General features: G+C 38.9%; 2 protein-coding genes across 6 annotated transcripts; one reads left to right on the forward strand and one right to left on the reverse strand.

Annotated features, from left to right (window-relative positions):
* Window positions 1-28,592: 28,592 nt before the first annotated feature.
* On the reverse strand, window positions 28,593-44,638 carry RCHY1 (ring finger and CHY zinc finger domain containing 1). 3 transcript variants are annotated; one of them, XM_037050939.1, is made up of 10 exons: window positions 44,434-44,522; window positions 40,473-40,617; window positions 39,772-39,891; window positions 39,408-39,523; window positions 34,533-34,611; window positions 32,746-32,790; window positions 32,569-32,627; window positions 32,451-32,477; window positions 31,509-31,629; window positions 28,593-29,257 (listed from the first exon to the last, which is right to left on the reverse strand). In XM_037050939.1, exons 2-10 carry the CDS (start codon window positions 40,494-40,496, stop codon window positions 29,129-29,131), a joined length of 720 nt encoding a protein of 239 aa, XP_036906834.1. In that variant the 5' UTR covers window positions 40,497-40,617; window positions 44,434-44,522; the 3' UTR covers window positions 28,593-29,128. The 3 variants fall into 3 exon arrangements, with proteins under 3 accessions (XP_036906834.1, XP_036906832.1, XP_036906835.1); XM_037050937.1 differs by lacking the exon at window positions 40,473-40,617 and having other exon boundaries at window positions 44,434-44,638; XM_037050940.1 differs by lacking the exons at window positions 39,772-39,891; window positions 40,473-40,617; window positions 44,434-44,522 and having other exon boundaries at window positions 39,412-39,491.
* A 24-nt stretch (window positions 44,639-44,662) lies between these two features.
* THAP6 (THAP domain containing 6) lies at window positions 44,663-60,215 on the forward strand. 3 transcript variants are annotated; one of them, XM_037050941.1, is made up of 5 exons: window positions 44,663-44,749; window positions 45,688-45,790; window positions 47,225-47,432; window positions 49,699-49,824; window positions 57,844-60,215. In XM_037050941.1, the coding sequence occupies exons 2-5, from the start codon at window positions 45,711-45,713 to the stop codon at window positions 58,096-58,098; spliced, it is 669 nt and encodes a 222-aa protein (XP_036906836.1). In that variant the 5' UTR covers window positions 44,663-44,749; window positions 45,688-45,710; the 3' UTR covers window positions 58,099-60,215. The 3 variants fall into 3 exon arrangements, with proteins under 3 accessions (XP_036906836.1, XP_036906838.1, XP_036906837.1); XM_037050943.1 differs by lacking the exon at window positions 49,699-49,824; XM_037050942.1 differs by lacking the exon at window positions 45,688-45,790 and having other exon boundaries at window positions 44,668-44,749.
* The last annotated feature ends 6,017 nt before the right edge of the window (window positions 60,216-66,232 follow it).

Below are 66,232 nucleotides of genomic sequence, written 5' to 3' on the forward strand. Positions count from 1 at the left end.
TGAGAAATGAAAACAGGTTCTGGGGACTAGGCTAATACAATGACTGAGGGACTTCTGGTCAAGATGGTAGCATGGGTAAAAATGGCTCACTTCCTCACACAACCACATCAAAATTACAACTAAATTATAGAAAAAACATTACTCAGAACCATCAGAAATCAAGCTGAATGGAAGTCTCACAACTACAGAATTAAATAAACCACACCCATCTAGACTAGTAGGAAAGGTGGATACGTGGAATGGGCTGGTCCCACACCCGTGTGTGGTGAATAAAAATTCCAGAGGGATGTCTTGGGAGCAAGAAGTCCCAGCCCAGCACCAGACCCCCAGCCCAGGGTTCCCACCCCAGCCCAGGGTTCCCAAAACTTCTGGCTGCAAAAACCACCAGGAAGAAACTTCTGTCAGCAGAAGAAACTTCTGGAGACCCAAGCAGTTCTTATTTAAAAACCCACACACAGACTTACTCAGATGCACTCCCTCTGAGCTCCAGCACCAGGGCAGCAGCTTAAACTGAAGTATCCGTATCAAGGAGACAGCTGGGGGTTAGCTTTCTCCCAGACAGAAAGGTAGATAGAGACCATTGTTCCTTTTCTGAACTCTCACCCCACACAGACACAGTGCCTGCAGGCAATGCCATATTGGAGACTCCATCAACCTGACTAACACTGTTTGCCCTGTCCTAGAGATCCCCTGACTCCATCCCACCCAACTTACAGGCCAGCACAAGCAGTTAACAGTGAATTTTTCACATGAATGGCTGGTTTTGACTCATGCTTCACAACCTACTAAGTCCTATCAAACAAGGAACAGCTGGCCTCAGTAAGCCCCTAGCCCCCATGCCTCTTGCTGAGTGACTCCAGCCCACTACCAGCAGCCAGGTGAGATTCATAGCTTGGCTTTACCTAGGTAAAGCCTTTACTCTCTGCTTTTCTCCCAGCACAAGTAGCAGCCTCAAATTGCTTTACAGCTCAAGTAGGTTGGCCCCAGGAAGAACACAGATGGGAGCTGACCTTAGCCTGCACCACCCAGGAAACCCCAGAACCTGCACACCCAGTGGACAACTACCAACCACGTTGGAGAACCACCACCCTGTCTCTACACAGCTAATCCTCCATGGACGACAGCATTCGGTGGTCAATAGTCAGTGGTTACAGCCAGGCCATGCAGCTGACTAACCTGGGTAAATTCCTCCCATTAACTTCCCAATAGCAATTAAGGATCAACTACAAGAAGGTGTACTCAGTCCACATGAACGGCACACCTGGAGTCCCCAGCTTGGGTGATAGAGGAAGCTATGCTACTGGACCCAACAGGACACCTACTACATTAGGACATGCTACCAAGACAGGAAGTCATAGCAACTCTACCTACTACATGCAAACAAATACAGGGAATCTGCCAAAATAAGGAAACAAAGAGACATGGACAAATGAAAGAACAGATCAAAACTCCAGAAAAAGAACTAAACAAAATGGACATACGCAATCTATCAGATGCATACTTCAAAGCATTGGTTATAAAGATACTCAAGGAACTTAGTGAGGACCTCAGCAGCATAAAACAGACCCGGTCAGAAATGAAGGATACACTAATCTGAACAAAGAACCATGGAAACAACAGTACAGTGAATGAAGCAAAGAATCAAATCAATGATTTAGACCATAAGGAAGCAAAAAACAATCAAGCAAGAAGAAGAAAAAATAACCCCCCAAATGAAGATAATATAAGCAGCCTCTGGGAAAATTTCAAGTGTTCCAACATTTGCACCATAGAGGTACCAAAAGAGGAAGAGAAATAGCAAAAAATTGGAAATCTGTTGGAAAAAATAATGAAAGAAAACTCCCCTAATTTGGCAAAGGAACTAGACAGGCAGGTTCAGGAAACACAGAGAGTCCCCAAACAATATGGATGCAAAGAGGCCACTTCAAGACACATCATAATTAAAATGCCAAAGATTAAAGATAAACAGAGAATCTTAAAAGCAGCAAGAAAAAAACAGTTATTTACCTACAGGAGAGTTCCCATAAGATTGTCAATTGATTTTTCAAAAGAAACTTTGTAGGCTAGAGGGGATTGGCAAGGAATATTCAGTGGTGAAAAGCAGGGACCTCCAGTCAAACTGCTCTACCCAACAAAGATACCATTTGGAACTGAAGGGCAGATAAAGAGCTTCCCAGACAAGAAAAAACTAAATGAGTTCATTATCACCAAACCATTATTATATGAAATGTTAAAGGAACTTATTTAATAAAAAGATCAAAACTACGATCAACAAAATGGCAATAAATACACGTCTATCAAAAATTGAATCTAAAAAATTAACTAAGCACACAAAGAGAACAGAGACAGCATCATGGATACAGAAAGCATTTTGATGGCTGCCAGACGGAAGGGTAGTGTATGAGAAAGGGTGAAGAGGTGAGAGGATTAAGAGGTACAAATAGGCAGTTACAGAATAGCCATGGGAATGTACAGTACAAAAAAATGGAGTAGTCAAAAAAACTAACATGCATAATTGGCCTATGGACATAAACAATGGTGTGGGGATTGCCAGAGGTAATGGGTGGTGTTGGCTGGGTGGGGCCAAGGGGAAAAAATGGGACCACTGTAATAATATAATCAATAAAATAATAACAACAACAAAAACAGAATGAATGATAACCAGGTATTGTCTGCTAGCCCTACACTCTTTCTTCCCCTTCTCTCTTCTTTCTGTATCACAAGGGCTGAAAGTCTGAGAACTAAATGTCACATATTCAGTTGTCAGCAGGGTAATGTGAATGGGTTAGTTAACAATAAGGAGATACACTCATGCCAGACTTAGAAGGCAGAAGGGGGGTAGAATTATTTTACTTTTTCTGCTAGTTTAAGCAGAAAAAGAGGCTTCTCAAATGGTTTTTTTTTACCTTTATTGGGGTGACATTGATCAATAAGATTATACAAGTTTCAAGTATACAATTTGATAACACATTATCTGTATATTGTATTATGTGTTCACCACCCAAAATTTAATGCACTTCATCACTCCTTTCCCTCTTCACCCTACCTCTGCCCACCCTGTCCGTCCAATAAACACCATACTGTTGTCTGTGACAATGTGTTCATTTGTTTTGTTTGTTCATTTGTGACTTTCTGTTTCATATTTCACATATAACTGAAATCACATGGTTCTTGACCTTTTCCATCAGACTTATTTTGCTTAGCATGATAAAGATCCATCCATAGTGACACACGTGGCAGTATCAAATGAGTTATTTTTAATTTTTTTATTTAATCTTTCTTAAATATATTGTGTTAATTGTACTATTACAGTTTTCCCAATTTTTTCCCCTTTGCCTCCTTTTGTCCCTCTCCACCTAGTACCTGTATTTCCTCCAGCAATTAGCCCCCTTAGTTCATGTCCTTGGCTCATGCATATAAGTGCTTTGGCTTCTCCATTTCCTACATTGTTCATACCATTCCCCTGTCTATTTTGCATCTACCTATTTAGCCTTCATAATCCCTGCATCCTCCCCCTTCCCCCTCCCCAGAGATAACTCTCCAAATGATTTCGATATCTATGATTCTTTTTCTGCTCTGCCTGTTTGTTTAGTTTGTTTTTTAGATTCAGTTGTTGATAGTTGTGAATTTGTTCCCATTTTACTGTTCACAATTTTGATCTTCTTTTTCTTAAATAAGTCCCTTTAACATTTCATATAAGGGCTTGGTGATGATGAATTCCTTTAGCTTTACCTTCTCTGGGAAGTACTTAATCTGCCCTTCCATTCTAAATGATAGCTTTGCTGGATAAAGTAATCTTGGATGTAGGCCCTCACTTTTCATCTCTTTAAATACTTCTTGCCAGTCTCTCTTGCCTGCAAAGCTTTTTTAAAGAAATCAGCTGATAGTCTCATGGGGACTCCTTTTTAGGTAACTCTCTGCTTTTCTCTTGATGTTTTTAGATTCTCTCTTTATCTTTACCCTTTGGCATTTTATCTGATGTGTCTTGGAGTAGCCCTCTTTGGGTCCCACTTGTTTGGGATTTTCTGTGCTTCCTGGACTTGTATATGTCTCCACCAAATTAGGGAAGTTCTCTTTCATTATTTTTTCAAATAAGTTTTCAATTTCTTGCTCTTTCTTTTCTCCTCTGACACCCATATGATTTGAATGTTAGTGCACTTGGAGATATTCCAGAAGCTCCTTGGACTATCCTTATTTTTTCCAATTCTTTTTTCTTCTTGCTGATCTGATAGAATGCTCTTTTCTTTCTTATGTTACAAATTGTTGGTTTGAATCTCAGTTTCATCTCCTCCACTGTTGGTTTTTCTTCATTTCACTTAATGTAACCTTAACTTCTGCTTGGGTCTTTTTTATGCTGTTGCCATACTCAATGAGTTCTTTGAGCATCCTGATAACCAGTGTTTTGAAATCTTCATTTGCTGGTTGGTTATTTCCATTTCATTTAGTTCTTTTCCTGGAGTCGTGTTCTGTTTTTTTTTCATTTGGGCCATATTTCTTTGTCTCCTCTGTTTGGCATCTTCTTTGTGTTTGTTTCAATGTATTAGGCAGAGTTGCTTTGATTCTGTCTTAGTAGTGTGGCCTATTGTAGAAAAGGCACCTGTAAACTGTGTGGGGTGGAGTCTTAGGTAATCACCAGTGTGGGGTGACCCATCTCACCACTTTGTAGCTCTTTGTGGATGGAAGGCTCAGGGAGGGGACAATGCCAGTGTCTGGTTTCTGGAGGTTTGCTCAAGAGAAAGCTGTCATCCAGCACTTACCCTCTTTCTAGTTGCTTCACTTTGTACCCTTATGCCACTGGTGCCCTTCCAGCTATTGCCCTGGTGCTAAATCTCACAGAAAATGGGTCTGCATAAGTCTTAAGTCCCTACGGGTCCTTTAAGAGGAGACTCCTAAAAATCCAGCAGTTTATTCCACTGCTCCAACCCCCACTGGCTTTTATAGCCAGAAGTTATGGGGACTTATCTTCCTGGTGCTGGAACCCTGCGCTATGCAGTCTGGCCTGAGGCTGGAATCCCTCATTCCTGAGGTATCCCTCCTGGCTTTTATCCACCACACTTGTTGTGGGACCACCCATTCTGCCACCTCTCTGTGCCACACTGTGTTTCTGCCCCTCCTACCCATCTGGATGAATGTGGTTTCTTTAGATTCTTGGTTGTTAGACTTCTATACAGCTCAATTTTCTGATTTTTGTGTGTGTGTGGTCTAATTGTAATTTTTTCTATAGTTGTGTGAAAAAGCAAAACATGTTTACCTATGCCTCCATCTTGACCATAAGTCTCCCCTGATTTAATCTTTATTGTTTTTCTTTTCCACTACCAGTTAGTCCAATTATACCCCATGCTCTCCAACAATCATCACACTGTTGTTCATGACCATGAGCCCTTTTTCCTTTGTGCTCAATTCCTCCACCCCTTAACCCCCCTCACTGTCATCCTGCTTTATATCTATGAGCCTATCCCCACCAAATGTTTTTTTTTTAAATAATAGCTTCCAAGTTCCCTAGAAATTCACTCCCATAATGCTGCAAATTCACTCCCATAAAGCTGAGGCCAGCAGTGTTCCTGACCTCTGCGTGGCATTAGAATCTCTCTGGCTTCTTGGATGGTCCATAGTTGTGGTTATCCTCTTGACTTTCCTTCTTGAGTACTCTCGATGATTTTTGTAGGTACTTTAGTCTCCATATTAAGTCTTGTTCTATTTGAAATACAGTGATCCTTCACCTCTTGCTGGAGTTACATTCCAGAGACCCCCGCGACAGGTGAAAATCCGTGAAGTAGCGGCGTTATATATATTTTATTATTTATATATATTTTAAGGCTTTATAAACCCTTCCCACACTCCTATAAACCTTCTCCACTCTCTTATTAACCTTTCCCACACTCTTATAAACACTTCATATGCTCTTAAACACTCTCTATACTCTTAAACCTACGTAATTTTAACAACACATAAAATTCTGTACGGGTACTCACTAGTAAACTACACTACAACTTGAATGATGAAGACCATGAATTATGTGGCTGCGCAGTACTGATGGTGATGAAGGGGATGACGATGAGATGAATGTACTGCACAGCCAAGAAGAGCATTACAGCTCTTCTGAAGGCACCACTTCACCAGGCGCTTCATCAGGTGGTGCAATGTCTTTGCCCTGGGCTGTGACTGCTATTTCCACTAAAGGTGTAGGCATAACTGATCTCTTCGTCCGAGTGATGAACATAGTTATTGGGGGTTGCTGGCGCTGCTTTTTCTTCTGAGTGAGAAGGTTTTTATAAACTGACATGCCACTCTCGATTGTATTTACAAAGCGCAACGATCGAAGCATCTGGGGGTCCCATTCTTCAGCCACTCGCTGAAGTTCTTTGGTCATTCTCACCACGGTTGCAAGACAATCGAGTGTTAGGCCGACCTCCTCCTCCTCTCCAACCCATAGTTCGTCTTGTTCCTCATCTTCTTCCTCACTTGCTGATTTTGTCATCTCCGTCAGGTCTTCGTCCGTCAGCGATTGTGAGTGGACATCAATCAGGTCATTCATGCCGTCATATCATTGAAGCCATCTTTTCTCAGTAGTTTTGCCTGCCAGCTTCATGGCCTTAGCTACCACAGAGGCAGCTTCTCCATGCAGAGAAACACTCTTGAGTCCAAAGTGTCTCTGAAATTTGTTAAATCAGCCCTTGCTGGCACTGAATGGGGTTGGTCTGGTGGGAGAAGCACTCAGTATTCCTGCTTCTGCGTCGTCATCCTCGTCTTCATCTTCATCACCGTCCTGAACATCTGTGCTTTCTGCAAAACTATCACAAAGTTTCTTGGCCTTCGTCTGGATGGTGTTGGTATCCAGTGATATATTCTTCCTGCAGTCATTTATCCACAGGGCCAACGCAGACTCCATCCTCACCATGGCCTTATTGCGGGAAGTGACTACCCTCTTTGTAATCTTGTTAAAAGTCATTGTTGCCATAGACCTAATATTCTTCTCATCTTTCTTTGTGTAGCAAACAGTAGATTCTTTAATCCCATAATGATGACTTACAGCCACACAGCTTTTGCCTTTCTTTAACATGTCAACAAGTTCCACCTTTTCTTTGATGGTAAGCATATTTCTCTGGTGCTTGGGTTCAGTGCCAGAAGCCTTAGAAGGCACAGAATGTTTGGGTGGTATCATAGGGCTTGAAATAAATTAAAAGTTTTATGAAAATTTCACAAAAACAAAACACCACAGAGCAACACTCTGCACAACGATCAGACGTCAATGTGAAGTGGTCAGGAAGAGATGCTGAAGGTATGGGCACAGTGCGGGGCAGCAAATGGACTGATGCTATGGTCACTGAACCAATCAGCATCCACGATACAGAACACAGTGCTGTGGTTGGTCACCTTCCATTCCATCAGCCAATAGTGTACGGTGTACAATCTCGTGATGACAAACTTGCGCAAAAGGTAGTGGTATACTGCATTTCCATTGTGTACAGTACAGTATTCATCTGCTGATGAAATACATATTGTATTTTATTTTGATTTAATATTATTTTAATATGTTTGAATTAGAAGTTTTTATATTTTTATATTGTTTTAAAATTTTAGGCAAAAATAATTAAAATCATAAATATTATATAAATACCCATATACCACAAAATCCAGTGATATAGCAAAAACACCACGATACAGAATTAGAGGGGTTTTTTTAAAACCCAAGATACAGTGAAGCTGCAATAAGTGAATGGCGATATAGTGAGGGATGACTGTACCTAGAATGATTTTTATTTTCCTGTCTGAACCTTGACTGACATTGCTTTCATTTGAAAATGACTTTGACTCCTAAATCTACCTTTAAGAGATACAGACAGTAAAATAGTCAGGAATTAGCTGTAGAAATTCTAATTCAATGGCAAAGTTTAACTTTAACAATAGTAACTACAATGAAAAGCAGAAGCCATTGCTAATTCTAAATAGTAAAGTAAATAACTTTTTACAATAAAAGAGACCTTTTTCACACTCTGCCCTTGCTTCAAGAGTCAGTCAACCTAAGATCATCTGTTGTGAATTGAACATTTGTATACCACCCCCAAATTCATATACATTGTGACCCTAATCTCCAAAATGATGGTATTTGGAGGTGGGGCCTTTGAAGTGTAATTAGGTTTAGATGAAGTCTTCAGGGTGGAGTCCTCATGATGGGATTAATGCTTTTAAAAGAAGAGACCAGAGCAGAGGTCTCTCTCTCTCTCTTTCTCTCTCTGCCATGTGAGAACAGAGCAAGAAGGCAGCCATCTGAAACCCTGGAAGACAGCTCTCACCAGACACTAAATCTGCCAGCGCCTGGATCTTGGACTTCCCATCCTCCAGACTGTGAGAAATAAATGTTTGTTACTTAAGCCACCCGGTCTATGATGTTTATTATAGCAGCCCACACTGACTAAGACAAGACAGTCTTACACCAAAGCCCATGCTCTTATCATGAAACCATGTCTATCACATTACACCGTAACTGAGAACTGTCACCCACTGACAAGATAGCCTTGGGCCACACTAATGCCTGTGCTCAGACTCCAGAATCAGTGGCATCCCCATGGAGAGATGCCACATTCCATAACTCCTCTACTTAAAGTCTTGCTTCCTTGACAATGGAGGACATTAGCTGTGAGTTAGCATAATCGTTCCCATTTCTGGGAGCAAAGAGGTTAATACTAAAAGGACCCCAGACTCAAAATAAGGCTGAGTTTAAAGTAGATCCACTTGATCTTAGATGGAAATAAATATGCAGTATGCACAATTCCAAGCCGTCCTTTTGAAAACCCTACAACCCAGGAAGATTTTGTTTTGATCTAATTTAGCAAACCTTACCTAAAATACCCCAAGATTCCCACTCACCCATGAAAAAGTCCAGGGGTGGGGCTCTTCTCTAAAGAATTGGATTGAACAGAGATGTGGTGACAGCCTCCTGTCTCACTAAGCTCCTTCTGCTGCTGAAACAAAAAGCAGATGGATAAAGCAGCTGAGATTAGAACAGGGTGTTCTTTGAGGCTTTGCACTCTGTGTTACCACAGCAACCTCATACCTGGAGGAAAGCAACCTTGTGATGAAGCCCAGCTTGGTTGTCTCCATAACAACAAGATCATGGCAACTTGGCCATGACTCCTCCCTCTTCCTCCTCAACAGTAACCGCAGTAGTTGTGTAGTTATACCACACACCTCACATTCCAGATAGACCACTCCATCTCTGAACCTTTTTGAAGGATGTCTTAGTCAGGTTCCCCAGATGCAGACCCTGACATGAGGATTTGTGTGCCAGTGATTTATTAAAGAAGTGCCCCTAAGGGAAGCCAGAAAAGAAGGGATGGTGGGATATGAAAGGTGAGGTCAGGCAACAATGTCATCACAGGCTCTGTCCTGCAGAGGGTAGCCTCAGCCTGCTCCCACAGAGTGGCCTGTTCCCATCTGTCATTCGTTAAGGGTAACACCAAGGGGATGTAAATCCCATGTATTTTCAGTTCTTTTCCTTTATGGAACACCAGGTCCCAAGAGCCAGGATCTCCAGAGAAAGGCTGCAAGTACTGCCTTTGGAAAGCACAGCAAAAACAGGTGGTGTCCAAAAATAGTAAATGGTATCCAAGGGGGACTGAACATAGCACCACCATTATCTACTACATTGGAGAAGACTGAGGAACGGGGGAGAAATGGATATAAAAGAAAAGATGAAGTTGGCAATACATTCTCTTTGATATATCTCAGCATTCGCCTAGAATTATCCAGGCAGGCGTTAAATACCAAGGCCTGCTGGCAGCTACTGATCATCAACAATGTGCCTTGCACAGAAGTGGAAAACACGGATACATTATATAACAGGACATACTGTTCCGTGGAATAAGCTGAGATTTATGCTACCCTGAAAGAGATCATGTTTTGGTGCAAGAAGCAGAAATTGGGAGTGATGCAGTTTTCTTGCATTGGCTTCAGTGATGACCACTTGACATTGGAAAGAGGACTCAAGTTATCAGGAAATACACTGGAAAAAGATCTGAATTTATCTAAAGACAAACTGATAAAACCCTGACCTTCAGAGCATCACAGCCTGAGCATGATCTTTTCCTGCCCCTCACTTCCTATGTGACCTTGGAAAAGTTCATTAGCATCTTTGAATATCATATTTTTCTTCTGTAAAATGAATATATTGGAACCTACCTTGGGCCTCTGGTTCTGAGCAAAGAGAGTAGGCATTGTTTTCTCTATTCTTCCCAGTAAGTCCAACTAAAAATCCTGGACATTAGATACAATAAAACTAATGAAAGACTCTGAAAGGTACAGATCAAAAGGTGGACCAACCAAGGACCTCAGCACTCGAGGAAGGACACAGTGCTGAATGCCACAGGTTTCCTGTTTGCCTCATGTATCCCAGACTTGGAGCTGAAGAAGATGACAACCCCAAAACACAAATAAGCACAGACAAAAATATTAAAAATAAAAATAAAGCTTGCTCACACTAGCCAAAACACCAAGAAAGCAGAAATCTAGCAAGATAAACAACTTTCAGACAGTAACTACTGTTGTCCAGCCCAGATACCCCAGAAAATGCTGTGGCCCCACCACCATCCACTCCAGGAAAAATGAAGCGGGAAGCCTAGACTTCCACCCTTACAAGGTTGTGATGAGGGGCCCTACCACTGCCACCAGAAGCAGAAAGCCACCTAGGGAGCCAAGACTTTTATTATCACCAGGCAATAACAAGCTCTCTCTTCCCCTCTATCAGTGGGGACAAGGGAGTGAGTCAGAACTTCCACCTCCACCTGGCAGGAGCAAGGTATCCAACCCCCTCCTCCTCACTGGGGTGATATCAGAGCAGGCCTAGTGGAGAATCAAAAATTTTTTCATACCCACCGATAACAAGGCCACCCCATAACTGTGTCAGTAGAGACCATTTGGGGAGATTTAACCCCCACCCCAACCCAGAGCTGAAGAGGAGCCCCCACCCTAACCTCGGTGCCAGTGGATGACAGCTGGAGAACCTGGGCGTCTACCTCTACCCAGCAGAATGAAGTAGCACCCTCATCCCCCTGCCAGAGCAGTGTCAGAAAGGTGAACTCTTACGTAAACTCTAGGCTCTGGGTGATAATGGTGTGTCAATGTAATTTCATCAATTGTAACAAAAGTACCACCCTGGTGGAGGATTTTGTAAATAAATTTTTTTATTGATTTCAAACAGAGAGAGAGAGAGAGAGATGTTGATTTATTATTGTACTCAGTGACATATTTATTGGTTGTTTTCTGTATGTGCCCTGACTGGGGGTCAAACCCAAAACCTTGGTGTATCAGGATGACCCTCTCACCAGCCAAGCTAGGTGGCCAAGAACTGGTGGAAGATTTTGACAATGAGAGAAGCTATGCATGTGTGAAGCAGGAGGTTTATGGGAAATCTTTGTACATGCTGCACAATACTGCTATGAACTTAAAATTGTTTTTATTTTTTTTTAAAGATTTTATTTGTTTATTTATCTTTAGAGGGGAAGGAGAGAGGGAGAGAGACATCAATGTATGGTTGCCTTTTGTGCGTCCCCTGCTGGTAGCCTGCAAGGAACTGGCCTGCAACCCAGGCATGTGCCCCGACTGGGAATCGAACCGCGATCGTCTGGTTCGCAGGCCCGCGCTCAATCCACTGAGCCACGCCAGCCAGGGCAAAATTGTTTTTAAAAATAAAGTTTATTTTGAAAGAGACAAAAAAGGAAGATAAAGAAAAAAGAGAAAAGAAGGTAGGAAAGAAGGAAAAAAGGAAGCAAGAATATTTTAAATAAAAACAGGCAGGTTTAACACCAATTCTACACAGGCATATTCTTTTTTATTGCACTATATTTTATTGTGCTTTGCAGACACTGTGTTTTTTGTTTTTTTTTTTTAAGAAATTGGAGGTTTGCAGCAACCGGCCTCAAACAAGTCTATTGGTCCCATTTCTCAAATAGCTCTGTGTCTGCGTGTCACATTTTGGTAATTCTCACAATATTTAGAAGTTTTATGATTGTTATTATTATATTTGTTATGTTGATCTGTGATTAGTGATCTTTGATGTTACTATTATATTTCACTGGGGCTCCATGAATCATGCTCATATACCATGGTGAACTTCACCTATGAATGTTTTGTGTGTCCTGACTGCTCCACTGACCGGCCATTCCCCCAGCTCTCTCCCTCTCCTTGGGCCTCTCTGTTCCCTGAGCGGTAACAACATTGAAATCAGGCCACTTAATAACCCTACGATGGCCTCTAAGTGTTCAAGTGAAAGCAAGAGTTACAAGTTTAAATCAAAAGCTAGAAATAATTAAGGTTATTGAGAAAGGCATATCGAAAGCCAAGATAGGCCGAAAGCCAGGCCTCTTGTGCCAAACAGTCAGCCAGGTTGTGAATGCAAAGCAAAAGTTCTTGAAGGTAATTAAAAGTGCTCCTCCAGTGAACACACAAATGATTTTTTAAAAAAGTGAAACAGAGTCATTGCTGACATGGAGAAAGTTTTAGTGATCTGGTTAGATCAAACCAGCCACAACATTCCCTTAAACCAAAGCCTACTCCAGAGCAAGGCCCTAACTCCCTTCTGTTCTGTGAGGCTGAGAGAGGTGAGGACGCTGCAGAAAAGTCTGAAGCTAGCAAGGGTTGGTTCGTGAGGTTTAAGGAAAGAAGCTGTCTCCACAACATCAAAGTACAAAGTTATGCAGTAAGTGCTGATGTAGAAGCTGCAGCAAATTATCCAGAAGATCTAGCTAAGACAATTGGTGAAAGGAGGTGGCTACCTTAAACAAACTTTCAATTTAGATGAAACAGCCTTATATTGGAAGAACACGCCATTTAAGATTTTTATAGGTACAGGAAATAAATCAATGCCTGACTTGAAAGCTTCAGATGACAGACTGGCTCTCTTGTTAGGGACTGATGCAGTTGGTGACCTCAAGTTGAAGCCAATACTCATTTATCATTCCGGAATTCTAAGGGCCCTTAAGAATTTTGCTAAATCTACCCTACCTGTGCTCTATAAATGAAACAACAAAGTCCACTATTTTAAGCCCACTATTAGGAGGACCTAGCTCAGAAAAAAATTATTTTCAGAGCATTACTGCTTATTGACAAAGGCACGTGGTCACCCAAGAGCTTGAGCGTAGATGTACAACAAGATTAATGTTGTCTCCACGCCTGCTAACTCAAGGTCCATTCCAGAGCCTATGGATCAAGGATAATTGCAACTTCTAAGTCTTATTAAGAAACACATTTCATAAGGCTATAGCTGCTATACATGGTGATTCCTTTGATGAATCTGGGCAAAGTAAATTGAAAATCTTCTGGAAAGGATTCTCCCTTCTAGATGCCATTAAGAACATTAATAATTCATGGAAAGAGGCCAACATATCAACATTAACAGTAGTTTGGAAGAAGTTGGTTCTACCCCTCAGGGATGACTTTGAGGGAGTCAAGACTTCAGTGGAGGAAATAACTGCAGAACACGAACGAGAAGTGGGGCCTGAAGACGTTGACTGAATTGCTGCGGTCTCACAATAAAACTTCAGTGGATGAGGAGTTGCTGCTTACCAATGAGCAAAGAAAATACTCTGGTTTCTCTTCAGATTGTATAAATCTTTCCCCTTTTACAAATGAGCAAAGAACGTGGTTTCTTGAGATGGAACCTACTTCTGAGGAAGATACTGTGAAGATTGTGGAAATACCAACAGAAGATTGAAAATATCACATTCCCTCCGTTGACAAAGCAGCAGCAGCAGCAGCAGGGTTTGAGAACACCGGCTCCAGTTTTGAAAAAATTCTATTGTGGATAAAATGCCATCAAACAGCATTTGTGAAAAGAAGAGTGAATGGATGTGGCAAACTTCATTATTGTCTTAATTTAAGAATAAGTACCATAACGTTGAGTAATAAAAACAAGTCTAAGAAGACTGCATTCAACATGATATGCTCTTTTTTTAAGTTTAAAAGACAGATAAAAATATATTGTTTAGGCACGTGGTACATACAAATGACACATACATATGATACACACATACATATGTATACATATATAAAACATTTTCAAAGCACGGCAGTGATGTATACAACATTTAGGAGAGCTATTGCCTGGGAGGGAAACAGGTAAAGGGCGGCGGTGCTGGCGGGAAGAGAAGCACACAGGTAGACGTAATCATTAGTGATTATTCTTGAGTCAGGTGGTAAGTTAAAAAAAATTATATTTTTAAAGGATTTTTAAAAATAAGCTACTGAGACATTAACCAAAATGAATCGAGTATAGCAATTTGAATAGAAAAGAAATGTATAAAATGACAAACTTCATATGGGATAAATAGGAGTGTTATATATTGGAATGAGGAACCAGAGACCAAGAAGATTTAATGACCATGAACATATATGTACTTAGTAATAGTAAGCTTAAAGATACATGTTACCATAACTGACAGAACAGTAAAATTAATCAATTAATCTTCTGCTTAGAGATTTTTAAGTCACCATTTTCAGAAACAGTCTAAGGAGAGAAAAAAAGAAGATATAGGATATTTAATTCTAATTCTCAGACTAAAACTAAAAAAAAAAAAACCTTACTAAGTATAAATGCCAAATTTACATTACCCATTCCAAACTGTGAATTTGGGGATTTTCAGAGCTGCCCCTTTCCTTTCACACATTTTCACATTTAGCCTTGAAAAACTAGGTTCTGCTAACTCTGGGGGAAAGTCTTAGCAAGTTAAGGAGCAAATATTTCCTCTTCTCCCTGAAGCTGCCAGGAAAGCACAGAATACTCTGCATCATAAAACTGGCCTGACAACTTTAATTCTAACAAAGATTTGTAAGACGTCCAGGCTTTAGAAACTGTTATTACATCCCAGGGAAATAGTTCCTCATCTCTAAAAGGCTTAGACTGCTGATTGGCTGTTTTATAATGTGTTGCCTTGGAGATATATGTAAAATGGCATCTTAAAGATATAAAACTTGTTGACTTTCCATGTTAAGCCAGAAGGAGACCACTGGCACCTTACATACCTAGAGAAAACAGGTAAAGTGACTATTAGAATTCTGTGTTACACAGAATTTGATTGAAGATCTCGTCTTAATTAAATAAATGAATAATGCTTGGGTTAAACAGAAAGTCATGGGGGAATTATAAGCTTCTTAGAACTGAATGATAATGAAAGTGCTCTGTATCAAAATCTGTGATCCCTGTCTGGTGTGGCTCGGTGGATTGAGTGCAGGCCTGTGAACCAAAGGATTGCCAGGTGGATTCCCAGTCAGGGCACATGCCTGGGTTACAGGCCAGGCCCCCAGGAGGGGGTATGTGAGAGGCAACCACACATTGATGTTTCTTCCTTCCCTTTCTCCCTCCCTCCCTTCCTCTCTAAAAATAAATAAAGAAAATCTTTAAATTTTTTTTCAAAATCTGTGAGGTACACCTAAATAATACTTAGAAATTTATCTTTGATTATACTGAAGGAAGGTTACAAAGTATTTCTCTTCTTATCCCCCTGCCTTTCCCCTCCTTTTTTTCCCTGAGCAACTCAGTCCTAAATTTATTAAATGAGCCCAAGTAGAGGTCCACATCATAAGGCGGGGAGAAGGCGAGCCAAGGTGGCCCAGAGCAGCATCGGCCTCTGAAGAAGATTAAAAGGCAGGTGTCTACACAGGAGAGGAGCTCAACTTAGACAGGAGGGTAAGAGGTCATCTCCAGCCTGATGGCTCGGAGAGTCACAGCCCCGGCAGGGTGAGGAAGGTACCCCCATGGAAGGGCAGCCTGGCCTGCGAGGAGAGGAATGGGCAGAGTGAGGAAGGCAACCACGGGGCAGGCATGGTGGCAGGGATGCAAAATTGGTTACATATGGGGGATTAATCACATTAGTAAATAAAGGGCATCCCAGAAGTCTTTGTGCAATTTTAAGTTTTAATAACTCAGAAGCACAAATTCTACCAACTTATAAAAATTAGTTTAAATGTTGGAATATTGGAATTTCTTCTAAATTTATTTAGCTTTATAAAATTTGAAGGTATTTAATTTAAAATTTTTGTTTCAGTCTCTCTAATTGAAGTTGACAAATGTTGAATAAAACAGAATAACATGTTACATGTATTCAAAATTTATAAAAATAAGTAAGTATAAAATAAATTTAAATAATTAAGCTTTCAAATGATGATAGAAAGAAAAAAAGCTAGATTATACCTGTAATGTTAGATTGGAAATGAACATACTTGTGCAAAATTATGGTTTTCCATTTATAAGTACAGAAATTAATAGATGTGTATGAGTGACAGAGAGGGGAGGGGAGGGGAATACAAATATTCCCCAACACTGTCCACAAAGACTGGAGACAGACAGTACTACTCCCAAATCAATGGGCACACCTAGTACCCAGATAATACCATTTTCCATTAAAAGGAACCAAGACTGCTTGGCAAAATGGCTGAATCAGGGCTGGGGCAAGGCAAATACGAAGATGGTCCCGGATCACATTGTTGTGTCAGAAAGCAAGGAAGGGCTCAAAAATGATGGAGACATGTAAAAGAATGCATATGCTATCTTAGGAGGATTTCCATTGACCAACAGGGCATATTCTGAATGCCAAAATAAATGATAAACAAATAATATCTCACTGAAAAAAAATGGCAGAATTAGTTCATGCAGACATCAATGTAAATAAATGGAAAGTTGGATGAGAAATGGGTGAATTGCATAGCTTTCTGCATAGCTTCAAAGAATCGCCACAAAATATTTATCAAATAAAATGGGAGAATTACTTCAAAGTGGAGAAGCAGGGCAGACATCACATTAATCAGGCAAAGTTTCCACCATAGTAATGGGACAAATACAATGCATATGCCACCTGGTGGCACCCAAGAACAGAAAACCAGTTCAGTGGTGTTACCGCCAGAGATGCATAACCTGAATCCAATCATGAACATCAGACAAATCCAAATTGGAGGACGGTCTATCAAAAAGATAAAATAAAACAAAAACTTAAAAGCTGCGCCTATAATCTTCAAAAGTATCAAGGAAAGTCGAGGAACAACTAAGGAACTATTCTCATTTAAAGGGACCCGACCCTTAAATGCAGCACATGGTTTACACATTGGTCCCTTTTGTTATGAAGGACATTATTGGGATAATTCGTGAAACTTGAATGGAGTCTGGGTTGAATGGTAGTGATATATCAATGTATTTTCATTAATTAAATGGTTGTATTATGGATCTATAGGTGAATTTCCTTGTTTATCAGAAATAAACAATATCCAAGACTACTTATTTCTCTGGTTTCCTGTCAGCAATAGATGTTACTGACTTTACATTTTTTTCCAGTATGACAGATATTAAGTGATATCTCACTTACTTTAATTTCGATTTCCTGACTGCTCACGAGTTCAGTCATTCATTTGATCATTGTAACTTGGGAGAAAAACAAATAAACATAGAGGCACACATGTACATACATGTATAACACAATTTCTGAATTTCTAGTCCTATTTGAGATATTTTCCATCCCTAGACTATAGATTATTTTCCTACATTCTCCTGCAGATTTTTTATTATGGTTTCTTTTCTTCATTTACATTTTAAACAATCTTAAAATTATATTTCTATATGTGGGTCCAATCTTACCTTTTCCTAGATTTCTACTACATTTAGAATTAAATAATTGTAACTTCTCCAAACAGAGCAAAATAGCAGTTTATTGCATTTTAAATTCTCTTATATGCTAAGATCTATTTCTGTATTCTCTATTTTGAGAGAGGCGGAAGGAAGTCACGAATATTTTCACAGAGGTAGTCCAAGGACCCATCCCGAGGCCAGAGTCAAAACCACGAATCACACCTCACCCACAGAGAAAAACACAGTGGAAATTGCTTCCTGACAAGACTGATGTGAACCGGTGCACCACCGATTTAGAGAAAAGGCAGCCTGTGCCTGGCCCTCTACCTGGAGTACTGCATGCTCGCAGGGCACAGAGATCATTTTCAAGCAGAAAGCACTTAACATAATGGCAGGCTGGGAAGCCCAATTATGTCCTCAAACCCCACTGCAGCAAGCAGGGAAATGGCTGCCAGGGACAGCTGTAAGCTAAGGTGGCACTGAACAGCAGCCAGAAGGAACCCGCCTATTTCAACATATCCTATGGGAATGCATTTCCAAAGCATCTGACAAATGATACTAAGTGTCTGGGAATGGCAGACTGACAGGCAACCCATCGGTTCCTGATCTGCTTCAGCATCTGAGCAGTGCTTTCCTTTGGTCATGTCAAAAGCTCTTGTCTACCCACAGATGAGAAGCAAGAATAGATGCTTAAAAAGTGAAAGCAAGCAGCGGATGCCTGGAACTGCGCACAGTACCAGCCCCTATAGAGACGATGTTTTTCCTGTACCTAAGACAAAGCTTAATTTATAAACTCGGTAAAGTAAGAGATTAACAACAATAACTAAAAATAAAACAGAACACTTCAACATTATAGTGCAATAACAGTTATGTACAGGTGGTCTCTTTCTCAAAATCTCTTATGGTACTGTACTCACTCACCTTTTCAGGTGAAGCGCTTTATAGCTTCTTTTTGGCCTACCCGAATTGCCAGCATCATTAATCTTATTCTTTGAGACCATCACTCGGTGAAATAAGGATTACTGGAACACAGCCGGTCGGTCTGATAACCGAGAGGGCTACTAATTGACTAATGAGCAGGGAACATATACAGCGTGGAGACGCTGGCGGAACGAACTGAGTTGCGCTGGATTTTATTACTACTCAGAACAACGCACAATTTGAAACTTATGAATTGTTTATTTCTGAAACTCAGAAAAGTGAGGGGAAGGGAAAATAAAGCAGTACTCTCATCCCAACAAAGAAGTAGGTACTTTACTCATTTTTATACAATTTTAAACCAATAATTTATAAAATAAAAACATCAAGCCACAACTATTTACATTACCAAATTAATGTGGAGAGCTTTCTCCTTATTGTAATGTTCCTGCTAATAAACAAAAGATGAGTAATAGACTAGTCTTCAGCCCCGAATAAAGTAATGGATCCTAGACATTGATCTTCAAGGGCCACCAGTCATTGGGTCTCAAAATGGAAGAGCAAAATATAACCTACCAGTTGTCTTGACAACATTTATCTTAAATCTGATCACTCTCTAGATCAAGCTACCTGTTTACAGGAAATAGAGGAGCTGGAAGAACATAATAAATGGTATACAGGGATGCACTGGTATTGATATTCAAACTCTAATTTAAACACAATAGTTACTATACACTTAATTATTCATTTGTTCATTTCTTTCAGTGTGATAATAGTGTTGTTATGTTTTTTACTATATTCCTTATTTTTTAAAGCTATATTTAAAATACCTGGGGATGATATAACATCATGATTGGGATTTACTTCAAAATAATGTGAAGGGCAAAAGTAGGGGTGTAGTAAGGCTAGCCATGAGTCGATCATGTTGAAACTGGACAATGAATATGAGGTTCATGGTATTTGTTGTTCCAGTTTGGCATGTGTTTGACATTTCTCATAATAAAAAGTTAGAGAGAGTTGAGGAGGCTACAACTGTGGGTTTATTTTTAAGAACAGCAAGATAGGAAGTAATCTGCCACTTCCCAGAATCCGACTGGTCATGCTTTATTGTAGACTCCCTAATTGGCTACCCTAACCTTGATCTTGAATCCTTTTTCTGTGCTCAAACTCCTTTCTGCTATTAGCTTTTAACTTTGGAAATGCATCCTTGACTTACTCTTATCCCAGACCCTCTGGCTGATGGACTCCAACTTTGTATTTCAGTTACTATTGCAGGGTAAAAATCACCCCAAAATTTGGTGGGTTAAAACAATCATGATCATTTTCTTATTATCTCTTATGGTTCCGGGGGTTAAACAGATTGAGGTGGGCAGTTCTACACTCAGAGTCTGTCATGTGGCTACAATCAGGAGGTGAACGGGGACAGAGTCCTCTGAAGGCATCCGCACGAGTCTGACAATCAGTTTCAGCTGTTGGTTGAGATGTCCGCTGAGGCTGTCAGCCAGAACACCTACATGGGGGCTGTGCATGTGACCTGGGCTTCCTCATAGCATGGCAGTGAGGTTCCAAGAGCTAGCCCCCCAATATATCCCAGGTAGTAATTCTATCCCCTGTATGACCTAGTCCAGGAAACATCACTTCAACCAGTCACTGGGCATGCACATTCAAGGGGACAAAAAAGTAAGTCTCAGCTCTTAATGGAAGGAGTGTCAATGTCACATTGGAAAATGAGCATATGGAGGGGAGATCCTGTTGCAGCCATCTTAACATTTCAATCTGCCGTACCTTGGATCCCCCTCATATGCACACTTGTTTCTCTGGCTCCACCAGTTTCCAACTCTCAGCAAGCCAAATAGCACTTTTCAACTTACACCTATCATCCATCTGGTCCCGCTCAGCGTGAAGGTTGCCCACGGCACCAAAATCTGCGTCATTCCAGCACAGCTGCTGCCTGCTCCCGGACTTCTTCCTCTGCCCCTGACCCCTCACCACTGCTCCTCCCTCCTCCCTTGCCCCCAAACGTATAAGGACATAACATTAGCAGATAACACTGGTCCTATACTCTTGAAAATATTCCACATTTACACATCTGACCCAAGGATTACAGAAATGAAATATGATAGTAATAGATATGCTTAATTAAAATTTAAAACTGAACTATTCAATGACTGCACGTTTTGGTGTTGGTTTGTGTCATTCTTACATAAGGGACAACAAAAGTACGCAATGTCAGTATACTGGAAAAGCTCTTATTTTTTAAGTACCAAGTAGGGAAAAAAAGCATTCTGCACAAAATATTGCTGTCACCAGAAACACTGTGGCACCCTCTGCTGTCAGGAAACAAACTTTAAAGGTAACCTGGGTCCATTTTTCCTGCAGGATTCGCCAGCATCCTTGTTTCATAGGCTGCCAGTCACCTTATCCAGATGTAAAAGCATAAATCACAGAGGAGAGGAAAGTATGGTACTTAATTCAGGCGAGATGGTAAAGGTGAAGAATGAACATCCAATCAGTGTGTGTAGCTGAATTGTAATAAGTAGAGGATATTAATAGGTAGCAGACATGGGAGACATCCTAATATACCTCCCTTTGTCTAAACCCTTTATAGAAGTAGGGCTTCTGCCCAAGATGCATGCATAGGTAGATAGCCTTTGCCTCCTCGCACAATCAAAGAAGGATCTCAACTAACCTAAAAACAAAAAACACCCAGAACTGCCAGAAAAATCAAACTGCATGGAAGTCTGACAACCAAGAATTTAAAGACTATTCATCCAGACAAGTGCAACAAGATAGGGAGTCAAAGCAGCTCTACCTAATACACAGAGGCAAACCCAAGGAGGCTGCCAAATTGAGGAGACAAAGAAACATGGCCCAAATGAAAGAAGAGATCCAAACTCCAGAAAGAGAGCTAAGCAAAATGACAATCAGCAACCTACCAGATGCAGAGTTTAAAACACTGGTGATAAAGATGCTCAGAGAACTCACTGAGTACGGCAAACACATAAGGGAAGAAATAACGGTTACACTAGGAAAAATAAAGAAAAACCCACAGGGAACTAACAGTGAAGGGAAGGAAGCCAAGGTTCAAATAAATGATTTGGAACATAAGGAAGAAATAGTCAACCAGTACAGAATGAAGAAATAAGAATTCAAGAAAACCAGGAGAGAATAAGACTTTGGGACAACTCCAAACATGCCAACATATGAATCATAGGGATACCAGAAGAGGAGGAAGAGCAGAAAATTAAAAACTTATTTGAAAAAATAATGAAAGAAAACTTCCCTAATTTGGTGGAGGAAATAGACATATAAGACCAGGAAGCATAGAGAGTCCTAAATAAGTTGGATCCAAAGAGAGCCAGGCCAAGACACATCACAATTATGCCAAAAATTAAAGATAAAGAGAGGAAAGGAACACAGCAAGAGAAAAGCAGTTAGTCACCTACAAAGAAGTTCCCATAAGAATATGAGCAAATTTCTCAAAAGAAACTTTGCAGGCAAAAAGAGACTGGGAAGAAGTATTCAAAGTCATGAAAGGCAAGGACCTACATCCAAGATTACTCTATCCAGCAAAGCTATCACTTAGAATGGAAGAGCAGGTAAAGTGCTTCCCAGATAAGGTCAAGTTCAAGGAGTTCATCATCACCAAGCCCTTATTATAAGATATGTTCAAAGGACTTATCTAAGAAAAAGATGATGATCAAAATATGAACAGTAAAATGACAACAAACTCACAATTATCAACAACTGAACCTAAAAACAAAAACAGGAACAAATACAAACTAAGCAAGCAACTAGAACAGGAACAGATTCGCAGAAATGGAGATCACATGGAGGTTATCAGTGAGGAAGGGGAGGGAGGAGAATGAGGGAAAAGGTACAGGGAATGAGAAGCATAAATGATAGGTAGAAAATAGACAGGGGAAGGTTAAGAATAGTATGGGAAATGGAGAAGCCAAAGAACTTATATGTATGACCCATGGACACGAACTAAGGTGGGGGGAATACTGATGGGAGGGGTGGTACTGGGCAGAGGGGAATAAAGAGAAGGGAAAAAATGGGACAACTGTAATAGCATAATTAATAAAATATATTTTATATTTAAAAAAACAAATGTTAATCTTCACAAAATAGCCCAAAAGAAATACATCAAGTCACAAAGAAAACACCCAAAAGTAAGAGAAATTAATTCTAACAAATACTACTCCCTGCCTAGGACATCTATATGATTTGATTGAAAAAGAAAAAAGTCCATAGATTACACCAGCCAGCAATGCTTTACTCTCAAGATGACAGAGTGGAAGCTGGATTCACTTGGTGCCACAGACCACCAACCACAGAGGGTAGGGCAGCTTTAGAGTCTATACCAGGTAGAGGTTATTTATCTGCAAGTTACATCATTCGGCCCACATGATCAGCCCAGATCCAGATTGCCTTCCATCCAAAGGATGCCAGGACAACAGAGCAGTCACTGAGTTTTGGAACAAGGATTCCTCCATATTCTTGCTTCAGCTGAAATCCCACTCCCTTTGGAAGTTCAGTTGACCTTGAACAATGTAGGGTTGAACTACATGGGTCTATGTATAAGAGGGTTTCTCAACTGACCAGCATTGTTCATGAGTCAAGAGGAAGCAGAGAACAGGGTGCATGCAGAGGACTTGCTGATACAATACCTGTGCTGACTTTCAACGGTGCAGCCGGTCCAGGACCATTACCCCCACATTGTTCAAAGGTCAACTGCATTAGAAAGCAAGCCTCCATCCTTCTCTCCTTGGCTTCCCCATTTATCCCACCCCATCAGAGGTATTACCTGATAGTGGTGAGATCTGGGGAAAAGCCATTGCATGTGTGTGGCCTGAGCCTTTTCTAGGGTCCAGCCATGCTCCCGACAGCTGCAGTACTTAGGACTCGCTAACCTCCTCTCCAGGGCAGAGCCTCTCCTGCAGACAGGAGGCCTGGTCAGTTGACTGTACTAGTAAACTCAACTTAAGTAAGGAGGAGCAAACTCAATTTAGCCTTGGTTTCAAGCCACAATCTCCTTTCCCCATTAGCACTGATGTCTTACTCCCAAGTTTACTTCTCAATTGATTCAGAACTCTGGAGGAATATAACCATTTAAAACTTTAAGAGAAGGCACAGAGCTTATTAAGTTCCATGTCAGGCACTACACCACTTGTTCTAAAGGAAATTTGAATTCAACAAAGGAGATTAACATGTAAATAAGCAAAGCAGACTGGAATAAATGACAGAGACTTCAAGCAAATGTTATGATGCCAAGTAGCAGGTGGGGGTTAGAGGGTGGGGAACAGCAGTGCAGGACAATCAGGGATGGGTTTCCAAGGGATCTTCTGAAGTAACCAGGCTCTAGAAGACCCAGAACTGTTTCTTTCCAGACTCAGGCAGGCTCAGCCCCAAGAGTGCGCCCCCCCGCCCCCCCCCCCCGGGAGGAGTAGGAGCCAACAGCCAAGCCCTACCCTAGTCCACTCCACAGGCAACAACAGTTGGAACTGGAGCAGACACCAGACAGGTTAAAGGGCTCTTCATCACACTTACCTCATTCTGAATGTTGACTCCAAGGAAAATAGAATATGCAAGAGGACTGAAAATGGGACAACAGTTGGAAGCAGGTGGGTGGTCAAGGGAAGTTTTGACTCCAATTTGAGTATTGTGTGTGTTTGCCTCTGGGAGGAAATAAGTGCCACCAGACTGATGGATTCTCTGACCCTGATGGGAGGTTTACTGGAGTGGGTGCGTGGCAGACCTAAGCAGCAAACTCCGGACAAGGACAATCCTTAATAACTGGGGAATGGCAGGCATTCCAGCAAGGGCCCTGCGTATAACAAATCACAGAACAGCCCTGTTGACACCCACAGGAATTTAAGCTTAACGAACTTATTCTAAAATAGAGAACACATAAGTCACTGGCTGACACACCTCCCAAACACTATACGTTCATGTTCAGAACCTGTGTGGCAGAACTAAGCCAAAGGTTGTCCAGAAGAGGCTGTTTCTAAGGGCTCCTTACAGACTGAGCCACTTGACACTGAGCCACTTGACACTGTGCCACTTGACACCACTGTTAGACACCAAGAACAGCACTTCGATCGCACTGCCACACATCCACCCACCCTGGGCCAGGAACAACTGGAGGTCATCTACTCTTACTCGCTCACTCATTCATTCATTCATTCATTCACAGAGAAGGGAGAGAGAATGAGAGGAAGAGAAACATCAAAGTGTGGTTGCCTCTCATGTGGCCCCCACTGGGGACCTGACCTGCAACCCAGGCATGTACTCTGACTGGGAATCAAATTGGTGATCCTTTGGTTCGCAGCCTATACTCAATCCACTGGGCCATACTAGCTAGGGCTCTTTTATTTTTTATAACCGGGCACATAACTGGTACAAAATAAAATTTGTTATGTGGGATAAATTCCAGCATGACTTAATGGATCCCTGCCTACTTTGAGAAAGGTTCGTGATACCATCACATTTTAATCAATACATTCTAGTACTAAATACTTCTAGGAGTCTTTTCAAGGAACTTTTACATATATATGTTCATATACTTCTATCAGATTCTTAAATACAGTGAAAACTTGGGAACAAGATTGTATTTAAATCCCACTAGAAATTCAACAAATTCTTATAACCAAGGTATGAGATAAGCCTCACCACGTCCTTAAAATCAGGCCCTTTCTCCCACCTCGAGCCCACCTTCTCACCCCCACCTCTGCTGCCTTCGGTTTCCACCGTGTTTGTCTTCCACAGGTCGACTGCTAGAGGGCTTTCAGTAGATTTGGTTGTGCCCCCAACCCCACCTCTCCTGTGTCCACAGGAAGCCTCATAGATACTGCTTCATATACAACGTTGCAATGGGAAAGGGAGAGGCAAAAACTGAACCACTTAAAGGAAATGCTAAATCCTTTAAGACTGCTACAAGTGCTGTAGTATATGAGAGGGAGAGGTCACAAAAGAATTTTAGATGTGAATTATCATTCATGGTGAAGATAAACTTTGGGCTGGATTATGAAGAGGCAGGCCTTTGACAACATTTTTCTAAGAATTATTGCTCCACAAGGAATCCATGTGTGCAAAGAAAAAGAGCAAAAATTCAGAGGTGTGTTTAAGAAGTACTGTGTAAGTGCAAAAGAAAACTAAAAAGATGAAATTAAAACATATTGTAAAGATTTCAAAGTGAGGAATCTGGACTTAATCAAATGCACAGCTGGGAAACTGTATGTTATTTTGACGGAGATTGTAACAAGTCTAAGCCTAGGAAAAGTAATCTAGTAGGATGGATGTGAAGGGAGAGAGTGAAATCAGCTATGAGACAAGCAGATAGGTATAAAATTACTGGTATTACGGAAATGAAAAGGGATGTGTAAGAACTGAAAAAACAGACCTGTCAAAAGGTGGCATACATGCCCTGACTGTTGTGGCTCAGTGGTTTGAGCATCGGCCTATGAACTGAAAGGTCACCAGTTCAATTCCTGATCAGGGCACATGCCTGGGTTAGGGGCTAGGTCCCCTGCTTTGGGCGTGTGTGAGGCAACTGCTTGATGTTTCTCTCCCTCTCATTCTCCCTCCTTTCCCCTTTGTAAAAAATCTACATGAAAATGACAGTAAGAAACAAGTTCACTTAGGAAGAAACATTTCATGAATATGATGCAAACAGCAAATTTCAAAGAGAAGTTAAGCCGAGGTGATTATTTAAAGGTGGCAAAGGTGGCACACTTTTCAATATCCGCCACTTCAAATTAATTCATTTCAAATTAATTAACTATGGAACACTCAGTAAGTACCAGGCACTTATAGGGATGTTGGCTCCTTAGTACTCACATTCATTCTGATTCATGACCATAATCTTAAAAAATTAAAAGAAAACTAAACGTGTATGTAATATGGAAGTAGGTTTTAGTGAAATAAGCCAATAAATTGATTTAAATAAATCAATAAATTGATTTAAAAATCTACTTCTCCATAAACATACTACATCAAACATGAGCTAAAGTTAATACTCTACAAAGCTCCATATACTAGCTTAGACAACTCCAGAAACCACTAGAGATTTTTAAAAATAACCTATCCATACTTCTTTAATGATAAAAGGGGCCAATGAGCTTCTATGCACCAAGAAATTCAAACACCAGTTACTGGTTTTTAAAATAAGTACACTAAGATACAAATTCTGTGGCAGGGCAATCTTACTTCAGGGACAGACAATTCTACCATTCCTAAGACCAGACTGGGCATCTAACATTCCTGTAAGCTTTTTGAACATCGCGATAAACAGGAAAAGAAAAGAATGAAGCTGTCTATTAAAATGTTAACAGTAGTTCTGTCTGGAAGATGAGAATGTGAGGGTTTTGTTTTTTTTTACCTCCTTCTTACATATTTCCCACAATATACTGTTGAATCAGAAAAAGTCAAAAATATTTAAAACTTTCCATTTTAAGTTATTACATTCTGAATGCCAAGGAACTCACGGTGAATGAGAATTGTTAACGAATTTTAAGCACTGAATTGACATTGCATGAACAAATCCTTGAAGAAACCCAGGGTACTATAGCCTAGACTTCAAAGGCCTTTGAAAACGGCTTCAAGTACATGACTGGATATCATAAACAAGCAATTATATACTAATTCTTCATTATTTTGGGCAAATCTGGACCCTGAGTTGAAGATTTTGAATTCAGATTTTGAATTAAAATAAGACATCTAAAAATGGAAGGTCTATCAAATCATGAGCTCCTCCTTAATAGATGACTTAGCTATCAACGGTAGCTTAGCAAAACAGAAGTTTGAGTCAAAGGCATTGTTACACAGTGGGTTGGGGGTCATACACCTGGAACTGAGTCCCAGGTCCAACATTTAGTACCTGTCATTAACTTGAGCATGTCATGTAACCTTCGGACCTCAGCCTTCTCATCGATCAAGTGAAGACAACCCCTACCCTACAGAATTATTGTAAGATTAACACTAATGCCTAAGCCTGGCACACAGCAGATTCTCATAACACAGAGCTTTGGTTATATACTCACTCCTACTCAAAGATTCAATGATTATGGTTAAAAGCAGTAATATAATTTAACTAGTTTAGTAGGATGAGATAACAGAAACAAAAAGTATTACAAGTAGAAAACTAGTCTTTCCTCATCTGTACACCAAGTGGTAACACTTAGCAAGATACCCCACCCCCTCCCCAGATCAAGATGGGCACTGCTGCTCTGCCCAGGCCAAGGGCGTGAATAAGGGAGAGACCACAAGGAGTAGAATACCGAAGACAGAAAGGCAAGACAGAGAACATCTGGGCCCAAAACTGAAAACCCATGCTGCTGCTTTTATCCAGGTTAAGAAATTTCAACAAAAGAAGTAGTAAATGTACCAGAAATGTTAGGATCTCTAGTTATAACACAAGCTTCCTTATTCACAAAAGATTCAACTACCTCAAAGTTAGAAATGTAACTTTTCTAAGTGTTGACTGAAAGTACACATTTTACCTCCTGACCTAAAGCTTTTTATGAACAGGCTAAGTTGGATACTGGGATACTTCTGTAAACTTCAGGATCATCAAGCATTGTCATGTGCATTGGTCCCAAACTAAGAGGTATATTTAATCCCATTACAGGAATCAAAGAAAGTATTATAAAATCAGAGATCCTGCTGGGAATATTCTATGCTTTTTCTACTCATCTTCTTACTTTCAAGCATTCAGGAAAGAATAAAGCCGACCACTTCCAACAAAGACAACCACCAGATACATGAAGAAAAATAGGGAAAAAGAATGACCCACTATAAAGGCAGGGACTTTTGCCTATACTGTTATCTCTACAGCACAAAGTAGTTGCTCACTAAATACTAACAGAATAAATTATTTTCAATGTTGATGCTTTCTTAAGGCTTAGAAGAGTTCTGTTATTTTACATTTTTACCAACTACTCTTATGGAAGAATACCTCAAAAAAAAAAGAAAGAAAGAAAAGAATATTTCTTTTACATTGTAAGATTATATTGCCCTAATTGAGCCAAAAACTGACAGCCTTGGAAAAAACTTTCTATAAAACACTGTTTCAATAAAATTTTATTAGCAGTTTTTATGTCAAAATTCACATTTAAAGATCCAAAGGACTGTCTTAGAAAATTCTAAAGCATATGTAGATAGAATTTAACAGTAAGATAGAACATATCCTTATTATAGTACAGCCCTTAAAAAGTCAGGAATAATACTGAGAATTAAGTACAGTTCTGTCAACTAGAAATGAATCCTGTGTGCACAGTGCCACTTAGAGCAAAGTTCCATGAAAGTATAACATGTTTCTATGAATGTGAATTTCAGTGGCAACATTACTGGCTCCCAAACAACTGACATTAAAGGAATTTTCGATCAAAACACAGCGCAGTGGCTTTCATTAAACACAGAACTATGACAATTCTATAGAGACCCTGAACCCTCAAGTATCTGTAATGTGACTTTATGCTGTGACACTAGTACAAAACCATCAACTCTAATGCGTAGATTTGGACACATGATGACAACAGGATCTAAATATAGCCTTTTTCTATCAGAAAATGCTGAGTTTTCCAGTGCAGTACAGGCTGGTCATTGCTGATCTAGTGAAATTCTACAACCTCCAGCTTGAGCGGTATTGTAGGATTCACAAATATTACACTTCATGCCTAATATATGGAACTGGACTGTCGATCTTCTGTTGCAATCATTGCAGAGAATCTAAAAAGTGAAGAGATGAATTCAAATTAAGTATATTAAACCTTATAAAGTGACACTGTCTGCTCAAAAACAATTCCTCAAAAATCATATTGAAGATGTGAAAATACATATAAGTCTAAACATTTGCATAAGAAGAAATTTCCTTTTTTTTGCTGTTGTTCACTGAAAGCCAAGGCTACTCTGAATTCAAAGAATGAAAATGTGGACTTGTGCCAAGAAGTCCAATTTAAAATAGCTCCCAAGTAGTATATCAATAGTACTAGCATGAAAATTAACATAGGCATAATCAGATCATCCCTATATAGATGCTCTGAGACCTATAATGGGGTTACATCCTGATAAACCCATGATAAGTTAATACTGTAAGTCAAAAATGCATTTAATACACCTAACCTACTGGACACCACGGCTTAGCCTAGGCATTTTCGACTGAATGTGTATTGCTTTTGCAGCACTGTAAAGTTGAAAAACCGTTAAGTCAAACCATCGTAAGTCCAAGACCATCTGTATTCACAATTAAAAATAACACACATGAATTTTTATTATTTTCATTGACACTTAGAAAATTATGTTAGTTAATAAAACAAATGTTTATATACTTATAACACTTTTGCTTATTCCTTAGAGGTTTTTTGTTTGGTTTTGTTTTTGCAGTGGAGAAATTAGAGTCACTTTACTGCTAGAACCACACACGGAGAATGGGAGAGCTGCTGCTCCACAAAAGCCCCAACTCCTCGATGACTTACATCAGGGTTTTAAGGAGTCAGGGAAACAAGTCTGCAAAGCGCTCACAGTGCAAGTTTTCATGGGAGAAACTTGGAACTTGGCCGTTTATGGTAAGGGACTTTAGCACCAAGTCTTCCTGGACAGGAAACGCGTGCTTCTTATGCTTTAGGTTTAATACCCAAAATTCCTAGTCTTCTATGTCTCAGGAATGCACTAAAGACCAAAAGTAGTTCTTAAAACTGAATCAAGAGAAGCTTTTGGCTCACCCCTAAAATGCCAATAAGATGCCACTTTCAGAATTAATCTTTTCTAATACCGAGATTCTGAAAAATAAAAAAGGTGTTCACCTGACAACTGATCAACGTGATGTGAGAAAAGCATCAGCTTTAGAATAGTCACAACATAATAAGTAGGAAACTTTCAAATTTACTAAATTACAATTTGGAAATAATTCTCTGAAGAATGCAATCTAAACGTAGAGAATGGATGAGTGATTGCCCAGGACTAGTGAACTGGGGAATGGCCGCTAGTGGGTACAGGGTTTCTTTCTGGAGTGATGAAAATATTCTAAAATCGAAGGTGCTAATGTCGGTACAACTCCAAGAATATACTAAAAGCACTGAATTGTACTCTTTCAAAGGATGAGTTGTATGGTATGTGAATTATATCCATTAAAACTGTTACTTTAAAATGACATCTACATGGAACATAGCACACTGCAGCCTCTAGTAAAACATCACATGATTATCAGTTAGTAATCCAAAAGTGGTCACTGATCTTACTAATAATTCATTATCCACATGAATTATAAAGTGCTTGGGTGTGAATAAAGCAAAAAAGTAATTTTATTTGGATATCTTAAGTGGTTCTGACCCCTTTATGTATAAGTATCTGAATTAAACTGATGAGTGTTTAGAAAATTTAGATGCCCGAAAATTATCAAAGCACCAGAAAGCTATCTAGTGTTCTAATTCTGTTCTGTAATTCAACATACTATGCTGAGAACAGATAGCAGCACAACTCGAGAAAAAAGATAATCCTTCTCCATAAGGCAAAAGGCACAGAAAAACTTCTATATTTTATGTTGTAGCCTAATAAGACCAAATTTTAAAAGTCTAAGATAGAATAGGATAATAAATATTTAATATCAAAAGTAATCTTCAAAAATCAGCAAACATGTTTGTGTGAAGTAAATACAAAATACTGAAAATGAAAAACAAACCAGTAACTCACCTCTACTCAGTTACATTACTGACTGTTTCTGGCAAGTAAAGTGTAAATAATTCAGAGTAAAGTTTGTGCCTGCCATCTAGTGTTGGGAAGAATTGCACAAAAGTATTCACAGAACTATTTTTTCCTGGTCTTTTAAGTTCAAAGTAACTAAAATTTAAAGATTAGTTTGTCCATCCTTCCATTAATCATCACATTACCATCTATGTCAAAGCAGTATTTTTTAGACAGATTTGATCAATAGGACAAAGATAAATAAGAATATCAACAAGGAATTTAAAAAGTTTCCACTCACATCTACAGTCATGTTCTGATATTCTGACGGCATAGGAGTCTGTGCTACCTCCTCATCCAGCTGTCTCCAGTACCTAGTCATATCTACAGCAGAGTGCATACATAATGGACATCTGTAGCCTCTAGAAGAGACAGAGCGGTTATTTTCCAAACATGAAACTCAGGTACACAAGATACGTGCTAACTGTTACATACACCATCCAAGACAGAACTTTTACACTATAAAAGTTTCCAGTTAAACCCGGGCATTTTTTTAATGTATCTCTTTTTTCACAGCTCTCTAAAATGCAAAGGAGTTAGTCCACAGTCTTTATAGAATACACTTTATATTTAAAAATCAATTAAGCTGCTTTTTAGTTAAACAACTTCAATTTCTAAATATAATCAAGTATAGAAGACACTAGTCTTTCAAATTTATTCAGATATTATTTCTTAAAAATTCTGAAAAAGTTTCCTTCTATCTGGTTATTATAAATCACAACTTCTGCTCATCAATTTGCTGGGCCAAAATACATTTTACAGTGTCCGCTTTCCTAACTCTTTTTATCTCAATTCAACACCCTTCCCCCACAGCAAGTCTCGGCTATAGATAATCTGATCTCTAGCTTTCTCTGCAGGTTATTATGCTGGGCAAACATAGTGATTTAACTGAATTTTGAGCAAAATGCCTCAGCATTTTTACAAAGCTATGACTGCCTCTAGCAGAGACTGTGATCCCTGGTAAGTACAGCCAGAAAATCAAAGGTATCTGGCTTGGTCTACAGGATTAGACAATGTGGGTACAAAGATGTCGCCCTGCATCCCCAGAGACACTTTGCCCAGTTCAACACTACTCACTGACCCTGCCCATCCGAGATAAATACGTGCCATGCCCAATATGCTAACAGCAAATTAAAAAAAAAAAATCTTACAATTGTAACATTTTAAAATCCCAAATACTCACTCTTTCAACATTTCTTCATAACACGTTCTGAAAAAAAAATAACGTTATTTCAGTAAAGGAAAAATTATCTCCACTGTTTTCAAACATTTTGGAGGAAAAAAAAACAAAGTTACTTTACCTATGTAAAAGATGTCCACATGGCAAGACATGAGCCACAACACGAGAGGTATGAATGTCCTGTAAAAAGAAAAAAAAGTTACTGCTTACATGAAGATAATATAACATTTAGTGTTACAGCCAAATATTTTAAATTCAAGAGGGGATATTTCCAAAGCAAAAAATATTCTAAGTTTACCTCCAAACATATTGGACAGTTCTGCCGAGAAACATTCTCAATACACTGTTTAAAAGAAAAACTCACATTACCAAAAGTTTAACCAGATGTAAATAACAGATAAAACGATGTTATTAATAATAAAAACTAACAAATAAAGGAAATAATATTGATTTACTAAAGATAATTAACATGTAACATGTTTCCTGTGTCAGTCAAGAACAATTTAACTCTCACAACTAACTCAGACTTGGCATATTACCTGAAACAATGAAATTGCTCAATCCATCTTAATTATTCATTATATTCATTTTACAGATAAGGAAACTCAGTGAATCAAGACTTACAAAAATTGCAGATATAGTAACATTTGGAACCTTTCTATTTTATACGTGTTTTACTCCAAGGCTAAATTATTTAATAATAACAGTTCATATTATTGAGATTTTACTACACGCCATATGCTAAGTTCATTACCTATACTAGCTTAATTCTCACAATTCTCAATGAAATAGGTATAATTATTATCCTATTTTACAGATGAGTACCTGGGACCTAGAGAAGCTAAGTAACTTCTAAAATTACATGCTTATAAGAGATGGAACTATATTTGAGCTCCAACAGGATACCTCTGGGGTCCTGAGTTTTTAACCTGACCAGACAGTGTCTGATTAGAAGATGTGGGGAGGTTCGGGAAAGTACCAAACCATGGATAGTGCTCAGGTTTTTAAAGTCAGCACCAGAGGAGATGGTGGGGCCACTTACTAATACAGACAATAAAAGATAACAAAACAAAACAAAAATATTATAAAAGAAAAGTACACATAATTTTTGAAAGACACCATAGTATATTTTGCTATGACTCCAAACTTAAGTCTATACAACCAGACTTAACCTTTTTACCTAAAACAAATTCACAATCTACTAAATAACTACCATAAGCTAGGGCTAAAAACCTTGAAAGTCATGCTTACTCAGCCCCCTTCTTCCATCACACCTTGTCACCATATCCCACATCGTCATTATTCCCTTCATTTCTCTTACCATGTTACTATTATTTTAGTTCAGTCATTATCTGCTGTCTATTTTAAAAACCCTCACCAGTTTCTCCATTCTCTAAACTCTTTTATTAGACTACAAATATTTTTCCCAAATAATTAAAAGTAATTTTAAAGGGTCTGGGATCATGCTATAATTGCTACATCCAGATTAAAAATATTTGTCTAATTATGAAAGAAAATATAAAAATATTTTATGAATTTTCTTGGCAGTGCTGTTTGCTAACAGGTCACATTGCTCCATATTTCTCCTGTACTATGCATTTTAAAAGCTATTCTTAAAACTAGAATCAATGACAAACATCCGTGAGTCAATTTAGAAGTTGTCAACAATATACTAATAACTGATATAATTATTCTTACCTACTAAAAAAAGGAACAGATCAGATATTCTGAGGCATATAGTTCAGAACATCTACTACTTAACATTGCTTAGAAGTGAAAAGCACCATAGTTGTATCTGGTAATCTTGAAAACATTAAGACTCATAGATGGAGAGCAGAATGACAGCTGGGAGGGAAGAGGAGAGATGGAGGGACAGAGCAGAAAAAGGACTCATGGACATGGACAACAGCATGGTGATTGCTGGGGGAAGGGGGTATAAGGGAACTAACTGTAATGGGAAAAAATACTGTAAAGATTAAATCTAAAAAAAAAAGAAAAGAAAATTAGTATACTTCCAAACATATTAGGATTTATGCTGGTTTTGAAAAACATTCTTAAGACTTTTAAAATTATGCAAACTAATACCTTGTGCTTTCCTTGGAGATTCATAGCTAGACATAAGTTACATTTCAAACAGTGGAAAAAATCTTCCTTTGGACCAATCCTAAAAAAAAAAAAAAAATACATGAAAGCCAAAAGATTAGATTTGTTTTTTTAACTTCCGCCAAGATGGAGGCATAGGTGGAAACACTGTGCCTTCTCCCACAGCCAAGTTTGAATACAACAAAGGTTTGGAGAACAAAGACACAGCCAAAGAACAGAAAATTGAATTATACAGAAGTCGGACAACAACGAACCATTCAACCTGGACGGTAAGAGGGGCGGAGCCAGCAGCAGAGCAGGGTCGGGCAGGACAGATCCCCCGACCTAGGCACGCAGGCAGCCCGGAACCAGTTGGGGTGCGGGGCAGACTGACCAAGGTCGCACATTCGCACACAGTGAGACGGACCACGCAGGCCCCAGGGGGCGAGGGCTGACGGCGGTGGCACACTCGCGTGCAGTGGGACGAGGTCCACAGGCCCTGGTGACGGTGGTAGCTGCGGGACCTGTGGCAGCGGCAGCGATGGGAGGCGGCAGACGAGACCACCATTGCTCATCTCTGACCCCGCCCCCATGTACAGCGTCACAACCCAGTAACTGAGTTGCCTTGCTCTGGTGAACACCTAGGGCTCCGATCCTGATACGTAACAGGCACCAACAGCCCAAAAGATGGCGCAAGAAGAACTCAAAGTCCCAGAGCCAATAACAAGAGACTGCCAGCCTCTCAGATGCACAGTTCAAGACACTGTTTATCAGGATGCTCACAGAACTGGTTGATTACAGTCTCAAATTAGAGGAACATATGAAGGCAACACTAACTGAAATAAAGGAAAATGTACAGGGAACCAATGGTGATGGGAAGGAAACTGAGACTCAAATCAATGGAGTGGACCAGAAGGAAGAAAGAAACATCCAATCAGAAAAGAATGAAGAAAGGAGAATTCAAAAAATTAGGAGAGGCTTAGGAACCTCCAAGACATCTTTAAACATTCCAACATCTGAATTATAGAAGTGCCAGAAGGAGAAGGGGAAGAGCAACAAGTGAAAAATTTATATGAACAAATAATAAAGGAGAACTTCCCCAGTCTGGCAAAGGAAATAGACTTCCAGGAAGTCCAGGAAGCTCAGAGAGTCTGAAAGAAGTTGGACCCAAGAAAGAAAACAGCAAGGCACATCATAATTACATTAGCCAAGATTAAAATGAAGGACAGAATCCTAGAAGCAGCAAAAGATAAAGAGACAGTAACCTACAAAGGAGTTCCCATCAGACTGTCAGCTGATTTCTCAAAAAAGACATTGAAGGCAACAGGGGGCTAGAAAGAAGTATTCAAAGTCTTAAAATGCAAGGACCTACATCCAAGATTACTCTATCCACCAAAACTATCATTTAGAATGGAGGGGCAGATAAAGTGCCCCTCCTTCTCAGATAAGGTCAAGTTCTAGAAGTTCATCATCACTAAGCCCTTATTATGTGAAATGTTAAAGGAACTTATATAAGAAAAAGAAGATAAAAAATAGGAACAGTAAAAGTCAGCAAACTCACAGTTATTAATAACCACACCTAAAACAAACACAAACTAAGCTAACAACTAGAACAGGAACAGAACCACAGATATGGAGATCATATGGAAGGTTAGCAACAGGGGAGTGGGAGGAGGAGAGAGGGGGGAAAAGGTACAGAGAAAAAGTAGCATAGACATTAAGTAGAAAATAGACAGGGGAGGGCAAGAGTAGTATGGGAAATGTAAAAACTAAAGAATTTATGACACATGGACATGAACTATAGGGGGGGAATGTGGGTGGGAGGGGGTGTTCAAGGTGGAGGGGAATGAAGGGGAGGAAACGGGACAACTGTAATAGCATAATCAATAAAATACATTTTACAAAAAGAATCAAACCAGCAGTTTGGAATATAAGGAAGCAAAAAAATACCCAATCAGAAAAGCAAAAAGAGCCCTGGCTCGTGTGGCTCAGTGGATTGAGTGCCAGCCCGTGAACCAAAGGGTAGACCGTTCCAATCAGTCAAGGCACATGCCTGAGCTGCAGGCCAGGTCCCAGTTGGGGTGCTCAAGAGGCAACCGCACATTGATATTTCTCTCCTCTTTCTCCCTTCCTTCCCTACTCCCTAAAAATAGATAAATAAATAAATAAATAAATAAATGTTTTTTTAAAAAGATAAAAGAAAGGCAAAAACATAAAAGAATCCATAAAAGGAAGATAATGTAAGGAACCTCTGGGTCAACCCACGTGCACCAAAATTTGCATCAAGGGGGTGCCAGAAGAAGAAAGAGCAAGAAATTAAAAATCTATTCAAAACCATAATGCCAGAGGGAAAGTGGTGATGGGAAAACAGAGACAACTGTATGTAAACATCAGTAAAAATAAATACAATACAATACAATACAATACAATACAATAATGACAGAAAATTTTCCTAACTTACTGAAGGAAACAGATATGCAAGTCCAGGAAGCACAGAGTCCCAAACAAGAAACAAAATGAACCCAAAGAGATCCTCACTAAGACACATTGTAATTAAAATACAAAAGGTTCAAGACAGGGAGAATCTTAAAAGCAGCAAGAGAAAAGCAGTTCAGTTACCACCCAGAGGAACTCACATAAGTCAGGTGATTCCTCAACAGAAACTTTGCAAGCCAGAAGAGACTGAAAAGAAATAATCAAAGTGACCTACAACCAAAATTATTCAGCAAAGCTATCGTTTGGAATCCAAGGACATATAAAGAGCTTCCCAGACAAGGAAAAGCTGAAGGAGTTCAACATCACAAAACCAGGATTATATGAAATGTGGAAGAGTCTCTTTTAAGAAGACAAAAACAAAGATAAAAAATATCAGATGGCAATAAATACATATCTATCAACAAATGAATCTAAAAAAACAAAATAAATGAAGCAGAACAAAAACAGATTCATAGATACAGAGAACATTTTTCAGTCACCAGATAGGAGGAGGGCTAGGGGTATGGGTGAAAAAGGTAATGGGGTTAAATAGTATGAATTGGTCATTACAGAACAGTCATGGGGACTGTATTTTACAGCATAGAAAATACAGTCAATATTCTAATAACTATGTATGGAGTCAGACCATTACTAGATTTATAGAAATAGTCACTTTGTAAGTTACATAATGTCTAATCACTGGGGCACAAACTTGAAACTAATGTAATATTGTATATCAACTGTAATTAAAAAATAAAAAATTGTTTAAATTAAAAAGCAAAAAGATGCAGAAAGAATAAAAAGCAATCGAAACTGTAAATATAGAGATAAATATAAGAGTACTGACTGTTCAAAACAATGTCTTACGGAGTTTAAAATATACATAGATTAAAGTACGTGACAACAACAGCACATAAATCCTCTTAGTGTTTAAGATTCTTGCAATGTCCAGGAAATGATAAACGCATTACATGAGTAAGCCAAGGATGTATATTATGATTTCTAAAATTAAACACTGAGATTAATGGAAGAATGTGTAACTAATAAGTTTACAAAGAATATAAAAGGCTGATTAATCCAAGAGAAGGTAAGAAAGGAGAGAAAAAAAGACAAATAGGCAGATACTTTGGCATCAGAAAACACTAAAATTGTCAACGGAAATTTATATTAATAAATGGACTAAATTATTTAAAATTCAGTCTTTATCAAACTCAATAAAAACACAAAACTCTATTATATTCTGCTTACAAGACATACAGCTTAAATGTAAATATACAAAATGTTTGAAAATAAAAAATGAAAAAGCATATTAAAGCAAAAACTAATCAAAAGAAAACTGATATAGATACACTGGATCTTAAGGCAGGAAACATTACTAAAGATAAAATCAGACACATAATAATAAATAGGCCAATCATAAAGGAAAATATAGCAAGTCTACGTAAGCATCCAATAATATTGTCTTAAAATATACAAAATAAAACACAAAAGAACACATACAAAAAGTCAGAGGAGAGTGGTTATCTTGGGGAAATGTAATGTCTTAGGGTAAAAGGAAGTCTACTAAAGTATTATGAATATTCTATTCTTTTAATCTGGGTGGTGGTTAAAAGAGTGTGTTTGTAATCAAACTCATAACGCTGCTTATGATTTCTGCATCATCAGTATGTTTGTTATCCTTCCTTAAAAACAAACTATAAAACAAAAGCAAGAAAGTAATTTAAAATATTCAAAACAGTCATTATCTCCAATGGAAATATAGAGAAAGGGCTGACATAGAACACTAGGAGTATCAACGATATTAGTAACATTCTATTTCTTAAGGTGAGTGGTTCTGTTTATTACTATACTTCAAAACATATATGTGATATATATATATATATATATACACGCTTTTATATAATTCTAATATATACTTCAGAATTTTTTAGAAAGAAAAAAATTCCTATATACCAACATGTCAATAGTAGCTTGTCACTGAGTGGACTGTAAGCTCTTTTTTCTTCTACTTTTCTGTATTTTCTGATTTTTATCAAAACTTTTTAAAAACTAATTTTAAAAGGAGAAACTCTCCCTAAATTTTCTACCTCAGTTGCCTGCAAAATATTTCATATATAAGCATATTTTATATCCCAGTTAAAATGTTAAAGAGTCACACAATAGATGGTGGGCTAATTAAATGACTATTACAAAAAAAAACATTAAAAACTTTTTAGAATGGAAAATCTTTTATCTTGATTGTGCTGCTAGTACAATGGATATTAGTCAAAAGTTACTGAACTGGACACTTACAATGCATGTATTTTATTATATGTAAATTATATTCCAATAAAGTTGATTTTAAAAAACTATCATTGTCCAGCTACATTAAGTGATTAGAAAGGAACATTTCACATACAGTACCTACAAATTCCACAGTTTTCACAGTGGTACTGCTTCTTGTCTTTGTCAAACAGATGGCATATGCTGCAGTAATATTCTCCAAACAACGTGCTACAGTCTTCACAAGTCTGTTGGGCCTAAAAAAAGGGTACATATATTTAAAAATTGGGATAAATTTACCAAAACATTTTGAATTACTATTTGAATATCCAGAATTTAGGTTAAAGTATGTGCAGTTTTATTTTTAAAAGTTTTTAAACCTTTAAATCCAAGGTATTGCCTACTTTGAGAGTTTTCTTACTTGGCAATACTTGATTGAATTTTTAAACCACTTCAGTAAACATTTTTTTTAAATAAAGAAAACAGAAACGTGGTAAGATCTTACATGTTGAATCTTTTCACAGTTGATGCACTGCACTTCCTTTACTTTAAAGCGATCTAGCTGATGATCTTCCTTGTTATCATGGCACAACCGGCAAGTATACAACTTGTCACAGCAAGGTGCCTAATGACCAGGGCGGGGAGAAAGAGTTAAAAGAAGCAAGACAAGTTGACAATGCAAAATGAAATCTTCCTCCTCCTCCTAGAACAAGGTCAAAGATTGCAACCAATGGATTTGTTGGGTAAGCTGATCCTAAGCATAACATCTATTTCTTGGTATATTTTAACTATTCTCTTCAACATCTATATGTCTGCATGAAGTTGAACACAACCTTGTCCTTATCGACAAAACAATCACGATGAATAGAAATCCCTAGACTGAAAAACTAATCCTGCAACACCCCGAACACACTTTTAGCCTAAATGGCATTTCCAGATAAACTCATTTACTTACTTCAGTCCCTAAACATTAAATATTGAAAGATTGTATTTTAGTTCACCTGTGCTTATTAATCAACTATAAGCCTGATGATTTAGAGGATACAATGTATGTGACAAACAGTCCTTGTTTTTGAGAGTGGCAAAGACTGCCAGTTGTCCACCAAAATTTGTGCCCTCCTTCCTTCTGGGCACATGACTGCCCAGCTGTACTATAGTTCCCAGCCTTCCTTGCTGTTAGTTGTGGCCAAAGGACTAAGTTCTTACCAACAGAATATGAGCAGAAGACATCAGTGCCACTTCTGGGTCTGAATATTAAGAAACTAGGCATGACTCCTCCTTCATGCTCCCTTTTCCCTTTCCGTAAGATGAAACCTGGACATGGCAGTAACCCAGCTGATGACTATATGTCCTAAAACATGGCAAAATAATACAATGGAAAAACTGTTCCTGGAGTGATCATTCACCTTGGAATTGTAAATAGAAAAAAATAAACTCATTATTCTCTAACCCACCTTACTGTTGAGACCTTTCGTTATAGCAACGTTGCCTTACCCTAACTAGTACATTAAGACACTGCCAGGCTACTAGACTAACCCAGTACTTCCCAGTACTTCCCACTATGACCTTTTAGCTCCACGCATTTCTGAAAACATCCTATGCCATGACTTACCATAATACAGCTCACTCCTTGAAGACTTTAACACTCAACTGGCTGCCTTTCTCTCCAACACTCTCTTGTCCTAAATCTTAGCAATTTGCACATCCACAATGATAATCCTTCCAATACTATGAACTTTCAATTCCTTGACTTTCTCACTTCCAATGGCCCTGTCCTCCAACCTCCTCAGCCACATATACTCAGTCACACTCTGCAGTGGTTCTCCAACATTTTGGTCCTAGAACCCTTTTACACTCTTAAAAAATTGAGTATCCCATAGAGCTTCTTTGTGAATTATATCTACTGATACCACATTATAAATTAAAACTGACAGGTTTTAAAAATATTTATTACTTTTAAAATTAATAGTAATACCCACTACATCTTAACATAAATGACACTGTAATGAAAAGTAAGTTATAGTTCCCCCCAAAATAGCTGGAGTCTGTTTTGCTTCTATATTCAATGAGTTTTAGTTGAAGTCTATGAAGAAATTTTGCACTCACACAAATATGTACGTGGAAAGGGACTACTTTCATATCCTTTTCGGAGAATTATACTCGTCTCTGATGCTACATCAAAACTCAACAACTCTTCCAAATGGTTGGTTACAACATGGTCTCTGACTTCACATCAATAAACGTTTCCCCTGTTAAATTAAAACCCACTGACCTATCCTGAACTTTGAATGTATCTTTTGCTCATGCACTGATCATTTGGAAAGTATCAGTTCGCCAAATTATGTACTCTTCCATATGTTAACATATTTGACATGCAATATCAAAAAATCATATTTGTTAATGTCACTACCCACCTCATCAGAAAATTATTCAGGTATCGGGAAGTATTCAAGCTCACAGGAGCTAAGATCAAACTCTACTTTGTACATGAAAACTCAAATTTTATCACTGTTGGTTGTTTTCCTTGTAATGACAGTCTCACTTCCCTTTTTCAGAAAATGTCCCCCAAATACTCAAGCTTCAATAACCATAGTTCAAGTAAAAATATGTTGTACTATGAAAAAAGCAAATAGTTCATCCATAAGTCAAATACCCAAAAGCTTTTCCTCACACCAAACTACCTAATTTCAGTTTGCAGAAGTGGCTGATGAAAACATCTCATTTCATCAAACATGTAAAAAGATGTATTCAAGGGATAAGATTTATAAAATCAGTAATTCTACTACTTTAATTTTATCAATGACATTTCTAAGTGAACCTGGCTTATTTTATTTAACGGTAGGTGTAGCACAGTCCAGTGCCACTGCCTTGCTTCCTGCTATGGTGCCAGAAGCTTTAATCATTATTTTTGCACATACTAAAAAACGAAACAACACACACAAATAATGCCTTAGTATCATTATCAGAAAGTAGTTTTGACTTTGGGGATCCCCACAAAGGGCCTCAGGAATCACCAGGGGTCTATTCACCACACTTCCAGAACGCTGCTCTAGAACAAGAACTGAATACTATTTGTAACTTAATTTCAAGCACAGACTTCTCTAATCATCTCTTTCTAACTCATAACTCACTCCAGTCCTTCCCTTGCACACACCCTAGTTCCTTCTCTCTACACACTCACCTAACCAGAATTTCAACTGGTTAAATCCAAGTCTCTCCTACTTAATGAACAGCTGAATACAGCTAAAGAAAAAGCACTCCAACACTGACCTGTCTCACTTTAAAGCCACAACCACTAAAAAAACCAGTGAGCTCTTACTACCACGTTTCTCCAGTTACCCTCTTTCTTCCAGAGTCTAGGACCTGTCTTTAAACCTCAAACACCTCTTCCTCCTTCTTTACAATCTGCTGATGAAATAACTTTGCTTATTTCACTATGAAAACAGTAGAAATAAGGGAATATCCTCCCACAGATTCTACCAACCTACTTACAAATATACCTCACACTCTGTCTTCCCCTCTGTTACAGAACCAATAGTCCATGTTATTATTTAAGGCTAACTCCTCCTCTTGTGCACTGGATTGCATATTCTCTTTGGATACTCAAGGACAGTGTTTCAGCAGTTTCTCCCCTTCCTCCTGCATTATAAAATAATTCTGACTCTATTGGGTCATTTCCAAGAATATACCAAATTGCTGCAATAACTCCCACCTTAAAGGGGAAAAAACCCCATAAACCCGCATCTCCCAGCAACCAGTTTCATATTTTTCTTCCTTTACAACACTCCAAGAGTTGTCCATAAAGACTGCTCCCAGTTCCACTACTCCCATTCTCTCTTGAATCCACACTTCCAAGGCTTATCCCAGTATCTCCACAGGATCACAGTAATCTCCTCGATCAATTTAAAGGTCAATTTTTACTTCTTATCTTACTCAAACAGCATTCCTTGATTTAGTTGATTACTTCTTCTTAAGAACTCTTCACTTGGCCTCTGGTATTTAAGGAAGACAGAGGGAAAAGACAAAAAAGCATTTGATAACTCAGGGCCCAGTATCTTAGAACTATGAAACACAGATACAATATCTGCAGTTTCTTGGGGTTTGGAGAGAAGACCAAGATGTTGAATTCAGTTTTAGATCTCAAGCTTGAAAGAGTAACAGAACAACTCTGTGGAAATGAAATCATAAGGATAGTATTCAAATCCTTACACAACATTTGGTGAATGACCAACTTTCAAAGAGCTTATTCAGTGCAGGAATATTCACCAAACCATGGCCTGCAAAAAGGCTTTAGATTGTCCCTAAAGGCCTCACAGTTCTCATGAAACAGGAACCTCTATTACCCGCATTTTACATATGGGGCACTTAAAGGGTAGTTTGCTCAAAATCACTGCGTTATTACGGAGCAAAGCTAAGATTTCAGTGTTCGGCTGTGCGACTCCGAATCTCAAGCTTTCTAAGCAAAATCTTTAAACTGTTTCTTGAAAGAAAAATCAGGAAACTTTAATTGGATGGGTGCCAATTTTAAAAAGTCTAGATTGAGAATTTCTTATTCAGTCTAGATCTAGAAATTTTCCTCAAAGTAAACAACAAAAATAACAACATATGCATACCACGCACTGTCCTTTCCATAATTCCCTACTTACTGGCAATTACATGACTGTCTTACTATTTCACACACACATTTTCTCCTTGGCAGGTGTGAGCACACTCACTGACTCTAAAATGAAGCTGGCAAGCCGTAAAACTACAGGTGCTGAAATCATAGGCCGTGTCTCTACTTGCTTATCCCTTTTCCATTATTTCATCACAGCCCTGAAAGGGATCCTGGGGAAAAGAAAGCACAGGCCTAAGGCTGCCTCAGTCTACTTCCAAGCAACAAAAAACTAGATAAATAAACCCACTCATAAAATTATCATTGTGCAATCCAAGCTCTACCCAAGCAAGAAGGGCTGTGCTTGAAAACTAAAGAACATGAGATAAGGCAGAGCCTGTGGGACGCCTTGCCAAGAACGTTCTCCGCAGCAGGAACCCAGTTCGAGGTGGAGAACGCAGCCTGACAAACAGGTTAACCTCAAATTCAGCCCAAACGTAACCCCTTCGCCCACCCCGCCCCCAGCCCAGCCCGGCGGAAGCTCGTAGAGGAAGAGCCCAATGAAGTCGTCACCTTCAGGAGACATCCTCTGTCATAATGCTCGCAGCCCCGCCGCCCTTTCTCTGGGCCTCGGGCGCCATCTTCCCGCACCAGGGCGGCCATCTCCTCTACCTCCCCTTACACTCGAAAGACCCAACTCCAAGGACTAAAACTACGCACAGAGAAGCAGTGCCGCCCTAGCACACCCCCTCCCGGAGACAGCTGCCACCGGCGCCAGTATGGCGACTGAGCACGTGACCCGGGGCAATCGGATTTCCGGTTGACCGGACGGAAGCGAAAGAAGACGCAATCTCTGTGTCGATGCTAGTCTTTGCCTTCGCTGCTAACGGTAATAACTCTTAGGCTGCCTCTTCTTTCCCCACCCCATGGCTTCCTGCCCGAACTCTGGGCGTGGTCGGGGCGAGAGGACCGCAGCGGAGATGCCCGGCGGCGTCCGGCGACCTCCGGGGAAGGGCCCCTCTCCGCCGCGTCCGCACTACTGGCAGGACGGCCCCTCCCTCTTTCCCTGCGGGAGCTGGGAGCCACGAGAAAGGGGCGGAGCTCGGCCCGCCTCCGGGCTACGAGAGGGTGCCCGGGCGCGCTCTGCTCCTGCTGGGTAGTACTGCACTCACTAATGCCTGGGACTGCGTTCTCTCTTTTGTCTTCCCCTAGCCCTGTACTTGATCTTCATTCCTTCAAACTATTAACATTTACTTTGTGCCAGTCACCTGCTAGGTCGTGGAGACAAACAGTGAGGAAGAACACGCCCCACCATGCAGTCAGGGAATTCACAGACTAATGGGGAAGACCTCTGAGAATATGTGAAATAAATGTAAGATTACAACTTTGAGAAGTGCTAGAATCAACTGTGTGATCTATGAGAGCTAATGCCAGAAGGGATCTGACTTAAATCTGGGAGTCAAGGAAGGTTTCCCTGGGAAAGCAACACGAGCCGAAAGTTGAGGATGGGTTAGAATGCCAGGAGGAGATGAGTGTACTAAAGCCCTGTGGAGAGGGAACGTGGAAAGAAGCAGTGGAAAAGAATTGTACAAATAAGCCCGTGGAATTGAAATCATATGCTTGAGCACGTGCATAGCTAACTATGACTTGCTTTATTAAAGAGCCAAGCCCCTGGAAATTTTTATGAGCAAAGCTGCAGGTGTGGGAAGAAAATTTTTGCCTTTGACTTTCTAGCATGATTTCGCTTTACTTAAAATGTACTGAGAAAGGTAAATATGTTCCCCTTATCTTTGAAGTTACTAACTCTGAACTTTAATTTTCTTTCAGTTCTGTTATGAGTTGCTAAAATCATGGTGAAATGTTGCTCGGCGATTGGATGTGCTTCTCGCTGTTTGCCAAATTCCAAATTAAAAGGACTGACATTTCACGTGTAAGAATTTGCTGAAGTTAAGCCAAGTACCTTAAAAAGCAAAAAGAAGTTTCACTTAAAATTTCAGTTTTGAACTTTAGTTCCCAAGTTCTTTTTAAATAACTTTTTTTTGTTAAATTTGAGGTGACCGTGATACCTTTATGTTTTTATAATTTAGTTTAAAGGTTTAAAATATCTGCCAAGGTATCTGGCTGGTTAACAGAAATATCATCAAAGTCATGTTTGCTAGCATCACTTTGCACTTTAACATACCTACAAAGAAATGCCGTGTTGTTTACATGTAGTTTATAATCTGAATGAAGGATCTTTGCTCAAATATATTCTGTCCTTTAAGTTTAGAAACAGATCAAGTTTAGGCTGTAGAGAGAAAATATAAATTACTTGTAGTTCACTGACTTGTGACCTACAAGTCAGTTCTCTAGCTGTTTTGCACATAAATCACGATTATTCTAATTTAGTATTTTAGCCATTCTTCTGACAGTATAAGAAGGAAGGAACAATAAAATTAATAATTATTCATTTGCTAAAGGTTTATTTTGCTGCTTTTGTGCCAAAGAAAGATCTACTAAGCACTGTGCTTGGTATGAGGAAATCAAAAGTGAGTATGTGTCCTCTACCTGATTCTGGAAAGGATACTTCCAGAATAAGCATATTTGAAGCAGCTTAGAAAATTAGAAAACGTATATACAAGGTTTTTGGCCTCTGGATCTCAAAATACTTCTGATCTCAGGAAGGCCAAACTGCAGGTGTTCCCTGCATTCATTCATTATTAAACTCTTACAGACTGTTGTGTATTAAATACTCTACTTAGCAATTTTGTAATCTGACACAATAAAAGTACCAGGGTCTCTGTTTGGGGATAAATTCTGGATATCACTTCAGATAGGAAAACACCCAAGTGATGTTCTTTATCATCTTTGGATGAAGACAAACCTTCAGTCGTGGATATTACTATATATTAAATATCCTTTGAAATTTTTGTTTTAAAAAACTACCTATTCTTATGTTTATTATTTGTATTCTATACTTTCTTTGGGTTTACTTATTGTTTCTTTTCAAGCTTTTGTTTTTTAAAGATTTTATTTATATATTTTTAGACACAGGAGAAGGAAAGGAGAAGGAGAGACAGACATGTGCCCTGACTGGGAATTGAACCAGTAACCTTCTGGTTCGTAGGCCCCTGCTCAATCCACTGAGCTATACCAGCCAGGGCCTGAAACTTTTTTATAACATGAGAAAAATTTAAATGGTAGTCATTAATCTACATTAATGATTGTAGAAAAATCTGTTAAAACTGAAAGCACGAATCTTGATTGTTTCTGTAATATTTCCCAAGAGTCATAACAAACTAGTTAAGGAATTTAGTCACAGCCTTAATTAAAAAATAATATCAATAGTATTTAACTTCAAAATACTTTTAATATTTTTTCCTAGATTCCCCACAGATGAAAATGTCAAAAGAAAATGGGTATTAGCAATGAAAAGACTTGATGTAAATGCTGCAGGCATTTGGGAACCTAAAAAAGGAGATGTGTTATGTTCAAGGCACTTTAAGAAGACAGATTTTGACAGAAGTGCTCCAAATATTAAACTGAAACCTGGAGTCATACCTTCTATCTTTGATTCCCCATCTCACTTTCAGGTTTGTTTATAAGATACCGCTTACCATCATTACTCACTCTTTATGGTACTATTGAAGCAGCTTCACCATGGTTGCTTTGAAATCCTTAAGTTTTTAAATACGTAAACTGCTGCTTCACACTTTGTAACATGTAGTAGGAGTATTTTACAAGTAATATTTTATCTGAAATATTTGTACATTACTAAGGTTTGGTGAAGTGGACTGACCCTAGGAGTTAGCATAACTCAAGATTTGTATCTGAAACGGAGGAACATCAGGGGGTGGACAGTCCTCCTCACACTTGAGCAAAAGTCAAGAGCAGAGCCTCCATCAGGACCAAAGTATACTTTTAGAGCCTCATACATTCAGACTTCAAGCCTAAGTAGGACTGAAAGGGGGAAAACCAAAATATGATAAGAACAGGAGAATGTAAGGAGCTAAAAGGTCAAAAAGAAAATAACAGGATTGGGTAAGTAAACTCTAGTTCTGTTTTTTCTCAGTTAAATTAGTGCCATGGGCTGGCTGCCTCCTCAGTACCTTTCTTGACTTCACATACCTGGAAGTGTATTTGCTTCCAAAAACTTTAACTGATTCCAATGTGGAACTTTTCATTACAATAGCAGGGAAAGGTATCTCCTTCCTGGCTGCTGGAAACAAGGGAAGTAGTCCACAGCTGTGAGCCGTGCCCATGCAGTCTTGGGCGCTTTCTGCAGTCATTCCCATTGTGGCACCTGAGTTACCGAATAGAGGCTGCCTCTCTTTCTTTCCTATTAATAAATGTGCAGTATCTCGTGCAATTTTCTCTAAAGATTTTTTCCATATAGTAAGGCGCCATCTATCTGTAATGTTAAGAGGACCTTAAGTAATGTGGGCCTAATAATTCAAATAAAGCCTAAGTTACTAACTTTCAAAAACTATAATGTAGAAATAATACTGTTAACACTTTGGTGGGTATGTTTTCAGTCATTTGTACATGTGTTTCTGTGTATATCCTCTTTCTTATTTGCTTCTGTTTCTTTTTTTTTTAAAAAAAGTACTTATTGTGTGCCAGGCATCATTCTAAGCACTTTACATATATTATCCACTCATTTCGTCCTAACAACAATCATATGAGATAAATACTATTATTGTTCCCATTGTACCATTTGGGGAAACTGAGGGCCAGAGTTAAACAGCCGTTAAAAAGGCAGAGGCTGGAATTGAACCCAGGTATTTTGGCTCCAGAGTGCACTCTCAAGTACTATTTTACAGACTGGGGCAAAAGTAGGTATACAGTTGTTGCTGTGGAAAAATAATACAAGAATAAACTTTCACATACTAACAACTATAAACCTATATTTGCCCTAGTCTATTTTTTCCCAACAGTGGCTTTCAACTGTTAGCCTACATAAGACTTATCCAGAAGCTTATTTGAATGCAGAATCCTTTGGCTCTTTCACAGAATTTGATTCCATAAATTCATGAGTCTAGGTATCTGCACTTTACAACAAGCACCCCACACGATTGTGTTGCAGATCTGTAGATCACATTTTTAAGAGAATCCTTGTATAGAACATCAATTTTTAAACTAAACTTTACATTTAAGTATAACATACTTAAAGAAAAGTGCACACATTGTAAGTATATATACACACACATACATATCAGTGAATTTTCAAAAAGGAACACCCTCATGTAAGTCCCCTCAGACCCAGCTGCAGGATGTTACGAGTGCCCCAGAAGCCTCCCTCATGCTCTTTCCCAACCCTCCACCCACAGGGGTAGCTGCTGTCACTGTCAGTGATGTAAATGGAGTCATACAGTGTATACTCTGGCTTCTTTAGCTTGACTCTTTGTGTGATTCATCCATGTTGTAGCATGTGATAGTAGTTCATTTATTTTTTCCGCACTATAATACTCTATTTTATAAATAAATGATAATTTCCCCACTCCACTACGAACATCTTAGTCACTTAGTCATCTTAGTTCACTTTTTTGAAGCGTGTACACACACACTTCTGTTGGAGGTGGGATTTCTGGGCCCCGGGGATGATGTGTATGCAAATCGCTGCTATAGGACATAGCTTCCTTCATCATCACTCTTCTTTTTTAGGAGAATTTGTGTTTTTAGATGATCTTGAGAGTAATTTTGGGGAAGTTTCAAATAATTTCAGTGGAATTTAAAATTTGCTGACTTAACAGCAACTTCCATGAAAAGAAATGTATTAATTTTACTATAGTTGGAAGGAATAAAAACTTTGAAAGAACAGAGGTATCTACCATAATTGTTATTAACAATTCTCAACAGGAGAAAAGAGAAAAACTCCACTGTAGAAAAAACTTCACCCTCAAGACCCTTCCCGTCACAAACCACAACCCCCAGCTTGTTGGTGCTTCCTCATGTGTTGAAGAATTTCAGTCCCAGTTCGTTTTTGTAAGTAAAAGTACTTACTGAGCTAATGTCGGTATTTTAAAGATGAATTTGCCCTCTCCATTAGTATTAAAACTTTTGAAATTTTATAAAAATAATTAGGTGTTTGAGAATTTTTTTAAATCTGTAATATCCGAAAAGAATAGCGTTTCCCCAAGCCATTATAATGCAGGGATAATATAGAGGTGATTAACCCTTCAGTTCAGAACGTATCTGGTTCAGATAATGCTTTCACAAGGATATTTCAACCAACAAACCACAGTAATTACTTCCTCCCCTTAGGTACTATGTTTTTATATGAAAATATCTAATTTAAAAAGTAGTTATAACTTTAGGTTTTAAAGAACATTCATACACGTGCAGAGTAGTTAATCTTGCATTCGTCTGACTGTCCATATTAGAACCAGGCATGGAGTCCAAATCTCTTTTGCTGCCTTGATTACTATAGCTTTATAATAATTCTTTAAATCAGGTGGTCTTCCAGCTTCATTCTTTTTCAAAGTCGCTTTGGATATTCTGTGTTCTTTGCATCTTATGTTATGAATTTCAGAACCACTTCATAAATGTCTGCAGAAAAGCCTGCTAGAATTTTGACTGGCATTGTGTTGCATCTACAGCTCATTTGGGAGGAATCAGCATCTTAGTAAGACTAATTTTAAGTCTTTCAACCCATGAACGGATTGTCTCTCTTCATTTATTTAGGTTTTTAACTTTTCTCAGCAATGTTTCATAGTCTTCAGTGGGAAGATATTTCACTTCGTTTTATAAATGGTATTGTTTTATTTACTGCTACTATATGGAACTACAATTGATTTTTATATATTGATATGGTATCTGGAAAACTTACCAAACTCACATGTTAATTATCAAAGCTTTTTGTAGAAGCTGTCAGATTTTCTACATCATAGTGTGTGTCATTAAAAAGTTTTTTAATTTTTTCCTTAAATATGTATAACTTTCATTTCTTTTTCTTGCTTTGTTGTACTGCCTTGAACCAAGGGCTATATGCCAAATAGAATTACTAAGAACTAATCTCTGTGCCTTGCTACTATTTTATTTTTAATTTTTATTTATTGAATTTAGAGAAAGAGAGAAAACCATCGATATGTTGTTCCACTTAGGCACTCACTGGTTGATTCTTGTATGTGCCCTGACCAGGGGTCAAACCTGCAGCGTTGGCCTCTTGGGATGATGCTCCAACCATTTGAGCTACTTGCCCGCAGCTTCATGCTTTGCTCCTAATTTTAGGAAGAAAACATTCAGTCTTTTACTATTAAAGACATTAATGTGATATTAACTATAGTTTTCTGTAAATGCCCTTTATCAGGTTGATGACATGCCCTTCTATTCCTAGTTTGCTGAGAGTTTTTATCAGAAAATAATGTTAATTTTGTCAAACGATTTTTTGTATCTATTGAGAGATCATATTGTTTTTCTTTTTAGGTTATTAATGTTTAGTTATATCAATTGATTTTTCAGTGTTAAACCAGACTTGCATTCCTGGAATAAATCCTACTTCTTAATGATATATTATGTCTTGTATATATTATTGGATTTGATTTATTGAAATTTTGTTTAGAATATTTTCTTATATGTTCAAGAGTGATATTGGCCTGTAGTTTTCTTTTCTTTTAGAGTTTTTGTCTGATTTCAGTATCAGAACAATGCTGAACTCAAAAGAATGAGTTAGAAAATATTGGTTTTTTTTAATTTTCTTGAAGAGTTTGTATTGAATTGGAATTATTTCTTCTATAAATATTTGGTAGAATTCCTTAACAAAGCTATCTAGGCCTGGAGTTTTCTTTGTGGAAAAGATTGTTTGGTAACTTGTATTTTCCAAGAGATTAATTCATTTTATGTCAGCTGTCATGTTTCTTAGCATAAAATTGTTCATAATATTTCATTATCCTTTTAATATCTGTAAGATCTTTAGGGATATCATCTCATTTCTGATATTAGTAATTTGTTTCTATTCTCTTTTATTGCTGATCAGTCTGCCTAAAGAGTTATCAGTTTTATTGATCATGTCAAATAACTAGCTTTCATTTTCTCACTTGTTTTTGTTGTCTTTGTTTCTTACTTCACTGATCTGCACTCATCTGTGTAATTTCATTTCTGCTTATTTCAGTAATCTGTTCATCTCTGCTTATTTCAGAATCTTGTCATCTTTCTAGTGTCTTTAGATGGAAGCTGAGGTCATTGATTTGAGGTTTCTTCCTTTCTGATATTGGTATTTAGGGATATTAATTTTTCCCTAAGTATTGCCTTAGCAGCATTTCACAAATTAAGTGTTATATTTTTATTTTTTTTAGTTTAAAATGCTTCCAAATTTAATTTTTATTTGTTCCTTGACCCATGTGTTTAGAAATGTGCTATGTAGCTTTCAAATATTGGAGAATTTTCAAGATATGTTATTACTTTCTAATTTTGTTGTGGACAGAGAATATACATTACATGGCTTGAATGCCTTTACACTTTTTGTGGCTTATAGCCCAGAATATGGTCTCTCTTGGCAAATGTTCTCTGTGGATTTGCAAAGAATGTATGTTCTGCTCATGTTAGCAACAATGTTTTATAAATGTCAGTGTGATCAAAGTGTTTGATAGTGTTGTTCAAGTCTTCATCATTACTAAATTTCTGTCTATTCTATTATTGAGAGAGGTGTTCAATCTTCTGGTATAATTACAGATTTGTCTAATTCTCGCAGTTTTCAGTATTTGCTCTTTACATTGTACAGCATTGTTATTAGGTACTAAGTATTTAGTATTATTGTAGCTTGATAAATTAACCCCTTAATTATTAAGAAATGACCGTCTTTGACTTCCGCCAAGATGAAGGCATAGGTGGAAACACTGCCTTCTCCCACAACCAAGTTTGAATACAACAAAGGTTTAGTAAACAAAGACACAGCCAAAGAACAGAAAATTGAACTATACGGAAGTCCGACAATAACAAACTCTTCAACCGGGACAGGTATGAGAGGCGGAGCCAGCAGCAGAGCAGGGTCGGGCAGGGTAGATCCCCCGACCCAGGCACGCAGGCAGCTCGGACCCAGTCCGGGTGCGGGGCAGACTAACCACAGTCGCACATTCGCACACAGTGAGACAGACCACGCAGGCCCCAGAGGGCAAACCCAGTGGTGGAGGGCTGACTGCAGTGGCACATTCACGTGAGTGGGACGAAACGTGCAGGCTCCGGTGACGGTGGCAGCTGTGGCCGCAGCTGCGGGAGGTGGCAGACTGGACGCCATTGCTCCTCTCTGACCCCGCCCCCACATACAGCGTCACAACCCAGCGACTGAGTTGCCCTGCTCTGGTGAATACTAGGGCTCCGATCCTGATACGTAACAGGCACAAACAGTCCAAAAGATGGCGCAAGAAGAACTCAAAGCCCCAGAGCCGATAACTCTAAGCAACCAAGAAATAGCCAGACTCTCAGAAGCACAGTTCAAAACACAGGTCATCAGGATGCTCACAGAACTGGTTGATTGTAGTCACAAATTAGAGGAACATGTGAAGGCTAAACTAATTGAAATGAAGGGAAATGCACAGGAAACCAATAGTGATGGAAAGGAAACTGGGACTCAAATCAAAGGAATGGACCAGAAGGAAGAACGAAACAACCAAACAAAAAAGAGTGAAGAAATGAGAATTCAAAGAAATGAGGAGAGGCTTAGGAACCTCCAGGACATCTTTAAACATTCCAACATCCAGATTATAGGGGTACCAGAAGGGGGAAAGAAACAGCCACGAGTGGAAAACTTATTTGAACAAATAATAAAGGAGAACTTCCCTATAGTCTGGCAAAGGAAATAGACTTCCAGGAAATCCAGGAAGCTCAGAGAGCCCCAAAGAAGGTGGACCCAAGAAGGAACACACCAAGGCACATCATAATTACATTAGCCAAGATGAAAATGAAGGAGAGAATCCTAGAAGCAGCAAGAGATAAGGGGACAGTCACCTACAAAGGAGTACCCATCAGACTGTCAGCAGATTTCTCAAAAGAGACCTTACAGGCAAGAAGGGGCTGGAAAGAAGTATTCCAAGTCATGAAATCCAAAGACCTACAGCCAAGATTGCTTTATCCAGCAAAACTTTCATTTAGAATGGAAGGACAGATAAAGTGCTTCTCAGATAAGGTCAAGTTCAAGGAGTTCATCATCACCAAGCCCTTATTACATGAAATGCTAAAGGGACTTATATAAGAAAAAGAAGATGAAAAATATTAACAGTGAAAGGACAGCAAAGTCACAGTTATTAACAACCACACCTAAAACAAAAGCAAACCAAGAGGACAGCTAGATCAGGAGTGGAACCATAGAAATGAAGAACACATGGAGGGTTAGCAACAGGGGAGTGGGAGGAGGACAAGGATGGAGAAGGTACAGAAAACAGCATAGACAGTAGGTAGAAAATAGATAGGGGGGAGGGCGAGAATAGTGGGGGAAATATAGAATCTAAAGAACTTGAGACAAATGGTTATAAACTAAGGGGGGGAGAATGGTGGGGGAGGGGCTGTGGGGTGGAGGGGAATGAAGGGGGGAATAAAACAACTGTAATGGTATAATCAATAAAATACATATTTTTAAAAAATAAATAAATCTTCAATGCAACAGCTTTTTTAAAAAAAAAAAAAGAAATGACCGTCTTTATTCATGGTAATATCCTTTGTCTGAATCAACATTGTCCAATAGTAATATACCCACTGTCCGTCTCTTTTTGTTAATGTTATCATAGTATATCTTTTCCCACTCCTTTACTTTCAACCTATTTGTGTCTTTCTGTCTCTGAAGTACATTTTTTGTAGGCATCATATGCTTTTGGTTCTTGAATTTTTTTAATCTAATCTGATCATTTCTGCCTTTTAATTGAGTTATTTAAACTCTTTACACTTAATACGATTATTGATATGGTTTGTTTTAGAAATCTTGCTAACAAGTAATCTGTAATCTTAGTTCCCTATTTTTTCTATTTATATTATTTGTTCCCATTTTCTTCATTTTCTGTTTTTTATTGAGGGGGGATTAATTTAATTATTTTATGGTTCCATTGTATCCTCCTCCTTTTTATTTTTACTCATTAGCTATAACTATTTTCTTTTAATAGTTACTTTTAGGTCTATAGCATCCATCTTTAATTTGTCATAGGCTACATGATAAGTGATATTAAGCTACTTAACATTTAGTATAAGAATCTTACAATAATACACTTTTATTTCTCCAACCTTTGTGCTGTTGCTTATCATACATTTCACTTTACATATGAACCCCACACTACATTATTTATTCGTTGAAATAGTAAATTATGTTTTAAAGAGATTTAAGTAAAAAGAAAAAATCTTTTATATTACCCACGTAGTAGCCATTGCCAATGGTTTTCATTCCTTCGTTTCAGTCTGTATCATTCTGTCTGTCTTTAACATTTCTTATAGTGTGGCTATGCTGGTGATAAATTCTTTCAATTTCTACATGTCTTCAAAAAGTTATTATTTAGTCTTTATTTTTGAAACATGTTTGCACTAGATATCAAATCCTAGGGGTTGACAGTTTTGAAGTTTGTTGATTTTAGTTCTTTAAAAATGTTGCTACTCTGTATTCTCATAAATACTGTTTCTAATGACAAATTTATTGTCATATTTTATCCTCTTTACCTACATTTCTTTTTTCTTTGCTTTTAAGAATTTTTCTTTTTCACTGGTTTTGAATAATTTGACTTTGGTGTACCTTGATTTAGTTTTCTACACGTTTCTTGTGGTTGGGATTTGTTAAGCTACTTTATCTGTCGGTTTGTAGTGTTTATCAAACTTGGAAAAATTTTGGCTGATTTCTTCAAATATTTCTTTTACCTCAACTTTTCTTCCTTCCCCTTTGGGGAATCTTATTTCATACACACTAGGCTGTCTGAGTTGTACCACCACTTACTCATTCTCTGGTCATTTTTAAATACTCCCTTTTCTCTCTATAGTCCATGTGGACAGTGGCTATTGCTACTTCTCCACCTTTAGTCGTCTTTTCATCTGAAGTGTCTAATCTGCTGTTAATTCCCTCCAAAATATTTTTCACCTCACACCTTATATAGTTTTTATTTCTAGATGTTCTATTTGATTTTTCGTATATCTTTCATGTCTCCACTTAACTTTTGAACATATAGAACACAGTTTTAATGACTTTCTCAGTTCCCTTGTCTACTAATTCTAACATGTGCATCAGTTCTGGGTTGGTTTCTGTTGATTGGTTATATCGTGTTGTGGCTCATATTTTCCTGGTAAGTTTTGTGCACCACACATTGTGGATTTTACTTAGCTGGATGCTGTAGAGTTTTGTGTCCTGTATTCTTGACTTCGTTCTGGGATATAGTTAAGTTATTTGGAAACAGTCTGATCCTTCCAGGTTTAACTTTGGTGGACAGGACCCGAACAGTGCTCAGATGTTTTGTTCTCCACTGCTGAGGCAAGACCCTTCTGCATACTCCATGCCCCATGAATCCTGAAGCTTTCTCATCTGGCTGGTGGAAGCATGGCTATGCCCTGTGAGCACAGGGCCCTCCTAATCTTTTTGGGTCATTCATTCTTCAGCCTTTAGCAGTTTCCCACGCATATGCTCTGATCTTACTCAGTGATATTGTGGGGGAAGAGAGGGAGCTTCTGTGGATCTCCAGAGTCCTCTCTGTGCAGATCTCTCCTCTGTAGTCTCTGTCCTGTGAACTGTAACCACCTTAGTGTCCCTGGATGCTTTGCACTATCTTTTCAACTGTGTTCACCAAGCTCTGCCTGTTTCCCCTCCCTGCACTGAGACCAATAATCTCCCTCTAGGGAGTCAGCCACAGTGGGCGACCAGAGGGCCATCTCTTTGTTTCCCCTCTCTCCACTATTGCTTCCTTCCTTGCCTGCTGTTCATTATCTCAAGATGTTTTTTTAGGTGGGAGTTACTCCAGTCTCTGTTATTTCTGGCTGGAAGCAAAAGTCTTCCTCACTAATTTTCATATTAAATAAAAAGCTTTTCAATGCCCTGGCTGGCGTGGCTCAGTAGATTGAGCACCAGCCTGTGAACCAAAGGATCACGATTCGATTCCCAGTCAGGGCACACACCTGGGTTGCAGGCCAGTTCCCAGCAGGGGACACACGAGAGGCAATCATACATTGATATTCCTCTCCCTCTCTCCTTCCCTTCCCCTCTAAAAAAAAAAAGCTTTTCAAAATTATTTTATCGTACCTTTATACATGTCAGTGTTATTTTCCCTGTTTTCAAATTTTAAAAAGGTATACCCAGCAAACATAAGTATAATCATAATAAATATTGAGAGAACAAATTATCTCTTCAAAAATTCAAGGCCGCTCTGGCTGGTGTAGCTCAGTGGACTGAGCGCGGGCCTGCAAACCACACAATCGCGGTTCGATTCCCAGTCAAGGGACATGCCTCGGTTGCAGGCCAGTTCCCAGCAGGGGACACATGAGAGGCAACCATACATTGATATTTCTCTCCCTCTCTCCTTTCCTCCCCATCTAAAGATAAATAAATGAAATCTGAAAAAAAAAATTCAAGGCCAGAGTCCTCTCTAAACCCATTAACACCCAGCCTGAGGACCTGCTTTAGTCAATGCTCCCTCCCTTATAAAGTCAAATATTCATCAAAATAAAGTAACTCATTTACAAGTTTAGGAATGGAAATTTGTTTTATAGATGAAACTTAAACTTAGCAGCCCCCCACTTAGGGGACAAAAGCTGTATAGTCATTGTGAGTACCCTGGTGTTCATAAGCAAATACCTACCTCTGAAGGAGAAGCGCGCCCCACCCACGTATTCTGCACTCCTCGCCTCTCCCTAGGCTTAGCCCAGAGGAAGAGGCCCCAGGCACCTGGAACACTGCTGCCGCCCTCGTCCTCTGCTTGTGTTCTTTAAACCTTTTACTGTCACCAACTTGGAGACCTTCTCTCATCACAGTCAATGGAGAAACAGCTGAGCCTAGTTTTATAAGCTTTTAGTACTTGTCTGTCTGGTTTACTAACTTGGTGTTTATGTTTTTAGGAACATAGCTACAGTGTAATGGACAGTCCAAAGAAACTTAAGCATAAATTAGATCATGTGATCAGCGAGCTAGAGGATACCAAGAAAAATCTACGGAATGTTTTAGACCGAGAGAAACGTTTCCAAAAATCATTGAGGAAGACAATCAGGGAATTAAAGGATGAATGTCTCATCAGCCAAGACACAGCAAATAGACTGGAAGCTTTCTGTTGGGAGCATTGTCAGGAGAGCATAGAACGAGACTGTATTTCATGAAATAATCTTGTGTTATGTTCTGCCTAAAGTTGACATTGGTACGACTCTTTAGAAAGTAATTTTTATTTATCGTCATTAAACAATATCCATCATTTAGAGTGCTTCTTTGGATCCTCTGCAGCATTATGCGTTATAGTTGTTATCCAAAGACTTTGTTTTGAAGACATGCAGAAATATGGTCTAGTTATCATGTTTTTGTGTGACTTGTGACAATTATGTTTTTATAGATCTAAACTGGTGTCAGGTCAATATTGTAAGGTATTAAAAGATGGAGAAAATTTCTCAGGACTAAGGAAGTCATATCAAATCAGCCATGGAAGGCTGTAGTGGTAGGAACTGGGCACTTCTTCAGCAGCATCAGACTTGACTTCAAAGCAATACTTTCATCATTATTTGCTTAGATACCCCTTACGGTATATGTGTTGAATTATACTTCTTGTTGAATTGTACTTTAAATGTATCCTACTTCATTTACAACAATGTCAATCTTGAGTCCAATCCAAGGTGCTTTTGTTGTCAGTAATTCCAAAAAATACAAGACACCCTATGGTACTGACCCTGAGAGCAGCATATGGTGCAGAACTTCTGGCTTTTAAAGTTGTCTAGAGACAAGCACAGTTTTCCAGAATAGCTATGCTATGCTTCCTCACTAGGAGCACTTTGACGTTAACCTGCATGGCTTTAAAAATATTTAGAAAGGGTGATAAGTCTGATTTTTTAAATAGCTAGTTATTCAGATACTTCTAAACATTTAGTTTTATGACTTATTTCATCATAAAGATGTATCTTCAAAATCTGAATGCCGGTACTAGATGAATACTTTTAATGCTGCTTTGTATTTTACAGAAAGTATTGTAATATTGCTGACATTTTAGAAAATACAATATAGAAGAAACCATTAAAAATAATGATGTGGCTCTTCCCGTTGAAACGGGAATTGTAGAAAGGGTTACACTCTTTTTCTCTAACGAGGAGAGCAGATTACCATCCACGAGCTTCTATGTAGCAAAGAGGTAAGAAAAACAGCAGCTTTAGAACAGTTTCTTACTGAATATACAGATAATGACTCGGCTATTTTCTCATTGAGCCAACTATCAGAAATTTTGTTTTTTCCCCCAATTTCTTAGAAAAAGCAACTGAAATTAAGCGTCATAAATATTGTGGATTAGAATAAAATTTACTAGCCCATAATCAAATTCTGCTTTGAAGCATATGTACATATATGGGTCTCATTCAGACATCTACGCTATAGTAGTTAGAATTTGAGTATCCATTGTTTCAGTGTGTTACCTAGAAATGAAGTGCATTTTGTGCTAAAATGTTCATTATACTTTTATTTGTGTTATATTAATATCAGTAAGGATACATGGTCCCTTGAATTTCTTATATTTAAAAAATTTTTGTTATGTTTTGCATGTTATGTTTTTTATGTAGGACTCCAAACCTTCCTTCTGAATGGGGTTTTACCCATATTTGAGAGACCAGCATTATGCTTACAAATCACTAAGGTCATGTATTTTTACTATCTTAAAAAAAACTCATTAGCTACCCATTATTTATTTTAGTTATTTAATTTTGAATTCATAATGGACACTCTAAATAAGAAATTTGGGTATGACCTTAGGTTTTATGGATATTTTGTGATAGAGATGGAAAAGTTTTCCCTCACCCTATTTTTTAGTGTAAAAATTAAAGTCAAAGGACAATGGAGGAGAGTAAAAGGATAGATCCAGAACAGTGTGGCCAAATTCTAGCTGTCTGCAGGTTGCTCAGAATAAATCAAGCCTGGGAGGCCTTTGCAAAAGTCAAGCCCCAGCTTTTGCCACTCTCATAGTTACCAGTCACTTTTACTACTTGCGTTCACAGTGATTGCAGCCCTTATGTTCTTTTTCACTGTCATTGAGAGAGAGGGAGCTGTAGGAAAAGTACTGGTGCCATCAATGACCTGGAGCTACCCAGTTGCTCTTCATTTTTATGGAGAAATGATTAGCAATAGAAACATGACACAACGAACAAGGTCCTCCCCACCTGCTGCCCCAAACCAACTTGAACGCCCTGAGTACCTCAGTCCACTGTTCCCAGAGAACACTTCTTAGCCTGGGGTGGCACTGTCCTGTGCAGAGCAAAAGCATTCATCCCCCATCCAGAGGTGCCTCAAGCAGCCAAGGTCAACATAAGGGTTTCACTTTGCTTTAAAGCTTGCAGTGGCCTCTGGATTCTGGAACAAACAAGTGTACCAGTTCAGCCTCAGCACCAAATCAGGTACGAAGGACCTGACGTGACATTTTCTCCATGTCAAGTTTAAGTCTTTAGACTTTGGTTGCTAAAGACGGTCACAATTATATCATACTCTTTAATTTGAGGAAAGATGTATTAAAATATATAGTTTTAATAAAAAGGTAAAATTTGGGGACAACTGTTATAGAGTACAATAAAAATGATTTTAAAATATATAAAAAGCAAAACAATAAAAATAAAATCAATAAACATTTAAAAAAGAAAATTATTACAGAAATAATTGGGGGTGAAGAATTCATTACATGTTTAAAAAATAAAATATTTTCTTTAGCAATGTGTTCTGTGTGGTTTTTATACATTTAGTTATTCAGTAAAATAAACAGAAAAGCAAGAGTTCATATACAATGATTTTGCTTTAATTTTTCCACATTTCCCCCCCACCAAGATCTCTAATATCACAAGAGTCTGCTAAGTTAGATGTCCCAAGTGGCAGGCCTGCTTCCCCCGCCACGTGGACCAACCATAGAGCCCTTTCCTGCTCTGGGCCCCACTCAACTGGCAGCCTTTCACGTTACCCAGTGTAGAGAGTGGTACTCTTCAGGATGAAGTACGCCGCCCTCAAACCCAGCAAGGCCTGTTAAGCATTGTACTCATCTTCATAGTGAGATGCCAGTTGTACGAATGTGTCTTGTATTTCAGTGGTAATGTCGTAGCATGCCCTGATCGCTGGACACTCCCCCCAACTTTTCCTGACATGGGCCCCGATGCCTTTCTCCTGTGTGCGCTATTGTGTTGGGTGACATACATTCTCAATAGATTTCGTATCACAACATCTTAAAACCTAAGTGTCTGAGCGTCATTCAGTCTCATTAATTTACCTGAGGCACATGAAGTTTAACATAATTAATGTACTAACCCATTGCATGTAGTGTTTTCAAAGCCTCATACACTATTGTGAGGGACACAAAGATGAGGCATTCATACCTACAGTGACACACAGTATATAACATAAATACAGAGAAGTGGGCAACTGGCAGAACTGTGGCCATTAAAGAGGGCACTGAGATTATGCAACTACCAGAGCCTCGAAGTTCCTTTTAAAGTTCTGTCCTAGGACTTGGATTCTGTTAGCACCCACCTTGGATGTGACAGCAAGACACCAAACCACCCAGGAGAGAACCAAACAGACCTAGGCTCCANCCCACCAAGATCTCTAATATCACAAGAGTCTGCTAAGTTAGATGTCCCAAGTGGCAGGCCTGCTTCCCCCGCCACGTGGACCAACCATAGAACCCTTTCCTGCTCTGGGCCCCACTCAACTGGCAGCCTTTCACGTTACCCAGTGTAGAGAGTGGTACTCTTCAGGATGAAGTACGCAGCCCTCAAACCCAGCAAGGCCTGTTAAGCATTGTACTCATCTTCATAGTGAGATGCCAGTTGTACGAATGTGTCTTGTATTTCAGCGGTAATGTCGTAGCATGCCCTGATCGCTGGACACTCCCCCCAACTTTTCCTGGCATGGGCCCCGATGCCTTTCTCCTGTGTGCGCTATTGTGTTGGGTGACATACATACTCAATAGATTTCGTATCACAACATCTTAAAACCTAAGTGTCTGAGCGTCATTCAGTCTCATTAATTTACCTGAGGCACATGAAGTTTAACATAATTAATGTACTAACCCATTGCATGTAGTGTTTTCAAAGCCTCATACACTATTGTGAGGGACACAAAGATGAGGCATTCATACCTACAGTGACACACAGTATATAACATAAATACAGAGAAGTGGGCAACTGGCAGAACTGTGGCCATTAAAGAGGGCACTGAGATTATGCAACTACCAGAGCCTCGAAGTTCCTTTTAAAGTTCTGTCCTAGGACTTGGATTCTGTTAGCACCCACCTTGGATGTGACAGCAAGACACCAAACCACCCAGGAGAGAACCAAACAGACCTAGGCTCCAGTTCCAAACCTGCCCTTTTATTATGTATGGAACCCAGACTAAGTTAAATGAACCTCTGTGAGCATTTAAAAAGTGGACAATGATACTTTCCTCACACACTTGTATGAGAATTGCGTGAGTTGTATTTAATTCTCTGTAAAACATAAGGCCATACAATGAGCCCTCTGTTTTTCTTCCTTCAAATCCCATGCCAGACATAACAAGAAGATGGGCAAGAGTAAGGGGGAAATACACTTGACGGAACAACAATGGTACAGGCAACAGTAGCCAGGTCGGCTGTTTGTGCCTTGACTGTCTCCCTCTGTGGCAGGTCAAGAGCAGCGGAAGGAACATTCTCCAACTGAAAGAAAACTTGATCTAATCACCAGCCTCTCCATTCTCCCAATCTCCATCCTAAAAAGCCATTGATTCCATCATAGATATATTTTTTATTCATTCATCCATTCATTCAACTTCATGAAGCATGTTAGATGGTGCTACTCAAAGTATGGTTCATAGACAAGTGTACAAGTTAAGGAGCTTGCACCAGAACGTAAATCAGCTACATCTGGAAGCACACACACAGTTTAGTTCAGTCAACATTTTTTTCATAGCAAGACTCTCAGTGAATAAAACAGTGTGTTGATTTACATTCTGGAACAAACACCTTATTCCATTCTAGACCAGTAAAAAAGAGTTCACAGGGCAGCAGTTTTGAATAACACTGTCTCAGAGTATCTAGTCACGAATTGTATCTCTCTGAATTAATCTCAGCTCATTGATTTGTGGACAGTTGACAGCAGAAGAGTCACGAACAGATTGGTGTTGGATAGCAAACTTCTCAAACATTTGTGATATATAGAGCTTGGGCAGTTGAAAGATAACATCACATCCAACTCAGCAGATGTGGACTTCATGCTTTTGAAAACACAAGTGTTTTTATTCAACAGAGATAGTGAAGTGTACAGGCTGCTCAGAATGCTAACCACAAATACTGGTGATGAGCACCTTGTGGAGACGGGCATTCCTCTGCAGACTTGCCAGCAAACTACTCAGCATACAATTTAGCTGGAAATGAAGGGTCCTGGTATTTATGGAAGAGAGAGACGTGTAATGGCACAAAATGTTGCCAGGCTATGCAACAGATGTCCAGAAAATTACTTCTGAGATCCTGAACATTTCAAAAAATATTTTCGTTGCCACTCTCACTATGACACTTGTAGATGATGAGTCTTGAGAATAGGGGACGTTTGAGGTGTACATTTCCCCTTTTGGTGGCCATCACCATTATCTAGCCACATTTTGTTGAAAAGATGGGGAATGATTTTAACCAGCATTGAATTCTGGCTATCCAAAAAATCAAATAAACTCCCATAGGGACTGGAACTTTTCTTTTAAATGTTAACCCTCACCCAAGGATATGTTTATTGATTTTTAGAGAGAGAGGAAAGAAGGAGGGTAGGAGGAGGATGGAGAGACAGAGCGAGAGACACCAATGTGAGAGACAATCACCAATCAGTTGCCTCTTGTACATGCCCTTGACCGGGCATGTTGACCAGGAGTCAAACCTGCAGCCTTTTGTTGTATGAGATGAACATTCCAGCCAACTGAGCCACCCAGCTAGGGTGGGACTGGAAAATTTTAGAGTAAAATGAAAGTATATAATTTAAATTTTGGCAAGTTATTTTTAAATGTACCTTATGGCACAGGAATTTTGCATGTGCCCCAAGAGGGCTATGGGAGGATTGTTCGTAAGAGCAGAAAATGGAAAGCAACGCAAATTCCATCAAATGGTGAATGGATAAATAAAACTATGGTGCACCCATATAAGGCTATAATCACCAATTCAAAAGAAAGAGATCAATCTGTAGGTATTGGTATGAAGAGAAAAAGATAATTTTTTTTATGATTGGTTTTTTTTTAAGATTTTATTTATCTTCAGAGAGGAAGGAGAGAGGGAGAGAAATATCAATGTATGGTTGCCTTTCATGTGTCCCCTGCTGGGAGTTGGCCTGCAGGGAACTGGCCTGCAACCCAGGTATGTGCCCTGGCTGGGAATCAAACCGCGATCCTCTGGTTCGCAGGCCCAGGCTCAATCCACTGAGCTACACCAGCCAGGGCCAGAAAAAGATATTTTAAGAGAGAAGAAATAATTTAGCTATGAACTCAAAATATCCTGTTTACATAAAAAAATTTTAATCCACCTACAAAACAATTTCTAATTGTGTATTTGTATAAATATATAGAAAAAGAAATGGAAGGATATCTGCCAAATTGTTAAAAGTGCTTCATTCTGGGGAGGGGAGCATATAGCTCTTGTGACAAAAACAGAGAGAGATGAGAAAGGAAGGAAAAAAGGCTGACAGGGAGGGGAGGAAAGAAAAATAAAATTATAACAACAGCAAATCTATATATTTAGACAAAAACCACTTCCCCTCTGAAAAACTAATGTTTGCTTGTTATCATTACCCTCACCATCTCTTTTGGACATTGGCTAAAGTTGGATCCAGGTCTTGAATCCCTACCATTTCCTGTGCATCTTGGGTACTTCAAAGAACGCTCTCAAACCCCTGGCAGCTTAGCTGTGGACGTTTACAGACACCACTGTCTGGGTGGGTGTGGTTGCAGATTTTAGTCGTCCTACCCAGAACCACACCTACCCAGATCCCTAAAAAAGAAAAACCTGCCCTCATCCCCTGCTGAGAACTTCCAGTACAGCTTTCCAACTGACTCAATACCTCAAAAAACTAGAAAACATGACTTCCAAGTACTGATATCTGACCAGCGTAGCACACTCTCATAGAGCTTTCCACAATCTCATAAATCCTCATATTTCTGCCTTTTCTTTGTTTTATTTCAGATGCCCAGGTTCCAGAGAAAATGTCTGAGGCAGAAAATTATTAATTTTCAGTAATAATGATAGCTAACATTTACAAGGTGCCAATTTCTATTCCAGGTGCTTAACTGTTACCAATCCATTTCACTCACAATAATCCTCTGGGCTGGGCACTATTATTATCCTCATTTTACAGATGAGGAAACTAAACAGAAATGCTAAGGAACTTGCCCAAAGTATAATGATCAGTATTCTCATTCTCACGCAAGGAGACACGTGGTCGACACTGACCTACCACGCCAGACCCAGAGGATTCGAGTCACTAAATGTTGAACTGCTGCTGCACATTCCCAATATCTGAAGGCTAGGCTTCCATCACTCATTCAGAAACGCCAGCTGGGGCAGTTACAGGTCTACGGAGAAAATCTGAACTCCTCCTGTGTCTGAATCTGGGACAGCCCACAGTTACTCATTACCACAATCTGGATCTGTCTGATGCTACGGCCAAGCATCCATAGGGCAGCTGAGCACCCAGGATGAAGTCACCTCACCACATGCATACACAAGACAGTCCAGCAGCCGTGGGTTTCACCTGCACAGGGCCTTGTCTAGTCACCTGGCTTCTCTCAGCTCTCAGGAACAATGCATGGAATAATAAAAAGATCGACCCTGATCTCTGTTAGTACTTTACCCAACCACTACACGGACATAATTTTCTACTCTGTGTCTACATCTATAATAGTTTCTAATCAAATTCAGGAGTATAAAAGTTAATAGTTCTTCTTGTCCACTCAGCAAGCAACATTAGGCTAAAAATAGAATCTTCATTCCCTGTGTAGTTTGCTACTATGAGACAGTGTCAATAATATTTCAGTATCAGTTTCAGCAAATCACATGTAGTACACTGCATATGGTTTCAGGTACACTTGGATCCAGGGGTTGAAATAATGTCAGAATCCAATATCTCTCCACTCTGCTTTATCAAGTAGGCTCTCTCCTCATGTAAGTATGTCCCTTCACAACTTTAAGTTCAAAGGCACTTGTGTGCCTCTTTTCCAGTCACTCCCACCAAAGTCCCAGAACTGAAAATGGAAAAAAAGAAAAAATGTAAAACAAAA

The sequence above is a fragment of the Sturnira hondurensis genome, unplaced genomic scaffold (assembly GCF_014824575.4).
Source record: "Sturnira hondurensis isolate 20B ecotype Veracruz unplaced genomic scaffold, ASM1482457v3 Scaffold0007036, whole genome shotgun sequence".
In the NCBI taxonomy this organism is placed as follows: Eukaryota; Metazoa; Chordata; class Mammalia; order Chiroptera; family Phyllostomidae; genus Sturnira; species Sturnira hondurensis.

Coding starts and splice junctions, on each gene's coding strand:
- RCHY1 (XM_037050937.1), bottom strand. CDS start 44,523: ATGGCCGCCCTGGTGCGGGAAGATGGCGCCCGAGGCCCAGAGAAAGGG. Junction 32,628..32,745: donor ACTGTCCAATATGTTTGGAG/GTAAACTTAGAA, acceptor TTCTTTTTACAG/GACATTCATACCTCTCGTGT. Junction 31,630..32,450: donor TATGAAGAAATGTTGAAAGA/GTGAGTATTTGG, acceptor TGTCTCTTCTAG/AGGCTACAGATGTCCATTAT.
- THAP6 (XM_037050941.1), top strand. CDS start 45,711: ATGGTGAAATGTTGCTCGGCGATTGGATGTGCTTCTCGCTGTTTGCCA. Junction 45,791..47,224: donor AAAGGACTGACATTTCACGT/GTAAGAATTTGC, acceptor ATTTTTTCCTAG/ATTCCCCACAGATGAAAATG. Junction 47,433..49,698: donor ATTCCCCATCTCACTTTCAG/GTTTGTTTATAA, acceptor AATTCTCAACAG/GAGAAAAGAGAAAAACTCCA.